Below are 72,089 nucleotides of genomic sequence, written 5' to 3'. Positions count from 1 at the left end.
CACCGTTGTGGGAAAATAGTGTTTGAAATGGTCAAAGATATAAAAGTAGTATTCGGAAAAGGACCCGGCAGCATATCAGTGCAGAGTGATGACGGACGTGCACCTATGTGGAAGAAGAAGAGTATTTTTTGGGAGTTGCCTTATTGAGAAGTCTTAAACGTCCGCCACGCAATTGATGTGATGCACCTAACAAAAAAAAAATTTGTGTGAACCTTCTAGGCTCCCTTGGTGTCTACGGTAAGCCAAAGGATACATTGAAAGCATGGCAAGATCTTCAACGTATGAAACAACGGGCCGCCCTACATCCAGAAAAAAGGGATAAAGGACGTCATTATCTAGGTCCTGCGTGCTACACTCTTAGTAAGGAAGAGAATCAAAGTATGTTCGACTGTTTGAACACTATCAAGGTCCCATCAGGCTACTCTTTGAATATAAAGAGGCTATTGAACTTGAAAGAGAAGAAATTCACACACGTAAAGTCCCATGACTGTCACGTGTTGATGACGCAATTGATTCCAGTTGCACTTAGAGGTATTCTACCAGCTAATGTTCGAGCAACAATTATAAAGCTATGCGCCTTTCTCAACACAATTTCTCATAAGGCAATCGATCCATCGAGTTTAAGCAGGCTACAAGAGGATGTTGTCCAAAGTTTAGTCAGTCTTGAAATGATATTTCCTCCATCATTCTTCAATATTATGACACATCTTCTAGTTCACCTGGTCAAAGAGATTGGTATTCTCGGTCTTGTTTTCCTTCATAATATGTTCCCTTTTGAACGATACTTTGCAGTCCTAAAGAAATACGTTCATAATCGGGCTTGTCCAGAAGGAAGCATTGCGAAGGGTTACGTCACAGAGGAGATTATTGAGTTTTGTGTTGACTATGTGGAGGAACTCTGCCCAATTGGGATTCCAGTATCACGTCATGAGGGGCGACTGATTGGAAAGGGCACACTTGGAAGAAAATCAGTAAATGCCACAGATCATGCCACGTTGAGCAAAGCACATCTCACAGTTCTGCAACAATCAGTCTTGGTGGCTCCATACATGGAGGAGCACATGCAAATTGTGCAAAGCATATACCCTTTGAAGTCTGAGACATGGATTACAAAATATCATAACGATACATTCGCCACCTGGTTGCAGAAGGAAGTCATGGCCAACGATCAAATTCATGAGCAGCTAGCTTGGCTGGCCAGGGGTCCAGCAAATTCAATCCTGATGTACCAAGGATATGAAATTAATGGTTACACATTTTATACAAGAGCCCAAGATAACAAGAGCACCAATCAAAATAGTGGTGTCCGTATAGATGAAACCGACTCTAGTGGCCAAATAAACTCATATTTTGGTTACATTGAAGAGATCTGGGAACTCGACTATGGGCCGTTGAAGATACCTCTATTTCGTTATCAATGGGTTAAACTCACAGGAAAAGGTATCGATATCGACGAGTACGGAATGACAACGGTAGACCTCAAAGAGCTTGGCTATCGAGACGAACCATTCGTCCTAGCTAAAGATGTCACTCAAGTTTTCTTTGTGCAGGACATGTCTAGCAAACCGAGAAAGGACAAGTCCAGAAATAAATCAAGTTTTGTAGGTGCCGGAGATGAGCCAAAGCGCCATATTGTTCTGGCAGGAAAATGGAAAATTGTGGGAGTCGACGATATCACAGATCAAGAAGAATACAATAAGGTTAAAGATGTGACTCCGTTAGCAGTGGAGGTTGACACAAGTATTCTTTTAGCCGAAGAGGAGGCTCCGTACGCACGTCATAATCATAATGAAGGGACGATTGTAAAGTGAACCATCGTTAATATTCTCTTAGTTGAATGATTATGTCTTGTAATATTTTCTGTGAACATTATTAGATTTCTTATGCAATGAATTGATTTATTGGGCAATTAAATGATTTATTATACAATAATTTGATTTATTATGCAATTAAAATGATTAGTTATGCACCTAAATGATTTATCATGTAGTAATTAGAATTATTGTTCATTTAAATGATTTATTATGCAATTATTTGATTTATTATGCAATTAAAATAATTAGTTATGCACCTAAATAATTTATAATGTAGTAATTAAAATTATTGTGTATTTAAATAATTTATTATGCAATTATTTGATTTATTATGATTTATTATGCAATCAAAATGATTACATATGCTACTAAATGATTTATCATGTAGTAATTAGAATTATTGTGCATTTAATTGATTTAATATGCAATTATTTGATTTATTATGATTTATTATGCAATTAAAATGATTTATTATGTCTTTAAATGATTTATTAGGCAATTAGTAGACAAATATATCATTTATGTGGCAATTAAGAGAAAACTTCTTTGGTACCGGTTGGTAGTTTCAACCGGTACCAAAGGCTTTTTTGTCAAAAAAAGGTGCTCTGGGCGGGAGTCGAAACCAGGCTCCCGCGCTCAAAACAAGTTGAGTTACCATTGCGCTATTTAGAGATTTCAACATTATAGGGCCACCAGTCTAGATAAAGCAAAAGAGGCCTTAGACACGGGTTTGTTTTCCTCACCCGGTGCCAAAGTGTATTTCATTTCCCGCCCGTTGGGGTCCTAAGGCACCGGGTGAAACAGAAACCGGTGCCTAAGGCTTCATAAAGGCACCGGGTGATACAGAAACCGGTGCCTAAGGCAGCCATTGGCACCGGGTGATGTTTTCACCCGGTACCAAAGGCCCTGCCTATATAATCCATCCCCTTCTTCTTCCTCGGCTAAGTCCTCCCCAATCTTGCCACCACCACCACTGCGTCGACCCCAATCCTCGTGCTGCCGTCGCCGTCCTTCGCCGCGCACCGCCGCATAGTCGTGCCACCGTCTTCGGTGGCCCTCCTCCGCGCTCGCTCCTCCTCCGCCCTCGCTCGCGCCGGTGGCCCGTCCCTCCTCCGCCCTCGCCTGCGCCGATGTCTTCATCGACATCGACTCCGGGTGACTCCGCGCGCCCGGCCCAGCTAGGAAACGCCCTCGTGCCACCGTCCTCGACCTCTCCAGTGCTCGCGCCATCCTCGATCGCCCTCCCGGCCCACCTCGATGCCGCACGCGGCCCTCTCCCCTGCGGCAGCGAGCACCTCGACGCCGCCCCCCTCCAACACGCCGGCGACTCGCCCCCCCCCACCACCGCGCCGGCGACTCGCCCTCCTCGACCGCGCCTTGCAGTGCCCCCGCGCGCATCGACGACGTAAGGAATGGCGGAACCGCCGCTCGCCACCCCTTTTTTTCTTTATTGTTTTATTTATTTATATATTCTGTATAATTAGTTTGTTATATATGTATATATGTATGTAGTATACAATTTAGGTATATAGTATATAATTTATTATATTAGTTTGTATAATTAGATAGAATTTAGTTTTAAATTAGTTTGTATAATTATATAATTAGATAGAATTTAGTTAGTATTATATATGTATGTAGTATATAATTTAGGTATATAATATATAATTTATGTATATTAGTATTTAGATAGAATAATGCTTTTAATTATTACTATTAGATAGAATTTTTAAATAATGCTTTTAACTATTACTATTAGTATTAGATATAATAATGCTTTTTAGAATTTTATTACTTTTATGTATAATTTTATTACACTGTATAATGTAATGACAACGACGAGTAATGACGACGACAACGAGTAATGACGACGATGAGTAATGACGACATGTGTGTACTTGTATTCAAAGAATTCAATTTACCAAGTATTGATTATTTTATTTTGTAATTCTTGATTTCATGTATTGCATTTGTAATTTAGATTGATTTAAATTAATTCTCGAGCTCGAACCCGTTCATATTCACTCTCTAACTCACACATGCATTCACCGTCCCTCGACCCTCAACCCCGTCCCTCGACTCTAGACCTCGACCCTCGACCCTCGACCTCATTACTCGACCCGGTTCCTCGACCCAGTTCCACGACACACACACTCACATCACACACACACACACACTCACACTAACTCTCTCTCTCACACACACTAACTCTCTCTCTCACACACACACTCACTCTCTCTCACACACATTCACTCTCTCTCTCTCTCACACACACACACACACCCTCTCGCTCTCTCAAAGACACACACACACACACTCACACTCACACTAACACACACACACAACACACACTCTAACACACACACAAACACACCCTAACACACTGTAACACATTTATATAAAGTATCGACCCTCGACCCTTGACACACACACTCACTCACACACTGACTCACACACACACTAACTCTCTCTCTCTCTTTCTCTATCCTACTAACACACAAACACACAGACACACACACCCACACACACACTGACTCACACACACACTCGCTAACTCTCTCTCTTTTTCTCTGTCCCTCTAACATACACACACACACTCTCTCTTTCAAACACGCATATTCGTTCAAAGAATTGAATTCTCCTGCTTCATTTAAGGATGGACACATACTCTAACACATTTTTACGGTTTCAGTTAAGGATGGACCCCTTCGGTGATGACGAGGCCGCCAAGCAATACATGTTGGACGCAATAAACGAAGATACGAGGGCCAACACCACACAGCCAATCGCTGAAGAAGATGCTCGGACAGCTGATTCGTTCCTGAATATGTCTGGAGATGCCGATGAAGAAGCTGATGACTTTACGCCGCCGCCCAATCAACAACAGCATGTTCCAGTACGAATCTTAAAACTATATGCATGGTGACTTCAGTAGATTAGTTTTGCAATTAACATATCTTTTCTATAATTTAGTCGACCTCCGCATCGACTTCGTTGAGCCAGTCAAAAGGGAGACGCCGGCCAACCGAGAAAATGGAGGGAAGACAGGTCATCACAGAAGTGGACGCAGAGGGCTGTCCAAGTGCTCCAGAGGCTGCTAGCACAAAATTTGTCAACCAATGTGGGGTTATTGTTCGGGCAAAATTCTGATCACCACAAGACTATGGAAAACGAGCAAACCCGAAGAACAGCAACACGCCGTGCCTGCACATAAGAAGGAAATGCTATGGGCAGAACTCAAGGATATGTTCACTCTTCCTAAAGGAGTTGACCAAGAACTTGTGAAGAAATGTGCCTTGAAAAAGATGGCCCTTGCGTTTGCAACTTTCAAGAAGAAGTTGTACATCAATTACATCAAGAAGGATAAGGAGCCGAACTGGGACGATCTTCCTCAGGTTAAACCATACTGGGAGGAGTTCAAACAATAAAAACTATCAGAGGAAGCCCAAGAAAAATCCGAACATGCCAAGGTGATTGCAGCAAATAAGAAGTACAGCCACCACCTTGGGGCTGCCGGGTACAAGAAGTCAGTAAAAAAACGGCAGAAGATGGAGCAGGACCTTATGGATAGAGGCATCAGGCCGACGACTTGGGATTGGCCAGATAGATCCAAGTGGTGGTTATTTGCTAATGGCGTGATACTAAACCAGTTGTATGGAAGTTTGGTCATGCCCGAGCATATGCAAGAAGTGTCCTACGATCTAGTCGCTGCAATAGATGATACCCAACAAGAAACATTCCAGCCTCAAAGGGAGAATGATGAGCTGACAAGGGCAATAAAGAATCCGGAACACCCTGGACGAGCCCGCGGCATCGGCGTGGTCCCATGGAAAGTTGCTTGGGCCGGAGATTCCTCTTACAAGACTCACCAAAAGAGCAAAGCCGAACAGGAAGAGAAACTTCGTGCTATGCAAGAAGAATCGACCAGGAAGGTTGCGTCCTTGGAATCTTAGATGGACGCCAGGGTCAATAAGGCAGTGCAGCTAGCTTTGAGCCAAAGGGGCACTGCTGGGTCGCACTCGGATGTTGTGATAAGCCCGGTCTCTCAGCGACGCAGCAGCTGTGCATCCAAAGCGGCGTCCGACGTACAAGCGGAGTAGCAACCCCAGATTGAGCCAACGGCGGTAGATGACCAAAGGTATCTAGTGGACGATGTCACCATGCTGACACCGTGCGAGTTTCATGTGCGAGCAAGAAATATATCCATTCATGTCGCATACGGGTCAGCCCTGCCCCTGAATCCTTCTACTACAATTCATGGAAGGCCGATACCCCCTGGCTACACCTCCGTCACAGTCGAGCGGATACTTGGAAACAATGAGATCTTGAGCTCGACTTCGTTGGAAGGGATGGAGAGAAGACATTGGGAGACGCACTGCACGGGGTCGTTCTATGGCGCAAGGCCGATATCAAACTTACTGCAAGCACAACGGCTCCCGTGCAGACCGATCGCCCGTCTCCGCGGTCTCCCTCACCGCCGTCCCCACAACCACCTCCTTCACCACCGTCTCCACCGGCACAGAGGGCCACGAGTACTCCAACTCCTCCTGACCTAGAAAAAGGAAAGAAAAAGACAGCATCCCTCCCAGCGGATGGACCCTCAAAGAAGAAGCAGAAAACGGTCAAAAGAATATTAACCTACGAGAAAACCACTAAGGAGTTGGAAGAGCAGACTGCTCGATATATAAAAGAACAATTGAAGCCTAAAGTCCCCCCGTTGAGGGAAAAGGTACATCTAGAACTAGGGAAAAAGCTTCTCGCAAACCTAGACAACCCACCAAAACCGAAAAGCTTATCCTCGGACTATGATCGTACTCTGACAAAAGCACACAAGGTGAGAAATCTGAAGAAAAAATGTGGCAAGACCATTCCTCAGCTTGGCACACAACAAAAAGGACTCGAGCCCCTCCGGGTGCCAGGGTTGCCACTCCTACACCCGACGGACGTACAACTACAGGCGGACCTACAGGCCGCGATATTTCTTTTTGAAATTGGATTAATGCTAGAGGAGGCAACGGGGCAAGTGGAGGCGGAAATCCCTGTCGCTCCCATTCTTACTCCATTCTAGCATGGAAAACCTTTTATCACTGAGGAAGAGGAGAAAAGTCTAGACACGCAGATATTCAATTTGCATAGATGGTACCTGCGAATGTCGAATGACGACGGGAAAATGTTTGGAGTCAAGTATCGTGGCCATGATTTCTTTCGCGGGGAGGACGACTTCTGGGTGTACTTCGAAAATTTATATCACATTTACCATCGATAAGCCCTCGATGTCTCTATCATTACCATTTGGGTTTTGTAAGTATCACTTACCTCTACATTAATAATTTTTGTTAACAAGAACATAATTATATGTGTGCATTATAAAATTTCTATTGTATCGCTTAGACAGGAGACCCAAAGAAGCCGAAAACATGGATGGCACCATCAGATCGGCTTCATGTCTCCTTTGCTAGTCAACCAGAAAGTGCTCAACGAAAATTACAAGGAAACGTGCCAAAACATGTACGATTCGTTGACTAGGCAAAATTACAAATCTTATATATTCATACCATACAACTTTGGGTAAGCCTTGGTCGACTCAATCCTCTGTTATATTACTAAATAAATACTAAGTCGTCTAATGCATGTATGTATATATCCTATCTATATCTGCAGTTATCATTGGATTTTACTCATACTTTCCGTAGAGACCGGCAATCTTATAGTCTTTGACTCAATGAGAAATCCAAAGTCCGCAATCCAACATATCCTAGACCCCTTGAACAGGTAAGTTCAGTTTGCACAATCAAATCTTTTTTCTGTTAATAACAATTCCTGAATATCAAACTTAGCTTTGAGCGCAGGGTTTGGAAAAAATTGTGAAAAATAACAAAGGACGTGGTCAATAGAGGCCCGAACTGAACGTTAACATGGATTATCCGGTATGTTGATTCATAAAGATTTGTCTAGTTAAGTATATAATCCCAAATTATTCTAAATTGAGTAATTTATTTGTTTCTCCTTATGTGTGCGAGACAACAACAAGGAACTGATTAGTGCGGGTACTATGTATGCGACTACTTGCACATCATGACTCAATGCGGGAAGGCTACTGATGAAGACATGAGAGTACGTCCAAACTGTTCACTAGTATATTTTCATAATTGTACTAACGCACATGATGTTAATCTTTTTTTCCTAAATGATAGATGTCTCAAATGGGGGATGAATGTTACTCTACTGATCGGATCAACGTCGTGTGCGAGCAGCTCGCCGGATTCATTTTGAACGAGATCTTGGATCCTAGAGGCGAGTTCTACCACAACGGTCACATCCATAGAGGACTTCCATCGACCTCCTGAGGGGACCAGTAGTTGGACAGCAAACATGACTTGTACTTTTGTAAATATTTTTAAACGTTATGCCTTGATGTTTGTAAATTTGTAAATATATTAGTTCATCTAATTAGCTTAATTATATGCTCGCATTTCACTTTTAGTTAGTTTCAAATATTCTCTGAAAACGAACACGAACGACCAGCAATTATAAAAGAATAAACAGTAATAAATATAACAAACAAAACTGGATTTGGAAAAAAAAGGGAAAAGGTCATTGGTACCGGTTGGAAATACCAACCGGTACCAAAGGGGCTGCCACCTTACGTCAGTGTGGCAGCCTCTTTGGTACCGGTTGGTCTTTCCAACCGGTACCAATGGAAGCCTAAGGCACCGGTTGAAAAACCCGGTGTCTTAAGGCGAGACCATTGATCTCGGTTTGCGGGAACCGGTTGGAAAACCGGTGCCTAAGGCCTTTTCCAACCGGTTCCCATAGCCTGTTTTCCAGTAGTTCCATTAAAATTTCTCACTTTCCTTCGTTACCACTATTCTGGGCTGCCATTTACGTTAAGAACTGCCGACAACCGTCTCCCGTCCTCCCTGTTCGACGAAATCCCCACGAGGCAGGGGCCAAAGGCGATGCTTGGAGAGAGGCTTGACCACAGGTTGGGATGGTAACAGATCATGGTGCTATTGACTCTTCATGCTCCAACTTAATCTTTATATATTTTTAGCTCAAAATTGTATAAAATTAGAGCTCGGCATTTTTACGGTCCGACCCTTGGATTATCTAAGTCAAATTTTAAAATCCTTTACCACCGGCCACCCGGCATGGAGCGTGGAGGAGCGGGCGCACAGCAACAAGCTATGGCTGGGTTGGGGAACTTGCAACCTGCGTTTGATCCTGTTTGATTCCACTTTTCTGGATCTCGCTTTTCTGATAAGCAAGATTCTGATATAAATCTGCTGTCTGGAGAATCAATTGTATGGATAAGCTGGATGTTTAATAATCCTGATTATTTTGAGTTAATTCTCGGAGTTGAGTGGTAAAATATCTTAAATTCCCCTAAAGCTGATGATATCTCATTTTTTCTAAATACGAGCAGGATCCAATATTTCTTATGTTTTTTAAAGCATCTTGACTACATAATTATATTACAATCCGATCCTGCTCCTTTTATCAGAAATTTGAACCCTCACCAAAGCCAAGTCCTTACACATGGCCACACACTGACACGCCCAGCGTGTAATCCTGCTACTCTACTCCATTGTTCACCCTCTTTCTCTCATTAGTCGCTACTGCAAGCCTGCTAGAAACCAGCTCAGCTTGCTGGGTGTGGGGTTGGTAAAAGTCTTAATTTTTAGCATAGATAATTTAAAGATCGGACTCTAATCTTATATAATTTTGAGCTAAAACATAAAGGGATAAATTGAATTTGAAGATAGCATTTGGGTCATAGCCCATTGTCACCCCTAGCTGGATAGCCTTCCCCATACGCTTCAGACTTCTCTCTCACACTACCAAGTGCAGGCCACCAACTTCCTCCTCATGGCTTCTCGCCTCCTGCTTCTGCTCCTCGTCGTCGCCGCCGGCGCGACAGCCACATTGCTGTCACCGGCGGTCGCGCCATCCGTCTCTGCTAAGCAAGGCAGGGGGATGGTGGGTCACAACAGGGATGGCAGGCAGCAGGGCACAACAGAAACGACCGAGAGCGGTGTCGAATGAGAAGGTGCGGTGGCGCCAGGCGCATAGAGAGGGGTGACGGGGAGAAGGCGTGGGGTTGGGGAGAGTCAGGGAGAGTCTGGGGTTGCGAGGAAAAGCCTCCTCGATTTTCAGAGACATGTTCCCAAGCCGCGACGAAGAAAATCACAGCTCGGGTCCTGTTTGTTTTAGTTTAGCTTTTAATTTAAGCGTGATCGAGAGAAGTGAAGATTTTTTTGATTCTCGCTTCTTGCTTCTCGCTTCTCGCTTCTCGTAGTTTAAATTTCTAAAGCGGATTACCGCATAAGCAAAAATAAGTGAGGCGTTTGGTGGGATTATCGCTCATTTCCACCGATAAGCCAATTATAATAAAAAACAAACAGGGCCAATGTGTTTCTCTGATTCACTCATAAGCCGCTTCCCGGGTAAGGGAGAAATAATGAAGACGTTTGGGTGGGATTTTTATTTATTTGCGCCGGTAAGCAGATTGTAAGGTCAGTACCAGTGCACAGTTTCATGATACAGTAGATTGGAAACTAGATAATTGTGTCAGATGGATTTCATAGTGATGAAACTCGTCTCACATTTTATGAAATTCCATCCTTCTCTTTACTTATCATGTCAGCAAAATTGATGTCAGCAAAATTGATGTCAGCAAAATTGATAATATTTAATGACATAAAACCTTCGTGAAATCCCGTTGAGACTGGCCTATATATATAATCGTATAATAAAGGGTATTTATTTGCCGTTGGTCATCCATCGACGTGGTAGGTGGGGAAGTAAGGGTGTGATTGGATGCCTGGGTAAGGGTGTATGCAGGCCTCCGGAATGTAGCCCGAGTTTGTTTGGATCGCGTTTAGGCCTGGTAGCCTGTCCCCAGCAGTGCAAAAGCGGCCCTCCAGCCTGCATTGCTGGGAACGGCCGAATTGGGCGTGCCCAGGCTGTGCAGCCTGGCTTGCTCTTGGGCCGCCCAAGGTCGTGGGCTCCAGCTCCCCCGCTGCACTCCACCAGTGCAGGCAACAAAACCAGGTGTGGGTGCTAGGGTTACCGCTCTCTCTACTCCACTCGGGACCTCTCCCGCCGCCATCCAGTCTCCCCCTCTCGTCGCTCGCGCCCCGTTCGTCGTTCTTCGCCGCCGGTCTGTGCGAGGCCCTCTAGGCTCTCGTCTCGCAGGTGAAGAAAGGTGGTGGTCTCCGTCCGCGGCACCACCTCGTTCTGTGGATATTTCTTCATTTGATCTGTTGTCGCTGCCTAATTCATGTTCACGGGTGATTGACCCAATGCATGCTTTGCTTGTTTGTGTACATTTTTATGATCTGGATGTTTTGATTCTCTGTTTTTGAGTCTTGCGCGCTCAGATCTATTAAATTTGTAGTCGGATTTGCATAGATATGGCTGGTAAAATTTCTTTCCCGTGCAGATCTGTGTATATGTTGGTTGTCCCTAAGGTCTTGCAAATGGTCTGTGATGTGGTTGATACATTTTGTATAGGGTGGCGCTTCTATGGAAGTCACAGCCATGCTTCATATGTTGATTGAATCATTGGTAGTTGCTGCATGATGTCACCACTTCAGGTTCTAATTGTTGCACAATCTTGACATTTTAGCCATGGAAGATGATGTGGGTTCTAGGCGGCGTCAGTTGATTCTGAGGGGGGCAGCTCTTGTTTGTGTGATCTGTGCATGGATGACGGTCAGGTTTAGGCATTTGGCAAACTCCAGACCTACTATAACCTATGGCCCTCTGAGTGCTAGGGAAGAAGAGTGCCAGAACAACCTTAGATTCATCTACCATTCAAATGATATCCAGTGTGTGGAGCTCCTTAGAATGCGGAGGCAGCCTTTCTTCCAGTTGTGTGACCTTTTCCGCGGTAGGGGTCTCCAGAGGGATAGCATCCACTGTGATATTGAGGAGCAGGTGGCAAAGTTTCTTCATGTGGTAGGCCACAATCAAAGGTTTAGATGCATCAAGTGGTCTTTCCGTAGATCCATTGAAACAATCAGTATGTATTTTCAAGAGGTTTTGTATGCTGTTGGGGAACTCAGATCTGAGCTGATATTGCCTCCCTCAACCAATGTCCCCGCCCGTATTCAGAACAGCAGGCGCTGGAATCCATACTTCAAGGTTAACTCATGCTAGCCTTGCTTAAACAATCCTTTGAGGTTGTACATGTGTCCTAATTTGTTGGGGTACACTGTTGTAAGATTGTGTGGGTGCAATTGATGGCACTCATGTGTTGGCTAGGGTCCCAACCATTTGAAGAGCTGCTTTCCTTGGAAGGAAACACACCACCACTCAGAATGTACTTGCTGCTGTTGATTTTGATCTTAGATTCACCTATGTCCTAGCTGGTTGGGAAGGGTCAGCCCATGATGCTCTAATCTTGGTTGATGCCCTTCAAAGGGAAGATGGCCTCAAAGTCCCACAAGGTAATACCATATTTTGTTAGCACATAGGCACAACACCAATTATATGGTACTGATCCTAGTTCCCCTGTGCATGATAGGCAAGTTCTTCTTGGTAGATGCAGGATATGCAGTGAGGCCTGGTTTTCTTCCTCCATACAGAGGTACAAGGTACCATTTAAGAGAGTTTGGTGTGAGAACCCCTCAGAATCCAAGAGAGTTGTTCAACCTAAGGCATTCTTCATTAAGGGTTACAGTGGAGAGAGCTTTTGGTGCACTTAAAAATAGGTTCAAGATCCTCTACAACAAGCCTTTCCATCCTTACAAGACCCAAGTGAAGCTTGTTCTAGCCTGTTGTATCCTACACAACTGGATACTTAGGCATGGAATGGATGAACACTTTCCTACAGAAGAAGAATGGAATCCAAATCCTAGTAATCCTACTGTTGGAGATGACCCCTTGATGGACAATGCAGCTTGGGTAGCCAAGAGAGATGCTTGGGCCCAGCAGATGTGGCAGAATAGGGTAGGAGTTAGGAACTAGCTTGACTTTCTATTAATGTAATCCCTGAATTTGTGAACTTCTATGTTGTGTGGCATGAACTAGAAGTGGTGATTTGTGGTGTGCATCTATCATTTGATTCATGTAAAAAGAATATGATTGCTGAGACCATTTGCATGACCAATGATGGTTTTTCTGCTTGCATTCCTCTGTTCTTTGCCGTTTTTGTTCCTCTACTGTTTGGAGTATCATGTTGTAGTTGTACTTTATTGTCCCTGAGTTCACTATTAGGCATTTCCAATTAAATGTAGTAGGTATGGCTGACCTGGGTGATGAAGTTCAAGAGATCAATGGTGCCGAGGAAGGCAATGCTGGGAATGGCAATGGGGCAAATGTGAATGGTGCTCATGCCAGGTTGCAGTGGACCCATGCCATGTCTGGCTTTGTGCTGCGTCGGTTCACAGAGCTAGTCTCTGAAGGTGTAAAGACAGACAAGGGTTTCAAGGATGTCCACCTCAACAAGGTTGCAGCTGATCTGTCAGAGTTCCTAGGCATGGATATCAGTGGGACTCAAGTCTACAATCATCTGAGGAAGTGGAGGGCTAAATGGGTTAAGATCTGCAGGCTTAAAGAGTTGAGTGGCTCCCTCTGGGATGAAGACAATTGCATGATCAGCTTGGCTCCAGACCACTATTCAGGGCATGTCAAGGTAATTGAATCTTATGAATTTCTATTAGTAATATGTTTTTTTTGAATTATGAACTGATGCATGTGTTACCTGTGCACAGGACCATCCCAAAGATGCAGAATTCCTGAATGTTCCCCTTGCCTACTACCCACAGATGCTTGCCATCTTTGCAAGTGGAGTGGCTACCGGAAGATTTGCAATGGGCAGCAATGAACCACTTGGAGCACCTACACCAGCAGATGCAATAGATTTGGAGGCTGATGCAACCCCAGCAGTGACACATGAAGGGCAGAACACAACAACTGATCGAAGGAGCAAGGCAGAGGGTGGGCAGAGCCTTGGCAAAAGAAAGAGGAGCCTTTCTGAAGAGGAGGGTGCATACATGATAGGTTTAATCGAAGCTGTTTGGGGTTTTGTTGAGGCTGTGAAGGAGACAACTCAAACAGAAGGAGCACCTGGGATTGTCAAGGCAGTAATGAGTTGCAACAACTTCTCCAAGGGACAGCTGATGTTCTGCCTGCACCATCTCATGGAGCACAAGAGGACTGCTTTAGGCTTCCTGGACATGGATACAGATGAGAAGGATCTGAGGCTGGCGTCTCATCTGGCCAAGCACAACTTCTATGGCTGAGAGGCATAATTAGAGTTTTTTTTAGTGCTGACATCTAACCACCTGACTATTTCGGCTTTAGGCCAATTCAATGTAACTTGAGCTGGAGTGTTCACCCCTAACTGAAACTTGAGTTACTTATGCTTTCTTGCTGCACAGACTTGTTTTTTGTAAATTAGGATTGCTAGAGCAGGTGGTTTGCACATCCCTAACTGAAACATTTGGAATGTGCACATTGGTTGGCATGAATGGAAGGGTGGTGTCCTGAGGGACAGTGTTGGTTTTCTGTGCTTGTACTTCCTCTTTCTAATGGTCGTGATTGTTGAATTTGTGTGTGCTTCTACTTCATGTTCCATTGCTCCTGACTGTTCAATTTGTTGTTGTATGTTCCTAATATAAGTTGTGTGACATTGTAGATATGAAGTGGTATGTGGTTTTCGTTGGGAGGAAGCTAGGTGTTTATGGAGATTGGAATAGTTGCCATGCTCAGGTCACCGGCTACAGCCACGCATGCTACAAGTCATTCAATGAACAGGAAGCAGTTCAGGCATACAGAAGACATTTGGGTCAAACCAAGAAGAGTGACGGGGCACAGGAAGCTGCCCAGTTCGATGAAAGTCAAGCACCACAAAATGGTTGTGGATCCTTTGTCTACTTTCTAGTCATCATTGCTGTCCTAGCTATTTGGGTTAAAAGTTTGATGTAATGCATTTGTGCTGTGTCATCTGACCAAGCATAACAATGTATGAGCCTATTCAAATGCTACATCATGTTCGATGAACGTACTGATGGGTTCAGACATTCATATTTCGAATTGTTAACCTACATCATGTTCGATGAACCTACTATAAATCTTAAGCATCACAACAACAAAATATAAGAGACAAGTGGATCCAGACCACATTAATTAAACATAGGTTCAGTTTGAATTCACATCCCATCATTACAGCATCACAACCAACTCGATCAGCTTGAGTTCACAGCCCAACATTACAGCATGAAGACCCAAAAGGTAATGACTGAAGAGATGAAACAGCCAAGTTACCACCATCTACTCCCCTACCACCAACTGGTTACTAGGTCCAACAAGGTTAGGTACAGGTTTCCCAAAAGTATGTCGCCTCTATCAAACTACCCCTTGACGAACTACAAGTTACTTCTGCTTCAACATGAACCCACAACACATGGAAACGATCAGGCTGAGCATGCACAGGATCACACCAAACAACATCTTCTTATCTTGAACCTCACTGGCAATCCTCTGCTGCAGGGTTGTGCATGAAACTCTAGCAAACCTAGCTCTCTGGATGGACTCCCTCTGATATTCCTCCTTGTCCCTGATGAGCAGAGCACGCTCTTTGCTCCACTCTTCCTTCTCCCTGACCAGAGCCTCCTTCTCTTCAAACAAGTCATTCCTAAGGGCAATTGCGCCAAGGAAGTCGGCTTGGGCATCATCAGCTTTCTTCTTGTACTTGGCCACAACATCCTAGAGAGTGCATGCCACTTCTTGGAACTTAGCCGGCCATTCGTCATCGATCCACTTCACAAACCTGCACATGTTTGCCCTCCCCTGATTCACAATTACGGGCAAATCAGTTTGATCAAACACCCAAACAATGTACTGTAAATTGAAGACACATTCTAATACCAAAATTTTAGCCTTAGCAAATTGTACCTGAACAGCACACCCAAACAATCGCTGCTGTTGTCCTCTGACGCCTTGTCATCCTCTTCTGCATCCTCGGGCGCATCGTCTTCTCCATCCTCCGAAATGGGGTCCTCTGAGCTGCTCGTCTCCGATCCGCTGCGGCTCTTCTTCGAGGCCTCCCCAACCGCAACTGCCGCCTCCTCCTTCGCCTTCCGCTTCCGCTCGTGGTAATCGAGGCAACCCGCGCACGGCCTCCCCGTCTGGCAGATGAACGGGGAGTAGTCGATGAGGATGGGCTGGGGCGCCGGGGATGTGGCCTCCACCGACTTGTACCGAGTTGAGGCCGCAGCTGCACCGACCTTCGCGCGGCCCCTCCTGGATCCAGATCCGGCTCCACTCATGGCGCCCGCCGGGAGAGGAGGAGTCGAGGCGAGCGAAATGGAAGAGGAGACGGGAGGTGAGCGGTGCGCCCGTAGCCGAAGGGTTCGGCGCTCGCCGAACGCCTCTTATAAATGGGCTCACTCGGTAACCTCACCTGGAAGCCCAAACGGTGCTCACACGGAGTCCAGCCCAGGCAACCAAACAGGCCCCGTTTGCATTCATCAAGCCAGCCCACCTCCTAATGCAGCCAACCAAACACAAGTTTTTCTGGCCCAGGCTTACCAATGCAAGCAACCAAACAACTGCAAACAAGCTTCCTAAAGCCTGGCTGGGCCGGGCCATGTATAGAACCAGGCCATGTTTCAATGAACCCAACCATCCAATCACACCCTAAATGACTTCGAGCCGAGCCATCGGCTGGATGTGAGGCTCAGATCGACCTCGGCTTGGGATGCTATCGAACTCCAGACCGAGGTGGCAGGCTCGCTCGAGCTCGGCTCATTGACTGCCCTCCCACCTCAGAGCTGAGGGCCTCAGGCTCATCTATTTCTTTCCCCCTTCGGTTCTTCCTTCTTCCCTGGCGACGACGACTGGCCGAGCGGCGGCGCCATTGGTCACGTCTGACGTCTTCGCCCAGCCCTTTTCCGGCGACGAGCGCATCCTCCAGGTATGCCCGCCCCCTTCTCTTTCCGTCTGCAGTGCGAGACGGATCACCCCAAACCCTAACAAAACTATTTGTATCCGGATCTGAATCCAGCAACCTATTACCTACTAACTTCGGTTTCGTTTGCAAAAATTATCGGGTGTTTGTGCTATTCTGGGTCCGCCCCTGATTAGTGCTGGTTGATGTGCATGTGCTCTAGTCCTGACGAGGTTGGTGTGTTCTATGGCAGCTGAAAGATGGCGAGGATACCGTCGCTGAAGAGCCTCAATGCGTTCCCGCACGCCGAGGAGCACTTGTTGAAGAAGACTTACTCTGGTGCTATTGGTATGGACTATGGAGACCCTATTCTTTTGTGATTGTTGCAAGCGGATGCTGAGGTGTATGATTTGAATATTTATCTTTAACTCGTGCCACCATTGATATCTTGGCAGTGACAATTCTTGGGCTAATTATAATGTTTACACTGTTCGTGCATGAGCTGCAGTTTTATCTTACGACCTACACCGTGCATCAGGTATGATTTGTCACAGCTTGTGTGTTCATGGTTGACTACTGCTCCCTCCGTTCCAAATTGTAGATCGTTTTGGCAAATCTAGATACATGGTTTTTGCTATGTACCTAGGTATACACCCATGTCTACATACACAGCATAAACTATGTATTTTCCAAAATGACCTACAATTTGGAACGGAGGGAGTATCAAACTTTTCTTCAATATTTGCTCAAGTCATTTCATTATCCCCTTCAAATAATTATTAATTTTTTCTCGGCACTGTGAATATGCCTGTAGAAAATAGGAGCTTATCTTGTTTTAGTTTATTTGCAAAAATGTAAATCAACTGGACAAGAAAAAATAGTTAATACCACTGAAGAAAATTCTAGCTGGCTTGTGGGGATTGTGTACAAGCATCAGAGCACCAATCTGATCAAGGAAGTCTTGCGATGACAAACATGTCTTTTAATACGAAACATAAATCATCAATCAATTACAATTCTGACCAACCGTGGTGTCTTCTGATTTTGTAATAATATGGTAATTGTGATGTATGAGATTCTGGTAAAGTCATTTGCTGCGGCATAATTTTATTTTCATTGAGTTGATCTGTGCCAATATCTGTATCATGAATCCTTCACCACTTGTTACTTTCTGCAGATGTCTGTAGATCTGAAACGAGGAGAAACTCTGCCAATCCATATAAATATGTCATTTCCTTCTTTGCCATGTGAAGGTCAGTTATTGATTAAGTTCAGTAGGTCACTCATAATTAGTTTGTTGCAAGTCCTTATTTGGGCATTATTGAACGAAGTGTTTCATGACTTTCTTTTCGAAACGATGTTTCATGATTTTGATACATCCTTCTCTGGCTCTTGTTTGTTTAGTATTGAGTGTGGATGCAATTGACATGTCTGGGAAACATGAAGTTGATTTGCACACAAATATTTGGAAGGTAACTTCTCTGTTCAAAATTCTGTTCCTTCAGGTGTATGTTCTGGAGTTTAATACATTGGCTGCATTTATTGTTACCATTGCTTATGAGTTGTGACGAAGAAGCATTACATATTTGGGTCTTATTAAGGGCTAAGTGCATATCCTCATTAGTGGTTAGTTGTTTTTCATATGTTAATGTAGAACTGCAGAGACATGTACTTTTACCAGCTCTGATTTGTATCTTGCTGCATGTAAACAATATTTTTCATATGTATTCCTATGTTTAGTATTTTCCCTCCAAATTTTGTATTATATTTTCTTATAATGCTTTAGGTGCCTTGATCTCATGTCTAATATTTTCTCTCTTCCTTTATATCTGCTTAATGCAGCTTCGCTTGGATAGGTATGGCCATATCATTGGTACAGAGTACTTGTCTGACCTAGTTGAAAAGGGACATGGGGCTCATCATGATCATGGTATACTCTTGTTTCTCCCTACGAAGAAGCTAATTTAGCATGGAATCATGACAATTGCCATATGAAAGAATTTTATCGGCAGTATGTGTCTTTTTTGTATTATACTTGATGTAGGAGAGTATCTTCAGATGTTGTAAATATGCTCAGTAGCATGTGTTGGTGTTGGGTACCCTAGCCATTCAGGCTTGAAGCTGGTACCTACCTCTGAGAGCTGGAACTCCTAGCTGTTTCCTTTCCCCCCCAAAAAAAGAATATGGTGCATTTTAAGTAATCTATAATTGAAACTTTGAAAGAGAAGCACATTCTCTCAGTCTTGATTACCATGGGAAAATCTCAATACAACAATGATGACTAAATTGATTGACCAACGATGTTTGAGTTACATTCTGATGGGCATGATTTAGTTTGAATATTTTGTCTGATTGACCAATACACTTTGGTTAGAATAATTCTTCATAATTTGCTTATTCATTAAAAGCTTAAAACAGACCATGGCCATGAGAATCACGATGAAACAAAGAAGCATGAGCACACCTTCAATGAAGATGCAGAGAAAATGGTTAAGAGTGTCAAACAAGCACTGGAAAATGGTGAAGGGTGTCGAGTAAGTTATTCATATACAGGTTCACATTTGTTTTACAGAATGGTATTTCAGGTTGTGATCATGAATTGCTTATTCTAGTGTTGCTAATGAAACTGCTCCCTCAATTTCCGCAGGTCTATGGGATGTTAGATGTGCAGAGGGTTGCTGGTAACTTCCATATCTCAGTGCATGGTTTAAACATTTTTGTTGCTGAAAAGGTCAGCAATCTAAAATTGCAGATACCTTATGACTTCTCTACCCTTTGTTCATTTTGGTTCTGAAGTATGCGTACTTTCTTTATAAGGATCATAAGATAAAAGTCTAAGCTGCTTAAAAAGCCCAATTGTAATGTGAGAACTGAGAAATACTGAAATAGGGGTCATTAACTTCATAAGTTATCATTTGGGTTCCTAACAAAACATCTCTTTCAATGGTTTAACTATGGTGTCGAATGCTGCCAGTATTTAGTTTCCTTCTTGGTGCTCAAATCTTGAACCAGCATCAATAGCTGGCAGATATTTGGATTTATTTTGCGCTACTTCATAGGGATTTTGTGATGTTAGAAAAAAATCACAACTAAACCAAAACATAAAGGATAAATGAAGAAGTAACAAGTGAGCCAGTAAACTACTGAAAACTGACATAGGAACAAAAGGGATGGTAGCTGAGTTATGTTTATGCTAACCATCACATGATATTGAACTAGCCATGGTTTCTTCTGTGGCTCTTCTGTTGGCTCTCTGCTTTTGTCAGTCGTACCATTCATCTAAAGTCATGAAGTATCTTTGTTCTTTTATTACTCTTGGGCATATGCTACTTTGTGGCAGCCAATTTGCAAACTAGAATCATTGTTTTTCATGCAGCGTCTGTTAAATGCTATGGATATAAGTAGTCTCCAATGAATGAAAGAAATCACTGTTTTTGTCGATTTTGATGTAAACGATCAAACTGTTCTTTCTCGCCTTACCCATCAACCGAGGGCTGTTGTGCAATTTTGTACTTCCATTGCCTTTATTAGCATTTTTTTCCAACTATGCTTTTAATACAATGTACTAATATGTGTGAATTTTACACAGATTTTTGAAGGGTCAAGCCATGTGAATGTTAGTCACGTTATTCACGATCTGTCCTTTGGCCCTAAGTATCCAGGAATTCATAATCCACTGGATGAAACCTCAAGGATACTTCATGACACAAGTGGAACATTTAAATACTATATTAAGGTGAGTTGCCATTCATCTAGCCTTTGAGAGCAGCTTCCAAGTGTTAACATTAGGAAATATAGGAAAGAATGCCTGAAGAGATTTTGATAGTGCTGTTACTATTTGCGTTTGCATTACAATACAAGGTCATTTCCTATTTCTGGTGAGCCTATCTCAATCTGGTTAGGTTGATCTTATCAAGCAAACCAGAACATATGCAGAGTGAACATTTGCAGTTTTGCCATTGGACCCACAATTCATAGGCACAAATGGTCCCACAGTGTCATTCACTGGGAGTGGCAAATTCATGAGTGGTCAATGTTTGCAGTCCTAATATTGCAATTATTTCGTTTTGTAATAGGTCCTGAGTAAGTGTTCTGATCTGTTTGCCCAATTGTTATGCAGGTTGTTCCAACTGAGTATAGATATCTCTCGAAGAGGGTATTGCCAACAAATCAGTTTTCTGTCACGGAGTATTTTCTTCCCATTCGCCCAACTGACAGGGCCTGGCCAGGTAACTGTTTGTTTCACCCTTCAAGCAAGGTGTGTATGTTCATCTCTTTTCAAAGCTAAGCTCTTTTTTTTTTGTCCTGCAGCTGTTTACTTCCTTTATGATCTTTCACCAATTACTGTCACCATCAAAGAGGAAAGACGGAACTTCCTTCATTTCCTAACTCGTCTATGTGCGGTTCTTGGTGGCACATTTGCCATGACAGGTTAACCTCCAACCTATGATTTTATGTTTTATATTATGCGTGTCATGGATTTATTTTGTATTAACTGATAACATTAGTTGCATGCATGGTCGTACTGAGAACACAACTTGGAAAAGAAAAAAAAATAGTTCATTGTTCTTACTATTCATTGCTTGTTACAATACTCTTCCTGACTTTTGTTATACAGGAATGCTTGACCGATGGATGTACCGGCTCATCGAGACTGTCACCAACTCAAAGACCAGAAGCGTGCTGCGGTAATCGTGGTTACCTGTGGCTAGTCAAGCCAGTTATAGATCATCTTGCCCTACCTATCTGATCAAGCCATGTCGGTTTACATGTTCTATTTGCTCCATGCATGGCTAACTTATAATATGTTAGTTTTTCATTTATAATCAATTGCGTGGTAAGTCCACGGACTACAGTTTTGTCATCAACTTAACACCTATCCTAGAACTACCAACGAAATCATGTGGTTTGTAATCATGTACAAGAAAAGCATGGCTCCAGTATAATCTAATTCTTTTACTGCGAAAATCAGTAAAAACATGCAGCTTCATTGTACCCTGGCGACAGCATGCTCCATTCCTCCATGCTCGACATGGTTCCAGTAAGGAGTGAAAAGCACTCGGTATTTTTGCGTCTGACGCCGTCGGCGCACGGTTGCTTTCTTTCTGCTGCCAGCCTCCGTGTTTCTTTCCTCGCTCGGTGTGTTGTGCCCGGCCAATGCGCTGCCGTGCCATCCGTGTGCCATCCGTCCGCTTAAGTACCTGACGTTGTTGAGACCATGCAACTGCGCTTTTGTACTAGAATATAAGCATTTCTAGGTTTGGTTAAAGTCAAATTTGTTCAATTTTAATTGTAAATAGCAAATAATTTATAAAGATCTATATAAGGTAAAAATAATAATACTAGATTTTTATGAAAGGGATTATTATAATATATAAGTATTTATAGGTCAAAGTTGAAGAAATTTAATTTTTGATCAAACCTGAAAATGCTTATATTTTGGGATAGATGGAGTATAACTTTAGTCTGTATATAACTTCTTGTATATAAAAACACAACTAATTCAAAGTTAAATAACTTCTATAGCTCGCTTCATTACTTCTATTCACTCTGCTCGCTTGGCTGTGGCTGGTGGCTGGCTGGTAGCTGGTGCTGATTTGGTGTGAGAGAAAAGCAGCGCTGGCTAATTGACTGACAAGCCAAGCGAAGCGAATAGAGTGATGGTTTAGTAGTTCACATAAAGGTAGAATTAGTTATAGTAAGGTTAAATAGCTAATTTGATCCCTCAATGTTTGCCTCATGCTTAAATTCATCCCTCAAATATAAAATTGACCAATTTAGTCTTCAAACTTTCTATTTGAACTTAATTTATCTCTGATCCTATCGCTGTGTTCGCTTGGCTTGTCAGCCAACCAGCCAGCAATACTGTTCTCTCATACTAAATCAGTACCAGCCACCAGCTACCAGCCAGTCAGCAGTACTGTTCTCTCATAACAAATCAGCACCAGCCATCAGACACAGCTAAGCGAACACAGCTTAGCATGCCATGTTAGCATGCCTAGTCAACAATGGTGATATAAGTGAGTCAATAGATATACAGTACTCTTTTACCTTTAATTTTTCCTCATTTCTCATCATAATTATGGTTCAATACTGAATGAGAATGCACAAATAAATAAAAAAAATGCAAACTTTTTATTGATAATCACATGATCATCAATAATATATTTTCGCTATCATACTGAATTATGGGTATACCACTTACTTTTATCTCAGTGTTGGACTTGGTAACATGTTTGGAACCTTTCATGCACTCTAGGATGATTGGCATGCCAAATCACGCTAGAGATGAAATTGAGTCTAAATAAAAAAAATTGAGGACTAAATTGATCCATTGGATTGCTGAAGGACGAATTTGAGCGTTGGAGAAAGTTGAGAAATGATGTCGGCTATTTTGCCAACAAAACAATAAATATACAGGATCATCGACTCGCCGTCTCGCCCTCGCTCGCTGCTTGCTTCTCCACATCATCCCCGCTGACAGCACGCGCTCTCCCACGCCCCAGTCCCCCACACCCCCTCGATCCCCACCGCCCGCCTCCCCTGCCATTCTTCTAGAACCTGCCCCGCCCCCGCGAGCCTCCCGGAGCCCGCCCGCCGGCCTCCCGTACCCGAGATCCCCCGGCGCAGCGCCATGGTGTCGTGACGGCGGCGGAGGCGACGCCCATGGAGCGGGAGCCCATGTCCTCCGACGACCGCCCCGAGGCGGCTGCTGCTGCTGCGGCGGCGGAGCCGGTGCAGGAGCAGCCGCAGCCGCAGCCGCAGCCGCAGCCGCTGGAGTGGCGGTTCGCGCAGGTCTTCGGCGAGCGCGCGGCGGGCGAGGACGTCCAGGAAGGTAATGAAGCCCGCCGCGGGCCTCCCGTGCCCGGCTCCGGTTCCGTCTCGCCCCCGCGAGATCTGCTCTGTCCGGTGGGTTTAAGCGGTGGCGACCGTTTCGGCGCCCCGGGTTCGATGGGCTGCGCGGGTGACTGCGAACTGTGGGGAGGCTTTTGCGGTGATTGGGTGTTGATGCGCTCGGTTTGTTGCGTTGTAGGAAATGCTGCGCGCGCGACGTCTTAACCGTGATTGAGTACTATTTGACCGGGCGGGCAGAGCTGCTATGTTTTGGTACTTGATTTAACTTTGTTTGGTTCGACCAATTAGTTCGTGTAGTAGGCTTTGCCATGCAATTTAGCTCCAACAGATTGGTGTGTCCAATATTTGGCAAATGGTTATATGCATGAGGAATCACATCGAAGTAGGAGAATTTGTAGAAAATGTTGCCAGTGATATACAACATGGTATTGGTATGCTAGCACATTGTTCAAAAATTCGAACTTGGATTCTCATTGTCTGTTGGGGAATTGGGCAGTTGGTTTCCTTGAGGTTTTCTTATGGTCTTATGATAATCTAGTAGTAAATTTATGAGCTTCTGGCGTCTGGCTGCACAAACCATAGGTTTGTCGCAGATGTGTCTACACTAGTGAGTATTTTGGAATATCTTGTTGCAAAGGATTCATTATGCAGTTTTTTCCGAATACACTGGGCAGATGGGTTTTATCATTGGTTTTGATCTGTATGTCTTCTTTAATTTGTTATAAAGATTAAGCTGCACCATAACATCCCTAGCATTTGATAGCAGGTAGGGTTGAGAAGCATGAGTGCACAAAGGATGCTTCCTATCAGTTTACCTCACTTCCCCTGGGTCTTGCTCTTTAGTCACGTGTGGGATCATGTGATAGCTTTTCAGTTTTGCTGTGGTTTTGTGTTGAGATGGTGTTTATTTGAATATTATACTTGCTGAGGAAAAGCAATGTGCATTTATATATGCCTCTAAAATCTCACATTTTTATGTCTATGAAAAAGTTGATCACTGATCACAGTGTGTGATATTAATTTTCCAACTAGCCTCTAACCTAGAGCTTATTTCAGTTGAGGGTACAAGCATGTCACTGTTCCAGTCCAGCCTGGCTGTCTGCTGAATTGCTCGTTCATCTTTTATGCTTTTATTTCAACAATTCAACTGTTGTTTTCCATGTGCAGCCTCCCTTCCGGAACATAGTAGCATCTAGTGGCCCTGTTCACTATACGATTTGATTTGCTACCAAAGCCATTGATACATAGAGGGGGATATACAGTTTGGATGCTCATATAAAGTGTCAGGCAGACTGTTTTTAGTTCTACAAATAGTTCATGATAACATGTTTGGTTGATCTCTTCAACTAATCTAGTTACCCATCATAGCATGTTTTTTTTTCCCGAAAACTATCACAACTTGTTTCCAAAGACTGCTATTTTAATGCAGCGCCCTTTTCTAGATGGTTTTAATTTATGTGCACTGATGGACAAAACCTGAGCAATTATTACAGTCAGTTCACAAAGATAAATTGAACAATTTTAAATTTTCCAAGCAATTGCCATGATTTCTCCCCCTTCCCCTTTTGATCTTAGGATCCCAAATTCCACTTTCTGGATCCATAATCCCAGCTTTACCATTTTCCTTATTAAATCAACACAAGATTGACCATCTAGACACACAAAATTTGACAGCATTGAAGCTTATGATGAGAATTAGTCACAGGTTAGAGTTGAGGGGAAAAAGGGGAATTCTTCTTTATGCTAATATATCCAAATGACATATTTTTTTGTCTTATTCATTTCACTTGATATTTTTTTGATGCTTGATTTGTTCACCAGCCAACTCAGTTTGTGTCTTGATCATATTGTTACTTGTTTCAGTGGATATAATATCTGCAATTGAGTTTGACAAATCTGGTGATCATCTTGCCACTGGAGATAGAGGTGGACGTGTGGTTTTATTTGAAAGAACGGACTCTGGGGATGTAAGTACTTCTGTATATAAGTTCTGTATTTTTCTTGCTTAAATCTCTCTCTTGTGCCCATTGTTTTAATGTGCATGCAGAGTTCTAGTCGAAGAGAACTTGAGGGGCAAGACTACCCGGTTGCTAGGCATCCTGAGTTCCGCTACAGGACTGAATTTCAGAGTCATGAACCTGAGGTATGTGGGTCTTAAAAGTCAATAGTACTTGTTCATGACTATCAGCGACCTTGATGTCTCAACCAGATCTGACTTGGATGATTTCTTAGGAATTTCGATGGAAATGAAACATTAAAGATCACTGCATCGTTTGTTTTGTGTCAAATTTCTACAAGAATCACGTGTTCAATTTAAAAGGATTGATGGACTTTACATAATAAATTTGGAGGAAATAGAGTAATGACTTCATATCCATGAATAAGGGCCATTTTTAGATTGCATGTAATCATACTGTTTTGAGTTCTAATTTACACAATATTATTCAGCCAAGTAGCACTTTTAGTTTTGATATAAAAATGAAAAAGGTCCTAGAAGTTTTGTTATGGAAAGTTAGATCTTCAAAATTTTATTCTATTTTCTCTGCATGAGTGCTTGATGAAATCAACGATCAAAAGTTATACATTAACGACATTAACAGTTTCTGTGGCAACATTTCCACAGGTCATTAGTCTTATGGTTTAAACTTGTTTACCAAAGTTTTCAATGTCACTTAGGGGGAGTTTGTATGAGCTCCGGATTAGTTTACCTGAGAAGGCAAATAAAATCATACATACTTCATGCTGCATCCTAAGTGAAGCTATTTGCATTTGTACATGTGAAAATGTTAACATTTTATTCTGATTTCTGTGCAATTTATGTAGTTTGACTACCTAAAAAGTTTGGAAATAGAGGAGAAGATCAACAAGATCAAGTGGTGCCAAAAAACCAACAATGCAGTCTTTCTCTTGTCTACAAATGACAAGACAATCAAGTATTGGAAGGTAAGGATAGAAGGAGTTTGTTATTGGTTTATGGTTATGACTTCATGGCTCACCTATTGTTTTCTTAGACAAGACTTACCACTTGTTATGTCTGGGAGCTATATCCATTATATAGTTTAAAACATGTTCATATGCAGCTTTACATGTTTTTTTTCTCCCCAGTCCTTTTCCACATATCAATGCGAATCTATTCATGAACATTATCTATTAAAATTTCTGATCTCAAGTCATGCATTTTCGTCTTTACTGTTTCAATATCGTGCAGTGCTATTGCTTGACCTTTTATACTTCTTCGTTATTGGCAAATGCAAGCATAATATATGCAATGATGTTGCCTTGGTGCTTTGATATTCTCTAGGTTCAGGAGAAAAAAGTGAAACGAGTTTCAGTGATGAATTTGGATACCTCTCAAAGTTCAGGCAATGGTTCAACTTCTAGTCCGGGTACCAATAGTTGCAAAGCTCTTCTTCCAAATGGTGGATGCTCAGAAAAGTTGTACCATCCAAACAACAATATGTCATTTCCTCCTGGAGGATGCGCATCATTGCGTTTGCCTGTGGTGGTTGTACTTAACCCACTTTATCCATCATCTCTAGTGCTGTACAGCATGATGCATCACTAGTACTTGCATATGCAATACAATAATTTTCTTTTAATTATGACATGATACTAGTAGATTTTTTTTTTCTAACAAACTATAAATAGTATTCATAGAGAAGTCTGAGTAGATTCCTTTACTATGTATGCAGGTTACAGGCCAAGACTTAAACCATGTTGCGAGATGCCGACGTGTATATGCACATGCTCATGATTACCATATTAATTCCATTTCAAATAATAGGTTAGCTTCCTTCATGATATTATGGATGTCTAACTAAATCTGCAAAAATATGTGTATTGTTTAGTTTATCTTCTATATTCTCTTCTTTAATCTGTTTCTAAGTGCATACTCTTTTTGGCATATTTCAATGGAGCTCTCAATTTAAACGTAATACGAGACCTAACAATTATTTAAACTGGGGAAAACAGAATCAGTGACCTCCCCAGTTCGGTTTACTTCAAAGGTGGCTCACACAATTGGAACGGTAAAAAACTAACTGTATGTGTAATCAGGATCTCTACCCTTCTTCTTTAGGCCCTGTTTGGGAGAGCTTTTCTGAGACTCGCTTATAAGCTGAGCAGGCTTATCTGATAAGTCGCGATCTGGAGAATCTGCTTTCTGAATAAGCGAGGGTGTTTGGCTAGCCTGATTATTGCTGGTAGATTATCTGTTCTGGGTATGAAATGACCGTTATACCCTTGAGGCTGATAATACCTCTTTTTGTTTGTAACACTGATGTGAAGACAATTTTCGACATCTTTGTGAAGTTTGAGAAACAAATCTAGTTCCATTAAAATGTACCCGTACAATAAAATTCAAATTAACTCACATTTGAACCATTGAAAGTGCTACAAAATACTAAAAATGGAGTACAATAAATCAAGCAACCAAAGCCGCAGCAAGTGCATCACGGAAAGTACACATATTTCACCTTCACTGCACTTTACTGGAGGGCGCTGCCTGCTCCTGTTGTTGTCGCTGGTGGCTGCTCCTGTTGCCGGACGCAGTTGGCCGGCGGGCGCTGCAGGACCCCGCGCGCAGCAGGGAGGCTGCTCCAGTCCGGCGCTCCCTGAAGGCGCAGCAGGCCGGACAGAGGCAGCAGGCGCAGTCGGCTGGGAGGAGTTGGGCGCGGTCGGGCGAAGCAGCAGCAAGGCGGACAGGGCCGGCCGGGCGCTGCAGCGTGGAGAGCGCCGGCGGCCGGTGGCAGGGAGGACAGGCCGGCGCCCATATCCGGTTGGAGCAGAGGAATGAGAGGGCTGGCGCTCAGATGCGTGTGGGAGGAGAGGGGCTGGAAAGGGAAAAGCGGCGCGTTTCAGGATAAGTGAGGTTGGAGCCGCGTTTCGAAACGCCGTGGTGGGGAGGATTTTTCTGCGATTGCTGTCCAAATAAGCTGGTTGATAATCGAAGCGTTTGGCGGGATTATTTGGCTTTTTTCGCTTAAAATCTGAGTTAAGCGGTTCCAAACAGGGCCTTAATATAATGGTATGGAGCCCTCCTACGTGTTCGATAGAAAAAAGCATGTCAGTTCTTTTTATGAGATCAATGGACTGTGGGGTTTGGAAAAAAAATCAGCAAAATATAGAGCAAACAAAGGAGGAGTTTCCTTACCTGTTGGGTCCAGCTTATTCCACATCAAAACACTGAAGAGTGAAGTCCTAGATCCACATATTCCTTATCTGTGGCTTCTGCTTCACTTCTTCCCTTTTCATCTAGTCATCCCCAGTGTTTGCTGCTGATCCAAATGTAGACAGTTAGTAGGCTAGTAGCGATGCTTGACCTCCCTGCCCACTTCTCCTTTTTCCATCTAGTCGTCCCCATTTCATGATTTATCCCTTTTTGTTCTGTATTTTGTGTATTTCCCGAATAATTTCTTATATTGCATAAGAGATATCATTGTTTATCTGGTTTTATAGGTGTATGATTCATAGTAGCTATGCTGTGTGTATAATCAGTAAATCCTGTCCGGTGGCATTGCCATGTTCTGTACTTGACGATGTGATTAATGACTTCATGTAATATACAAGAAGGCTTTGAGTTGCATCAAACCAAAGAAGCATAATTTGTTCTTGATAAATAAGAGGTTACTGCTGTTTAGAGTAATGTGAACTTTTATATGTTTAATGATTCACATGGCCGAGTTTTCTGTAACTTATACCTTACTGTCTGGGTTGATTACTATAGTAGCCGAGTTCTCACTTTGTTTTACTTACAGCGATGGTGAAACATTCATATCAGCAGATGATCTGCGAATAAACCTATGGAATCTTGAAATTAGCAACCAGAGCTTTAACATTGTCGATGTGAAACCTGTAAACATGGAGGATCTAACCGGTAAACTTTCTCAGTCTGATGTCTATTTATGAGTAAGCTGCTGGTTTGATGTAAATGTTGAACATGCAAATGTTATTAAGTTAGTAGATTGACACTCAAGTAGATTTCTTGATTAGTGGACTTGGATGCACCATAAAGTAAGCATTGTAGGGTTTTTGTGCCTTCATGTTTTACCCTGTAAGCATTGACATGGTGAAGGTGTTACATAATGAATGTACTTTTGATGGTCATAAAAGTGTACATATATATTTTTCATCCCTGCGACTTTTCAATATGGTTGGAGTAGCAAATTTGCATCACATCTACTTACTCCAACTCCTATATGCGTGGGGTCAAATGTGACCATGATAGAGAGCATAGATCGGAGATGGATTGGGAATGCACTTCCAATTCTCTGAACCTGCCAACTTCTGTACCAATCAGCCAATCACCTCTCTGAGTTATATGTTAATATGCTACTTTCGGGTGAGAAATTTAGGAACACAGTAGTTGCTTTATGGAAAAACCGTAATTAGATGCAGAAGTTAAACATGTATAAGCATTTTCTGCGCGAAAACAAAAATAATGCACTTGCATTATAGCAAAATTTGTTTGTTGTCTGGTACTCTGGTTGTGTGACACCTCTGGCTGTTTCTGTTAATAGATATTCATCAGTGTTCATTTATTCTCTCATGTAATTCTTGCTTGTTCCATTCTTGTTATGTGGTGACAACCATTGCATAATTCTGTGAAATTTCAGAGGTGATTACATGTGCGGAGTTCCATCCAACTCATTGTAATACACTAGCATATAGTAGCTCAAAGGGTACTATTCGGCTTATTGACCTGCGACAGTCAGCACTGTGTGACAACCATGCTAAACTGTTAGTAATTCCCTTGAACTTCTTGACTCTTGAGTAACATTTATCATTGTTAGAAGGCGGTGCTTAATAAAATTACCATTTCCAATGGCTGCAGACATTTTAAGTCAATTTATATCACTAAAATTTCATGCTATTATCTGATTTAACTGGGGCATCTTGTACAGATTCGAGGAGCATGATGCACCTGGATCAAGATCCTTTTTTACAGAGATAATCACATCAGTTTCAGATATAAAGTTTGCAAGGGATGGAAGACACATTCTTAGTCGTGATTATATGACTCTCAAGGTTCGTAGGGGATGTATTGTCCCATCTGTTGGATTTCTTAGTGTCTTATTCTACATGTGTTTTATGTAAGGGTGGCTAAAAACATCAATTTGATTACCAGGAAACACTATTTAGCAGTAACCTTTGCGCATGTATCTGTCCTGGTACTTGCTGATGTCCAGGTTCATGGTATTTAGTTAACAGATTTCCAGCTGCTAGTTAGTGAGAATAATAAGCCAATCAAGGTAGTAATGGGTGTAGTTAGTATCTTTCAAACTCAGGCTTTATTGTAGCTCTCAGCTGTGTATAGGTAGATAAGAAAACAGAAAAGGCAGCAAGCATTTGCAGCACCATTCCACTGTGTACGTATGTTCTGGGTGTGCGAGTGTTTCTGGCTACCTGCGAGGCCTTCTTGGCTTTCATTCTTTTTAACTTACTCAGGTCTTAACATATCGGGCTCATCTTTCTGGGTGTGCGAGTGTTTCTGGCTACCTGCGAGGCCTTCTTGGCTTTCATTCTTTTTAACTTACTCAGGTCTTAACATATCGGGCTCATCTTTCGATGTTATGAATAAGCTGACTGGAACATCATTTTCAGGAAATTGTTTGGCTTCGATATTCAACTTTCTTTAAGCACACTTTAATATCATTATGATTTTTGTCCTTTGATTCAAATGATATCTTATGGTGATTTTGGGATGTTAACCAATTGATTGGCTAGGAACCATGCAACTTTTATTTAAACCCTCAGTGATGGAAATTTGATTGCATGCAATTGATTCTTTGCTGAATATGTAAATAATTGCGAAATGAAATCTGAGGAATGAAGAACCGTTGCTACCTCGCCTTTCGGGATGAAATCATATCTGCTACAAATGTTTTTATTTAATTATTTTTCTTTCTTTCAGTTATGGGATCTAAACATGGACTCCGGGCCAGTTGCAACTTTCCAAGTTCATGAATACTTAAGGCCTAAGGTGAAGCTTTACCATCTGAATGAGAATTAAAGATCCATACCAATACCTGTTGTAATCTAACACTTTGTTTAACATCATCTTTTGTAGCTTTGTGATCTATACGAAAATGATTCAATTTTTGACAAATTTGAATGTTGTCTCAGTGGGGATGGACTCCGTGTTGCTACTGGTTCCTATAGGTACATCCTTAGTCACTTTATGAGCTGCCAGAGTAGGTAGCTGTTGATTTATTCAACTTTTCCTTATGTTAACTCACCATAATTGCAGTAATTTGTTTCGTGTGTTTGGTTGTGCTCCTGGAAGTATGGAGGCATCCACTTTGGAAGCCAGCAGAAATCCCATGAGGTTAGTCAACTATTATGTATATTATTAGTGTGTATGCTAAGTGGGGTTTAGGTTATACTCTGCCTAAATATGGACTAGTTCAAGATACTCCCTCCGATTTTAAATAGATTTTTGGGACCAGCTAATTAGTTAAATAATTAGCTTGCCCTAAACGTCAGAAATTTAACTAATTATCTTGTCCTAAACATCATATATTTAAAAATGGAGGAAGTAATTCATAAGCCCCCTGCTCCTCAATTAATTAATTAATTTTCTGCTCCATTTGCTTGATGCTTCATACATTCTTTTAAAGAAGCAGCATTTATCCTGTCAAAGTTGGTTGGGTGGTGAAACATTCTAGATTCAATATAGGTGAACCATGACCATGTAGTAGTAGGTATAAAATGTGATGTTGACACCAACCTGACATGCCTCTACTTGCAAACTATTTCTTCTAACATTTATTCTGTTATTGGAATTGGACACCTACACAGGCATCAGGTTTCTAATCCAGCAAGGCCTTCACGGACTCTGACCTCTTTTACCCGTGCCGTGAGGAGAGGTAAGTGTCTCTCTTTCATGGTCAGTCTTGACCCCCTTTTTTCCCAATAAAAATATGTACAAATGCTAGATTTGACTCTGTTCTTGTGTAAAACTTTCAACCAGCCTGCTTCTTACCATTAAGCTCATGTGGTGCAGGTGGAGAAAATACAAGCGTTGAGGCCAATGGAAATTCTTACGACCTCTCAACAAAATTGCTTCATCTTGCATGGCACCCAACTGAGAACTCCATCGCGTGTGCCGCTGCAAATAGCTTGTACATGTATTACGCATAGGGAACATGCTAGAGAAATTGAATGTTCTTGTTTTTGGTCGACGTGAAAGCCTTGGCCTTTCACATGCAACAAGGGGGATATGGTGCAGGAAATTGTTGTCGATTCCATGGTTGGGGCCAAAAAGAGGCACTCATGATCGCCCACAAGACAAGTCCTGTTACTACTTGCTGCCCATACTGGACTGCCTTCTTCGGATTCTTTAGTAAACGTGAAGCATGTGTTCTGATCATGTCGAAGCTTTTGGTCCCAATATATGATGACTGTAGTAGGCTAGTAGCTGCTTTGTAGGGAAATCGGCAGCTGAATGATAAAGCAGAAGATAGATGATGCTAATCCCACAAAAGGTCACAGGAATACCTGCTCAAATATCACAAAGGTTGTAAGTTTTCTTTTCTTCCCTTGTTACAACATGTAATGGGGACATAGCCAGGACTAACCATCAGTTGTCAGAACTTTGAGGTCGTTGAGTATAAAAATTTGTCATAGCTATTGTAGTTCTTCTTGGCTGCGGTTGTATTCATTATATTATTCAAGTAAGTTCTTCTTGGATGCTCTGTTCTCTTTGTAGCACCTGCATTTATGATGTAAAATGTGCTGTCTCGCAGCGCAAGAATTGGTATATGGTCTTGAAACCTTTCTGATTGCAAGAACTAGATTTGTGTTGTAGCATGCGCCTCTTTTCACCTGAAGCGAATTTGTTCATGAAGAGAAGTTGTCTTTGTGCACATACTGTCCTTTGATAGCTGACTGCAGCGAGCAGTGAAGATATGTGATGGGGTGCTTATGACTTGCGAGGATCTTGGTTTGGCTTCCAGAAACGGGACCCAATTATTGAAGCGGTCCCGTGTCTGGAGACCGTCAGCTCTCATCTGAGGAAGGTAGAAGGCGGCATGTGCAGGAGAAACAACCTTGCACCTTGTCTCCCACGCCACGCTTGTACCTCCTCAAGTTTCTCTTTCGCGGTACCAGGACCGACTAGTTCCTTGCTCATTTTCAGCTCACCGAAGCATTTCGTTGATGGAGCCAACTTGACACGGCGAATTGGGGATTTGGAACTTCTAGTTTGGCAATTCCCATCTCCTTCCTCCACTTCCATTGCTGTCTGGAACCCAGCGATTGACCCCTGAGAAGGCGTTGAGCTTTTGACCGTGATGGCCGTGCAGACGCCCAAGCAGGAAGCAGACCGTGGTGCGCGCGCGCTGCTGACCTTGACACGCCGGTAACGTTTTTTCAACTGGAGCTTATCCCTAGCTGCGGTGACACTGATGGATGGATCCCCGGGTGTGGCATTCCCAAGCCTTGAAGCCGTGGTAGCGCCGCTGGGTTGCTGAACCACGGTTGAACTGTACGCGAAACTGCGTGCTGCCTTCTAGAGTGACGGTAGGCCGGCCGCCCCTCTGTTGATCCACCGGCAGCACCAACCAGCAACATGTCCTTCTCTTGTGTAGTGTGATTAAGAGGTGGTTTCTACTGACCGAAAGTGCTCGCGTGCAAAGCATGAGGATTAGGATTTGAAATTAAGAGGTTATTTTTACTGACAGAAAGTTCTCGCGCGCAAAGCATAAGAATTAGAATTAGAATTAGGTGACTAAAGAGTTGGAGCGGTGCGACTCAGGCACTGCAAGAAATCCCTCGTATGATATATTTGTGTTTGTGACTCTGTTCGACCGTCTGCTTAAATTCGAACAGGTTTTCAAAGCACAAAAATGCATACACATGTCTGTTTTCAAAGCACAAAGAGTTCTTGATGAGATTCACCGGCGTTACTATGAGGAAACCGTTATGATACTGAACCTCATGCCTTATCGAGCATCTTATCCCATCTTAAAATTGGTTTATTCTAAAAAGCCGGCTGATTTCAGCTGATTCAATAGTTTTCTGTGAGACTCGAGAAAGAATAAATTGAAAACAGACAAGCCGAACAATGATGTACGAGAGATTTAGGGTTCAACCAGTGACATGTGAGAAATCTTTCCGGCAACATCAAAGAAGCACTCCACTTGATAACATTACATGCTACTGACAGAGTACAAACGGCGTTCCCGCCACCCACTCCCTTGTTTCCCCCGTCACCGTGGTCAGCTGATCACCGATCACCGATCACCGATCAAGAGTCAAAACTGAGAATTACCCGCCCATTCCCTCCTCATCTCCTTTGCATTTTTTTTTGCAAAAAGAAAAAAAAAACACAGCAAGAGCTTCTTAATTACCACTATGTTACAGCACTTAGTTACACTCTCGGCGGAGCACCTCCCCGGCTTAGCAGTGGCCGTGCGCCGGCGCCCTCGCGGCGGCAGCGGCGGAGGCCGCCTTGGCCTTGGCCGCGGCGACGCTGGTGCCCCAGTCCTGGTCCCGCAGGAAGAGGCAGACCGCGGAGCAGTCGTCGGCGCGGGACGACGGGTACCTGGTCCGCCACCGCTGCGCCGCGGCCTCGGCGACGGCCTTGGAAGCGTGCTGCTTCCGCGGCGTGGCGCACACGATGGACACCACCTCCTCGTTGCTCAGCACGTCCCACACGCCGTCCGTGGCCAGGATGATGAACAGGTCCCCGCGCCCGACGCAGCGGTGCGTCACCTGCGGCTCCGACACCACGCCGTGCCGCTTCAGCCGCAGGTCCCCCAGCGACCGCGCCATGGCTAGCCCCGGGCAGTCCTCGTCGGGGAGCCACACGCGCTGCACCGACGGCTCGTCCTTGAGCGCGAACACGCGCCCGTTGCAGCGCTTGATCCGCTCCGCCTCCTCTGCACACGCGGCCATGGCCGAGCCTCAGTTCTTCGATCCGTGGTCATCATGATTCATTCAATGGGTCGGAGGATCGAGTAGCAGGCTAGCAGCAGTAGGTAGGAGTGGGACTCACGAGGCAGGTTGGGCTTCTGGTCGGTGGTGAGCTGCACGGCGGTGAGGTACCCCGTGTCCGACATGGTGGCGAGCACCGCCCGGGAGTCGCCGAGGTTGGCGACGATGAGGTCCCGCCCCTGCTTGATGGCGCACACGGCGGTGGTGCCGCTGAAGCTGCAGTCCAGGTTGGGCTGGAGCTTGAGCTCCTTGTCCATGGCCTCGAACGCGTTGGCGCAGGCCTCGCGCCACTCCTCCAGCAGCTGCGCCGGCGAGGACGGCGAGGAGCCGCCGCCGCTGCCGTCCGTGGACGAGGACGGCGACGCGTCGCTGAAGGCCGGGTCGTCGTCGTCGACGCCCAGGAAGAGCGCGTTCCGGTGGCTGAGGATCATGAAGGGGAGGTAGTCCCGCACCAGCTTGCTGACGAACTGCCCGCACCGGCCGTGCCCGTCGAAGACGCCGCAGAACACGCCGTCCTCCATGCCGAACCCCTGAAGAAAAAAATCCAAGCCCGTCAATCAAGAATCAACACCAGAAAGAAAGAAATTCTACAGACTGATCAGGTCCCTCAGGATTGCATTGGCATCAGCGGCGATTGGTGATCATTCCCAAATGATAGTGTCAGAGAACAGATCTTTGACAATTGAGCCCAAACAGTAGGTGAGATGCTGTAAAAGATTGAGGGGAGGAAAATGGAATCAAGCATCGTTATGCGTATGACTCTCTTTGCGATGCAGTAAAGCAGCGATAACCTCAAACATATTCCAGAAATCGTTGGCAAAGCTAAGATTCTGCATTCTAGTCACCGTCGACCCGTAGAACGTTGACGAAACCAACCCCTCTGTTCCCTTTCCGTGGGTTGAAACAGGAATCATCACGATGTTTTTTCTTCTTCTTTTAGGCTGACTCCAACAAGCGAAGGTAAAATGGATGCATTTCCTTCATTTGCATCGTATACAGTAGATGCATTCCCCACGCATTTTTTACCGTCTCCAACAGCTGACGCAGAAAGAAGCCGGCGGTCTTGGCCCTCCGGTGGCGGACCGTCCGCGCCGACGGTCCGACGGTCCAACTCGCCCCCTCCGCCGGAGGAGAGGGAGCTCCACCACCGTCGCAGGAGCAGAGGGAGGCCTGCCGCGCACCTCCTCGCCCACCGGTGCTGCCCCGCGCTGCTCGCCGCCCGCTGGTGCTGGCCCCCGCCCGCGCCGCCCGCCGCGGAGGTGGCGCCGGAATTATGGAAGGGGAGGAGGTGACGGGAAGCTCGATTTGACGCCGCTACGCTCTTCTTCGCCTCCTCCCCACCCTATCTCCAACAAGAACGGCAGCTCGAGCTCCGGCGCCGCCGGCCACCTCCGCCTCCGGCCTCGGCCTCCTCGTCGTGGCTCCTCCTCTGTCCTCCGCCGCCAGCCACCTCCCTCCGAAGCCACCGCGGGCTGGCCGAGCTCCGCGCTGCCACGGGTGAGCAAGCTCCGCGCCACCGCGGCGGGCGGGTGGCCGAGCTCCGCGCCACCGCGGCCTCTGCTTCGTCCGCGCGCGCCGGCTCTCCTCCTTCCAGCTCCGGCGCTCGCTGCCGCCTCCGTGCTCCGCCGCTTGCCTCCGCCTCCGCCCAGCCACGCGCACGGATTTGCCTCCGAGGAGAGAGGGAATCCATTTTTAGCTCACCTCTCTCCTCGCGATGGAAATTGCCTCCTTGTTTGCCTCATCTGTTGGACGCGCGCTTCGCCATGCACAGTGGAAATGGTGGTGTGCGAATATAGCTCTGCCTCGTATTGTTGGGGTCAGTCTTACCGTGCGGTGATGGTTGCTGTGCAGTGGCAGTAACTCTGCGTACGGGTAAATAGCAGGGACAGTGCCTGGAATTTCTTGACCCTGCTGCAGCCTGCAGGTCAAGCGCCTGGCCTTGGGCGGCGCGTGACCGTGCACCGCCCAAACTGACGGTTTCTTTTTCTTGCAGAGATGATTGTGCAGTACAGACGTGGAATTAGTTCGTGTTCAGACCGACCAAGAGAAGGTACAGGCGGTGGGGTGATTTGAGCCTTGAAAAAAAAAGAGATACGTACTAGTAGTCCGGTACAGATCTACTGTACCAGAGCTCCGTGGTAAAAAAAGAGAGGGAGAAATGAACAGAGAGGCGGAGAGGAAGCTGCAGAGGCAGCTGTGGTGAACCAAAATGACCCGAGAAAAGACAGATAGGATGAATAGGAGCATGGCCTTGGAAGCAGATAATAATCAGTTCGGTTTCAGAAAGCAACATTTTTTTTTCGCTCTTTTAATTCGCGCAGACCAAGTTTGGGGGTTCCTTGTGCCATTGACCCCATTGTGGGCTGTGGCAGCATGAACAGGAAGAAGCTGGAGACGAAGAGCCTGGAAGCTGAACCCAAGGACCACGGATGATCGATCTATGGAAACGACAAACGAGCAAGCACGGAAGAAGAAGAAGAAAACAGAGGAAGGCCCGGCACAGAATTAACAGGAAGGTGCAAGAAGAAGAGCAGGTGAGCGCCTGTAGCGGGAGCTGCGCGACGGTACCTGGCAGAGGATGACGGCGTCCTGGTTGGGCCCCTTCTTGCCCTTCTGCGAGTAGAGGGAGGCCACCTTCCGGCAGGCCGCCGCCGCCGCCGCGCCGCCGTCGGCGTCCTCCCCTCCCCCGCCGCCGCACTGCCCGTCCATCACGTACACCACGCTCTCGTCGCACTCCTGCTCCTGCTCCACCCGCCTCCTCGACGACGCGCAGACCCCCATCGATCCCTGCTACTATTGCTGCTGCTTCTGCTGCTGAGAAAGAGAGAGATGGCTTTGGGATTGCAGTTGCAGGCAGGGGAAGATGAGATGAGCCGCGTCTTTTAAAGGGGGGGATCATTAAGAAACCGCGCAGCAAACTAACACTGGACGGACGGGTGGTGGTGTGTGACGACGAAGTTTTTGGCGCGTCTCGGAGGTGGTGGGGCCGCCCCGTCCCGTGGGCCCCGCCCGGAAGCCGTGCTCTGACTTCCTCTATCTTTTTTTATACATCACACACACAAAAGAAAATAAATTCTCTTTCAACCCTGTTTGATTGGGCGAGAGGGGGGGAAGAGAAAAAAAAATTGGAGGAGGTGCTCTTCCTGCTGGGTGGTGGCTTGGGTGGATTGGAAGGCCGGCAGCCGTCGGTCCACGGTATTGTTTCCGGGAGGTTTTACGTGTTCGACGTCACGTACCGGAGCTGGTGCACGGCAGGTAGGCAAGGCACGCGTACAAGAGTAGTAGCATCCTGAGCATGTAGCCACGTTGACTTTGTTTTTTATTTTTTATTTCTAGAATGGAGGGGATTTTAGCCGGGGGTATGCACTGCCCATCTTTGCGTTATTCCCTCCACTCAGTACATGTGAGGCGACGGTACGACACCGCAGCTTTGGTGTCGTTGTCACGCGCGGTAACGATTATGATGTTGTTTTAGGGTCTGTTTAGATCACTTTGGATTTTGGGATTTTGGAAGAAAATCTTTCAATATTTAAAGTATTAAATATAGACTAATCACAAAACTAATTATAGATCTCGTCTGTAAACTACGAGACGAATCTAATGAGTCTAATTAATCCATCAGTAGAGCATGTTTACTGTAGTTTTACTGTAGCAATTTAGTGCCTAATCACGACCTAATTAGGCTCATTAGATTCGTCTCGCGATTTACAGTCCAGTTGTGCAATGCGATTTATTTTTCAACTACATTTAGTACACCATGCAGACAATTTACAAAAATTTTGGATTTTAGGTGTAAAGATCTAAATAGGGTCTTAGCCAACAATTTATACAAGTGGCGTGGTGGGCTAATAAAAGAATAATTCGTTGTAGATACAACTACCAGTATCAAGTCAGAATCTAGATTGAACGATTGAGTTACTTAACATACAAAGAACCACACTTTATATGCTTGCATGAACTCGTAGCATGCACTTTGCTTTAGATAGACGCAATGGCCCATTGCTTTGTGATCGTTATCTTAATGAAAGCCGAAAATTTATGGCTTTTGCCTAATTTGCCGTATTAATTACAGTACATTGATAGTTCACATTATGACTACGCAATTTATAATAAAAAATAAAGTTTATATTAAAATATACTTCGTAAAATAGATTCAAAATATGGAGCACACAGAAAATAATGGTAAAAAATGTTAATTTACTAAATTTCGTCCATTGGGTAGACAATATCTAGATTTCGTCTAGTGGGTAGACAATATCTATATTTCGTCATGCACAACCATGCACAATTGATGAAAATTTCCAAAATTTGCATTTTTAAATTGATTTCGTCTATTTTCGTCTGTTGGTAGATCATTTCTCCGAATTTTGTTTGATGGCTAGACGAAATTTGAATTTCGTCTACTGGGTAGACAATTGTGGCCTAGTTTTGTAATTTCTCAGATCCAGAGTATTAATGCGTAATTTTGATTAAAAGTTGTATTAAAAATAAAAAAATTCGAGTCAGACCACTCGATGTATCGGTTCCATATGACTGGGCCAGATGATTTCCTGCTGGCTTTTGTGGCTAGCTTCATGGTGGTCCTAGCTTCCATGGCATACATGATCGTTTTTTTTATAACAATACATGGTCCATATATAATGATTGAGCCATGGATATAGCTAGGTTCAAAGATGCTATACTCACCATTTAGATGTTTCTTCGTCTTGCCATGCAGATGGTCTCGAGGGGAAGAAAGGAGTGATTATCCCTCCATCATAAAAAATAAAGTTATTTTAAAATTTAGGCAAAATATTCTTAATTATCTCTTATATTTAGCACTAATTGATTACTACATGCACATAGTAAATAGTGTAAAAATATGTTTCTACAATAAATTTAAATTTTACAACAATTTTTTTAACGCAGGGAGTACGTCACATCCATTGGTCCTCAATCGTGTAACAGAACTTTATTCACATAGAATACAAGTAAATGCGATAATTACAAATTACATTGGAGCATCCACCCTATACCTATATATATAACTACACACACCAGTTTATATCATGTGGCATTCACAAAAAGAACAGTACCCGATATGTTCATACAGGGGTAGTGTGGAATCGTTTTTTAAAAAAACTCGACCCCGGGATTAGCCACCCGAGATATTATAATATATATATATATATATATATATATATATATATATATATATATATATATATATATATATATATATATATATATATATATATTACCACGAAAGTCATGAATGACGACTATCGATCAGGGTTAACAATTTCGTTTTTACTGTTCGGAATTTCGTTTGTTTGACCAAAATTTGACTTTTATATTTTTGAATTTGGAATTCAAATATACAATTTTCCGAACCGAAATTTCTGTCCCGGTGAGTAGCGAAAACAGAAAAAATGACTGAAATTTCGGTATTTCCGACCGAAATTGTTAACCCTGCTATCGATCCAGGGACTCCAGGTGGAGCCGTGGAGGACACAACAGGAGGCCACGTGCACCGTACCCCCGTTGCCGCCGCTATGGAGGAGCGGCTGCTGCAAGCTGAGGGCTCCACCGCTGCAAGGGGGGAACGGGTCGGCGTCGTGGCATGCAGCTGCCGCCGCCGGCCAGCGAGCGAGAGCAAATGAACAAATGAACGTTTCGATGAAAATATCAAAAGCTCAAAATTCTTATATTATGGGGAAGGGGGATAGTTTCCTTCATCTTGCTCAAAATATAATGCGGCTGTTTCGATCTCGCTATCGTGCATCCACCTGGGTTCCGCTTGGATCCATGCATCTGTTAGCTAGCCGTACCCGCACGCTTTTCGTCCTACCCTGCGCGCTTTTTCAACAGGCAATCAAGCTGCCGCGTCCCTGTTCTTGAATTTTTCAAGGTTTCGACTGGATGAGGCTTTAATTAATCTCATCATTTGCAAGTGGATGGATGCATATGCTTATCCAACGGAGCGAGCAATCAAGCCTGAACTATATATTGTGCGTGGACTGTGAGATCGACGATCGAGCAGGAACTAAGCGTCCAGATTCTTCTTGAATTACTCATCAACCGTGCAAGATCGGAGTTCGGGATCGATCACAGCCGTTGCAGGCTTGCACTACTTGCATCGATCCTGCGGCTCCAAGGGTCTTGCCTATAGCTGTTCCTTCATCACCCAACCAACGTTGTCTCCCTTATCCAGAGTCAAGAAAGAGACCATGCCACCGTGGAGGCAGCTGCCTTTCCTGGACCACTAGATGCATTGGTGAGCCTTGTAGTTGTAGGCAGCTAGCTAGGTGAGCTACACCGGGAGATCGAGAACACATCACGGCATGAATATGGGACGACAAATTAATATGACAACACATTACGACATGAAAGAGACCATATGGGACGATAAATAAACTAGGGCAATTCGTAAAGGTAGGCCTCCTGGCTCTGTTATATACTCCGCGCCTCCGCCAGCGACGATAGTAAGCTGTGAGTAGGTGGCGTGAAGTATTGAGTTTGATCATCACCTCACCTAGTTCTCCCCATTTATTGGGCAAAACCAAATACTTTGTGCCCCAGTTCAATGACGAATCCCTCCCCTCCCTCTCAAGTGTCCTCTCATCCTCGCCTTGATTATACGCTACACAAGCTGATCGTCATGCTTAGTGTGAACATGTCACTGCATCTTCTCCGTGACTAATGAACCTTTTTGCAAATATGGGGATTGAGAGGAGAACACGCATAGGCATTTCAGGAATGCCAAATGGTGTCATTTACAGTTGTCCTAATGTTAGCTCGACACGCAGCATTGGCAGTGAAGACGACGATTATCAGTTGATAAATAGGGTTGTCGCGCTGGTCTGGTGTGTGTTTCAAGTGTGTGGAGATTTGGGTTGCTGAAGCTGCAAGCTTTGGCGGTTGGCTTAATTGAAATAGATGGCTGATGTACCATGTTGATTATTATGCTAGTAAATATAGTTTATGATTCCGCAAATAAATAATACGCTACTTATTTCAGTACATATAAGAAGATGATCTCGGTGTTCATCTTTGTTGACTCGATCTCATTTATTCCCGCTACAAGAAAAATGACCATTCATCCTTACACGTTAGTACCTGTCATAATTTGATTCGGTACTAAAGCTGGCACTGAGCCATTTTAGTACCAGGTCCAAATTTAAAAGTCCACGGAGCCATTTTAATACCGGGTCAAAACACCAACCGGACTAAATGTCACATTTTCGTACCGGTTCTTGTTTTGGCCCGGTATTAAAATGGCGCGACCATTTAGTACTGTTCACTATACTAAATGGTACTCCACGAGTTACTTTAAAAGAGAAGTATGCCTACCTTCATCACATGGGCTGTGTAGGTGAGATGATAAGGAATGGTCGCGCGAGGCTTGAGTCTGTGAGTTCAAATCCCAGGAACCGCACACGCGCATATTACGCGTGAAATTCACGTATGCGGGGGGCTCCCGGATGTTTCCCTAATTTTTCTCTTTATTTTTTGTGTGTAAAATCATTTACTAAATGGTCACTTTAATACTAGGTATTTTGGCGGGTACTAAATGGCGCGGCATTTAGTACCTACCAAACGGTACCAGTCAGCCGACCGGTACTAAAGGGTAGGGGGTTGCTGACTGGTACTAATGCTATGTTTTCTAGGAGTGTTCTTCCTTGATTTGATCGACAACTGTCATTTTTTTTACCGAAGGCACAAAACAGTGGACAATCATCCTTTTTGAGTTTCTTGTGTTTATAGTTGTCAAATTATGTACGTGCAAGTGCCAAACTAGGTCGGCAATCATCGTCTTCGAAATGTATACACATATATGTACCATTCTTCTTCCACAGTTCCACTAGCCGTTACTGCCTTATTTCCGGCAAACTGATGATCAAGGCTTTAAGCCAGTTAAAAGGGGAGAACAACTTTCAAGCATTCCAACACTGCAGTTCAAAAGCCACTACTGAAGCTAAATGCATAAAAAAAAACTCATGCGGACCTAAGTGTTAGCGCATTTACCGTATTCTTGTGATGATTAGTACAAGCCAGAAACTCCACAACCACCAAATCCAGCAAGCCTAAGGATGCAAGTAGGTACTTAATGATGTTTATTGGATCACTGTAACATCCCGCCTCCCCGAGGCCGGGCCCGCTTACATCTGGCTGCTTTCTAGGACATAGACTGACCAACACCAGTCTTTTCTGCACACTTTGTCCTCACTCGTGCGCACCCGGGAAGAACTTCCCGGTTGGTCACCCATCCCCAAATTTCTCCGGGCAAAGCACGCTTAACCTCGGAGTTCTTTAGAGACCGGCTTCCGGAAAAGAAGTTGCAACTTGTTGGTATGAGTATCCTATTAATCCTATTAAGCCCTGGACTGGGGTGTCACAATCACCTAATTAATTACAAAGGCATGCCATTCTAATTCATTTCTCCTCCCAAATTATTTACGCAGAATGCCATTTTAATTCATTTTATCAATTTTTTTGGATCGATCCAATAACCCAAAATTTTTCTAACTTACATCCCTAAGCAAGTCATATTTTCCTAGTCTACATCTATCTCTACTTTCCTCTGAATTGGGATTCTAACTCGGTACATTAGGAGAAACAATGTCATATTGGCATAGGGCCACGTTAGTACCGATAGATATGTAGGAGGTGGAATGCTACAGAGAATTGGAGATGACCTATGTGAGACATTATGTATAAAACATTAAAACTTATATTTGTAGGTTTATTATGAAAATTACTTCATAACTTTCATATATGTTACATATTAAAACTATATTCTAATAGAAAATAGTTTTTTAAATAAAAAACTATCGGATAATCCGAGGAAACCAGAAAGAGACCCTCCCTTGCCCCCAGCCCCAAACCACCACCAAACTGGTAGCCCCATTCTGTGATATGATGATCTTGGGCTTGTAGGGCTGGCCACCTAGCTTCTTCTGTAGTAAAAGAAGCCCGAGGGCGAGGAAGTGTATACAATGTACATGCAAACACTCGTGCATATTTTTTGACCTTTGTTTGAATCTCTTAAGGATTATAATAACAAGCCTATCTCATGCTCGCGCATGGACTAATTAGAATTAATATAAGAATAAAACCTCTAACTAATAATTATAATTATCTACTCACGCTCTTTCATGTATTAAATATTCTAATATATACTCTAAATATATATTTATCATTATCTAACTGCAATAGATTTTATTTTGCATCACAATACCTCCATGTGTGTATGATATACATTTAATTAAACTATTTGTTTGTGAATTGCTGTTCTTATCTCTTCCATCATTCATGAATACATGGTGACACATACCACGAATAATATTTTATATAAATAAAATATTAGTAACGATATAAATAGTAATTTAGAATTTTTATATTAGTGCACTTTAATATTTTGTTATAATTATATAATTTAGATTCAGATTTATTGGTTAATTTAATTTTTAATAATGACATAATTGGATAATTTATATGCAAATTTAGGGTGTTATTTATATTATTTTTATAATGGTATTGGTGGATAATTTTCACGAAGATTAGGGAGTTAGTTTAGATTTTTTTAATAATGGTAGAGGTGGGTAATTTTGGTACATGTTTAGAGGGTTACTTTATTTTATTTTTATAATGGTAGTGGTGGGTAATTTATTAGGAAAGATAACAGATTCAATGACTATTATGATTAGAGTTGTCGGATTGATGGCCGAATATTCCTGATTTTTGTGAGAATTTCTATAATTTCTCTATTTTTTTCACCTATAATCCTAAGTGGCTTCACGTGGAGACTTAAAAGGGATCTTCAATTAGTAAAAGTAAGATAAGATGTAGGTAGTACTCTCTCCTTCCACTTTTACAAGGCTATAATATGACATGGCACAAACTTCCAAATAACACTTTGACCATTCATTTATCATATATTAAATCACCTATGGTTATATTTATAATCATGGTAAAGTATATTTGATTACAAATCCAATAATATAAAGTTTGCATTATAAAAACAAAAAAAATTAATAGTCAAATTATTGGTCAAAGATTACAAAGTTTGGATCTTGATATATGCGTGCGCCTTACAAAAGTGGAAGGAGGGAGTAAATTAGAATTATCTTTGTAAGAAACATGGCACCATTAGGCCATTATTTGTGATTTTGGTGATTGTGTGACAACATAATCTACTGTACTAACAAGTTTGTGAGATCACATTTGTAGAATTCTTAGGTCCCATGGATAAAATCCAATGTGTCCAATTTGCCATAGAGATGTGTCCAATTAACTGTCGAGACACTCAAACCATACTGAAAAATCAGAGATAGTATATTTTTAGGTGTCCAAATGACCGCCGCGACGAGTTGGACAAGTAGATGCAGAATCAGTTGTACCGGTTAAACCGACAACCACACCATCGGTTCATCCGATGGTTGCCGGATACACCGACGCCCATGCATCGGTGCAAGTTTTAGTGCCAAATGGAATCAAGTCAGAACATCCTTAAGGCATCAGTTTAATCGACGTTATATTTGGAGATACCGGTGCAATCACCATACTATTATCCATAGACAATGTCAAGAGCGTAGGAGCCAAGCTTTCAGCACCGGTTACACCGATGGCCATCGGAGCAAGCATCAGTGAAATGGCGTCAACTGAAGAGGCCCAAGTGCAACGGCTACGTGACGATCAAGTGTCACCAGTTTAACCGATACCTCAGCATCAATTTAATCAAAGGTTGCAAGACCCAGCTGCAGAAGTGTCAGAGGAGCCAACGGCTACTAGTCGGTCCAGTGTGACCGGTTAAACCGATGCTTCCCCATCGGTTTAACTGATACCCTCACAGAAAAAGGGTAACATGTAGTAACGGCTACTCTGAGTTGGAGGGCTATATATATGGCATCCCCCGGCCATTTTGGAGTTGCTGGAGTTCCAAGACATCACACCCACACCCAAAAACATCTCCAAGCCATCCAAGTGCATATTGATAAAATCCTTAGACTTAGCACAAGCTTTGTGAGTGTTAGTGCTAGAATTAGCTCTTGAGAGAGTGAGAGAGCAAGGTGTTGATCCTTGTGAACTGGTTCTTGAAAGAACCAAATTGTATCTCGGTGTGCCGGCCATCCTTGGAGTCTTGGTGGCTCGCCGGCTAGTCTTCGACCGTCTGACTTGGTGTGGAGCGGCGTCGATGAGCATTGTGTGGGGGACGTGGAGACCCCAACCTCTCTTGGTGAAGCTTCTTAGTGGAAATCGGGATCAAGGTGTCCGTGGTGACTCGGTGTCCCTGGAGGAGACTTGATTGCCGAGAAGCAATACTCTTTGTGAGTGCTTCAACAACGTAGATGTAGGTGTGCTTTTGTGGCTAACCGAACCACGGGATAAATCCTCGTGTCAAAGAGTTTGCTTGCTCTCATCCCTCCTTTAAGCTTCCGCATTTACTTATTGTAATGTTTGTGTGCCTTTACTTTCATAGAGTAGTATTTTGATAGGATTGACTATATGTTGCTAAACTCTTTTTGGGATGGGAGTTTCACACTAGAAGAACCATAGTTGCACATCTAGATAGTATGTCTTAGATTAATTTATGTGCAAATCAGTTGGAGCCATAGGTTAAGGTTTTTAGTTTGCCTAATTCACCCCCTCCCCTTCTTAGGCTAGAGCACCTGATCACTTTCAATCTTTGGCTATTTGGATCCCTTAGATTATAAGGCTATTGGAGGGCCCCCGCGTCGCTCTCCTAGGGCGCCGCACAGCCTGCCGCTGCCAGGCCCTCCCTCTCCATTCCCAGACCTACCGCCGCCGGAGCTTGATGCCGGAAGCCCGGTGGAGGACAAGGAAGGCGGCGGTAGGGACCTTTTTCTTCCTCCTAGTTTGTGGAGGTTCGGAGCGCGGGTTTTCGGCTGGTGGAGGGGACGCACAGGCTGGGGGCCGGGGCTGCAGATCCGGCCTCGTGGGGGCGGATCCAGTGTTCCCTTGCCTAGATCTCTCATGGTCGTCCCTGCTGTCGCTGTATCCACGCGGAAAAGCGCTGGCGGAGGGGAACAACATGGTTGGCGACAGCTTCGAGGCGGCATCTTCGGCAGACGGCTTGTAGCTGCGGACCAAGCACTGCGTCGACATAGCTCCTTGCCTCTCGTCGTGGTTGTTGCGTGCTCCGGGTGGGGGCTGCGTGCGGCGGCCATCCTCCGGCAGCGGGCAACTCCTGCTGGGCGCCGTGCTGCGCCGGATCTGGGGAGGAAGTGGGTTCCTCGTCGTGAGGGCCTCTGGCTTCGACGACAAAGATGCAAGCTCCAGGTTTTGCGACTACTTCTGGCGACGACATCTTTATCCTATTTTCGCCTGTGTCTTCCACGCAGTACCAGAGGCTCGTGTCATCTTGGCTTCAATCTGCGGATGCTCTTACTCCAAAGACGGGTTCCATCTGCACTTCATTCCGGTGGACTATGCATGTATCCTTATTGGCCACTTTATAGCATGGTATTCGCGACAGACGAGGCTACAAATGGTTTGCTAGATTTGGAGTTCGTGGCTGTTTGAAGTGGGCCAAGTCTGGTTTGTTTGGTAGCATTGGCTTGACAAGAAGGGGGAGCAACACCAGGTGACTTTGTCTATGTGGTACTTGTTTGATACTAATTATTCAGTGCCAGGAAGAAATTTCAAGGTCTGACCTTAATTGGTTGTACCCGGCAATGGCCTTGCTGAAGGCATTGTTTGGATTTTGAAGAATTGCTCTCTAGGGTGAAAACCTATGATCTGGCCTTAATTGGTTGGGTCACTGCAATGGCGGTGCGTGCGCGTATCGTTTCCACGTTGGTGGCGTTGTCTTGGGAGCCTTATTCGAAGTTCAGGTGTTTTCCTATGGTATTGAAGGAGGTCAGGAGCTCAAGATGAAGTTGTATGTTGTAGTTTGCTATGACATGATTTTTGTCATGTCGCTCTTTTGTTCCTTTTACTTTATAGGCTGTGTGTATCCTAGTTATGCAGAGGTCGGGTTGAATCTTAGTATGATTATATCATCTTGATGTAATTGTTTAAGATCAATAAAGCTTCCCTTTTCCAAAAAAAAAAGATTATAAGGTGGTTAGGTTGTTTGTTGAGTCTTTTGCAGAATAGATAATAAGAATAAAATAATCTAGGCTGTTGGATTATTATAATCCACACAAGAATTTGCCAGTTTGGATCTCTTAGGGATTTTTAGCTGATTTCTTTAACCACTAAGAGATCCAAATAGGTAATTAGTTGAACTACACGCTCTCTCTTGTACTGACTGCTCTAGTGCACTTTTTCAACCAACAGGGGTGTCCTCTTCAGGTGCTACTGAATTTTCAGAAGGTTTCTGGTGGAAACCTCGGTTTCAGCTAGTTGATGCATCATCTATGTATGGTCTGATTTCTCAGACCTATATCAAGGTAACCGTACATGGGTTCCCATCCTCGACACCGAAGGAGATAGATCACAGCCAGCCATTGCATGCTTGCATTGCATCCTGCGGAGCCAAGTGTCTTATTTTTGCCTCTTGCTGTTGCTTCATAACTCTTCTAAACACCATGTCCCTTATCCATAGCACAAATAGATCGATAGGAACACCACCATGAGTTGGTGATGCCAGCACATCATGACTTAGGCGTAAACTTTTGAGTGCCAATAATTATCTATCCTGCATTGTCAAATCAAACATATAGCTCATATGGCCTAACTTTGCGCCACTTTATGTGTACCTTCTTCTGGACGGTGATGACTGGTGATAAAAGCTTTTTAACCTCTCCACTACAGTCCATTCATATATATTGTCCATGCCAAAGGATGCTGATATTTCGTGCACCAAAAGGATAGCTTGTAATGCATGTTATTTTACTCAGTTAAGACAGATATTAGCCTAGAAATATTTTCTATTAACCAAGTAAAGATATTTTTTTGTTAACCAGGGGTATTAGGAATCAAGTTGTAAACAAACATTGTAACCTCAATGCGATTTATGCCTATATTATAATGCAACCATGGTAGGGCAAGTATTAGTGAAAATGGATTTTTACAGGCACCCTCCTTTTTCTAGCACAGATGGTCGCCGGGTTCGGGTCCACATCTGGAAATAGAAGCGATATCTTAAGTTGAATGACTCAGGAAATAGGGATATTTCCAGAGGCGGTCACTTAAGCTGATCCCCTTAGGAAACGAGGCCATTTCCATAAATGGTCGGCTTGAGTGATCTTCTTTGTAAATGCTTCTCAAGCAAAATATTTTCCACAATGTTCATTGGTTCCAACCGCTTCTATGAGTTTGCTCATGTTGTTAAGTTAATGAGGGTTGTAGTTGGAATCAACAAATGACCGAGGGCCTGTTTTGTAGAGCTCCTCCTAATTCTAATTTATTTTGAGAAGTGATTCTGTATCTAAAAGAGTTTTTCTATGATTCTCTAGGTTAAATTTTAAGAATAAAATGATACTGAGTGGGAAGTGAATCAGAAGAAGTTACTTTTTTCCTCTCACAGTCCCATATTTTATTTCAGAGAACCATTTCATGGAATCAACCTTGAATCATTTCTCTGCAAAATCTTATTTGGCAGAGCTCATAATCAAATAAGCCTAGAAGCTGCGCTTTGAGGGCTTTGCCAAACAGGACCTGACAAGATTCGATATTGTTTTGCATCTTTCATGAGATATATCACCTTGGCAAATGTCCATAAACTATCTTATAGCATCATGCGATGGATGGGACAAGTAACTTTGACATATTCCTTTGACATAATATTTTTTTTAAATATAGTAAATAAGAATAAAAAGAACAAATTATTTTGGAATATGTGGGAATAACATTACTCATTTATAACAGGTTTCGTTGTCGATCCATGCTCCAAAAAATGTCATTTATAATTCCTCAGGTAAATAGTGTGCATTCATCTAAGGCGGCGGTGGTCTCGCCATTCATTTTTCTCACTTTCCTTTATTCATTCGTTGATTTGATCAACAACTCTTATCACTTTTTCAAGTGCAATACTCTGGCAATCATCCTTTGTGAGTTTGTTTTATTTATAGATAGTTCAAATTGTGTCCTTGTAAGTTGACAACTAGGTCAATAATTGTCTTTGAGAACATGAATATATTGTTCACCTTCCTCCTCCTGTAGTTGCCGTTTTTTGGGCTAACTGAGGCTTTAAGCCTGTTAAAAGGGGAGAACAATTTTCGTGCAATATTCTACAGTTGAACTACCCAATAAGAAATTTCAATTTGGGATCCACTGAATAAAGCTAAGGTTACATGGCGTCTTTTGTACATAAAGTGTCCCGCATAAGTGATGAGATGGCACTTGCAGTGATAGAGAAGGGAGATTTACTTTTGTCAAATATCATTGGGGAGAGGTGTGGTGGTGGAGCGGTTAAAAGGTTTTATCATCAGTCATGACAACACAAAAGAAGGTATATAAAGTGACACAAAGTTATGCTATTTGTGCAACGTTTGACAATACGTGCAGATAAATAATTTCTATTGCTCAATAGTTTACGTGTAAGTCGCGATGTGCCAACATCATAAAAAAAACAATTGTGCAATGGCCGGCTGCGATCTCTCCTGCGGTGTCGTTGATGGAAGCACAAGCACTGTTACCTTAATATAAGTCTCGAAACCAAACCATACATAGACAATGCATCCACTAGCTGAGACTGAGAGGCTTCCACTAGAAACCTGCTAGAAAATATCAAGAGCAGCTTAACAGGACACCCCTGTTGGTTGAAAAAGTCCACAGATAGAGCATCGTACGGCTAATAATGTGCACAAGTGGTTGCATGTACATGATCCAAGGATGGCGGTTCACTACGGTAGAAGATAAAAGCTTAGTTGGCTAGCCATGCAAGCCCAAGATTAGACAGCTACAGGCACCATGAACCTCTAGCCCTCTAGCTAATGGTGCTGTTGTGGTCTTTGAGAGGTTCAACTTTTGATAATTATCTTGTGTTAGAATGTATTTGTAACACTTATCAAATATTATGAAGTAGAAATTTTCACTATAATTCTACAAGTATTTATCTCTATCTTTCTACATCAAGGAATTTTTCAAAGATTTAGTCTGAACCATGCATGTATCAAAGAAAATCAGCCACATGTTGATGTAAATTTGATTGGGTCAGCTTTCTGCAAAGAAAACTGGGGCTGGAAATAAGTTTAGGGTAGCTGTTACACTACAGTTTTTGCTAGTTAATTAATACTTGGATCTGGTACCACATAAGCTATATATGCATGGTATTTTGGACTTTAGTTGGCTGGTACGTTTTCATTCATTAATTATAAGAACTTCCAAACAATGCAGACGTACCTATGTTTTCTGACATAGTGCAAAGAGTCGGAAAATATCGGCTTAATTAGAATTAGGTTTGGTGGTTGGCATTAACTTGTGGAAGCTGCTGGAACATAGAGACCTGACCATTAGGTTAGTAGTAGCCTCAAGAATAAAAAAAATTAGGGCAGGGGTCAAGTCAGGCAACCCTCCATTCAACCGAAATGACGTCCTGTTTTCTCTTCCCCTTGACCTGGTCAACAAACGGTGATATTATCTTTCGGAAATAATGTGCATTTCCTGCAAGTTTCTCATGCCGCCCATTTAATGTTCTCTCTCGGTTTTTGTTTGTTTTATATATGAAACTTACATAGAATTCTGGAAAGAGTTTCCCCATAATAAGAGAGAATACTACTATACCTTACCACAAGTGTAAGATATATATTATACATGAACGTACGTAGGAGACTACAATTACAATTGTGGATCCTGCAGCTCGGTAATTAGAGGCTACTACGTTGTGTTTCATCAAGCAAGTTCAACAGGTTCTCGTCAAGAGGTTAACAACGATGTGCACTAACTTAGCTGCCGCTTATGTTGGCTGACGGGATCTGACACAATTTGTCAACCATGAGACTCCTGAAACTAGATGCATCTGCATTGTTCCTCGTGGCACACTTTTGAACGCTCTTCTATTGATCCCCGGAGAAAACCAGGTATGGGCACCACAAATTCTCCTTTCAGTTTTTAGTAGTCGTCCAAAATAGTGCTGTGATGAAAATAACTAATTGTATTTCGGTGACTTCAAACATGGTACATGGATCTCGACCAAAAATTTGAAAATTAAATGTCATTTATTTTGTTTTCCTCCTGTTTTCAGATAGTTGACCAACTAACCAGCTGGTGGTGGAGTATGGCCCACCCATCAACATACAAGGGCCCACCAGCTGCCACATGAGAAATTGAGAAGGCCCGCGCACACACATTATTAGGGGTGGCTGGCCAAAGGAGGAGCGAGGATGAATTGAGACGACTGTAGTTTGAAAAGCTGTGAATTCTAGGACAGCTGATGAGAGAATGGACAGGAGCGCACAATGTCAACGGGAAATGCAAGCATATTCATGGAGAACGCAAAGCTAGCTAGAATTGTTCTAGCAGCATGCCCGGCCAAACTTTGATTGGCTTGACTCCTAAAGCATGCAGAAGAGAACACCATGCTGGAATTGTTCAAGCACGCCCTATATATGTTCAGTTGTCATGCCAGGCACTGATCCTTCATCTCCCTCTTGAGTTGTACTGCATGGGGACTAAATAAATGGAAGGTGGGAGCTAGCTAGCCTACAGGTCCCTTTAGCAGGATTTTGATTTTTGACAGGACGCAATAGTCAACATGCGTGAGCAGTGATTGTATTGGTGCTGCCGCTGGAAAATGGCTTATGGAATCCTCAAATTGTACCCCTGTTTGATTTTACTTATATCTATAGTGTACTTTTAATTTGTCTCTGATTTGGTATTAAAAAAATAACTCAAGGGCAATGTTTTTTTAATCAGGCTGATATTGTATTTTGATATTTTTTTAGATAATGGAATTTTCCGGCCTCTACGGTTTAGTGTATGCAGCCTTCAATTATTACATTTTTCTAGCTTCAATAGCTGGATTAGCAGGAGAGTAAAAAAACTATTGTATTTTGACATAAAGAAAAGTAGTTATGGAACCATTGGTATGTCTACTAAGTAGCTATTGTTTTTATTTTTCCATCAACCATTTGTTCTAGATGACCCTAGGTGTATCCATGACATGCACCAACACCAGAGGGTCCTATCCAATAAATTTTCCACGCCTGCCAAATTTGATTGTGGGGCTTGTGGCATTGGTTGCCCATTTCTTGAAAGTACCGAAAATGATGTAAATGTACAAGCCAATTTTTGTGTAATTAAGATCTTTTTTCTATTCAATATAATGTGCCTATCAGGCAAGACATATTTATTTATTGTCAACGTTGACATATAGATGCTCTCTTATTGTCCCTTACATATAGGGACTGTTCAGGAAACCAAATCCCACATCTACTGAAATGCTGACGTTAATATAGCTCTAATAACTAGAGCTGAACTGTGATTCTACCTAAAGTAATTCTGTAAAAAGTAGTTGTAACGAGTGGAGCGCCTGGTGTTTGTTAACTGTGATTGAAAGGGATGGTACTATAGTTTGATATGCAATATTCATGGACTTTTTTTTCTCTAAATGTCACAGGTACTGCTTCAAGATTGATCAACTTCGCATCTTTATAATTTGTCAAAAAAAACTGTCTCTGATGCTTACTGCTCTGCTTTAGAATTTTCTCAAATAGCCAAGGTTTTTTTTACAATCATAACATTTTCCAAGTTTTTTTGGAAATGTTGTTGGGTATAATTCATTTTCTCCTTGAGAGATAGTTCAAATCAGACTAAAAACCCTCGGCCCCTTGAGCAAAAAGATATGAACAAGAATAATAACCTTGGTTATTTAAAAGGAAAAAAAAGAGAAGCTGCCTTAATACAGCTGGCTAGAAACAGGAGGGTTTAATACCCCCTATCACACCTCATTTTTTTCATTGAAGAAAAAACACTCAGGAAATGATGAATATGTTCTAGTACCATCCCTTTGACCTATTCAAACTTTGATACAAGACACTTCTCGAATTGATGTTAAATTGTAAGTCAGTGTTATGTTGGTTTTCACCATTCAGTCTTGTTTATGTAGTTAAGAAGTGTGGTGTTATGGGCGTTCTTGGTTCCCAACCACAGGAAGCCATGCCACGGGGCGGTGGGGCTGATTTTGAGCGCCACACCCGCCACGCTACAGTGGCATGGCAAGTTGTGGCTGGGCACCAAGCAGCCTCTATATAAACCACCCAATTACCCCGTGATCATCAATCTATCATCAGTCACGAACAAATTCTCAGCAGTCTCTTCAAGGGTCATCGTCCACTTGACAAGAATTGACCAACTGACATTGAAGTGACATGCACATGTCCTTTTCACTACCCATGATCTGTCTCTAACCTTTTTGTTGTCTATTATAAGATACATAGTATGGATGGTACCATATATGAGCATATTCGGTCACGAGTGTGCCTTCTCACATAGTATCCAAAAATCTTGAGATAAGAATAAACTAATTAAGGATGATGTTAATAAGTGTTGCACGGTATAACATTGGGAACTCTCTCTATGTGATGCTATGTATTTTTTTATCGAACACGCAGGAGTAGGGGCAGAGCCAGAGCTTGGACCCTGGGGGGTCTCATTTTCTTCTTCTTCTCTCTTCTCTCTTTCCTTTCTTCTTCCTCTCTTCTCTTTTTTCCTCCTCTTCACTATGCCAAAATTTCTTATGGGGGCTCCAATAGACAGCATGGGGGTGGGGGTGTGTGTGTGGGGGGAGGGGGGGGCTGGAGCCCCCCTACCCCCACGTTGGCTACGCCTCTGCACAGGAGAGCTGCGTATCTTTATATTAAGTACTATGAGAGAAAAAGAACAGTCCAAATACAGGTTGAGATTTCCTCACCTTGGACCAGAGTGAGAAATGCAGAGATTAACAAACAAATATGCAGGGATGTGATGCTACGTACAAATTTTGGTACCATAAGACAATACGTTTGATATGCTAATTTTATAACAAATAAAGCTACAAGTTACAAGTTATAAAACTACTTCAATGCATAAAGACTTTGGGTTGCTTAGAACTATCAGGTGAGTTTTTCAAACAACTTCCAATTTCATAAATCAAATACAATTTTGAACTAAGTTGTGTGGAACGTAGGATGTCCATCACAAATTTTATGTTTACAAAAGTTTTAACATAAAACAGTCCACTTTGAGCTTCAAGTTTCGTTTGAATTAACTTGAAAGAGAAAACAGAAGCAACTAAAGCGACCTTTTAGCCTACCATCTCCAATAAATTCCATGTACGAATAACTTCACTAGAGAACTACCCTATCTATTTAATTTCTACATGCTCTCGAGCCATGTCATTCTCGTGCTATGCATAAATAGCCAGCATCAGTGTCACTACTAGCAAACACGCCAAAGGTCCACCCCAAAAGTACCAGTATGAAGATGAACTGGTACCTATGCTAGCATAGGTACCAATTTATCTTCATACCGGTACTTTTGGGATGGATGAAACCTATGGATGAGCCTTAGGTACCGGTTAGTAACACCAACCGGTACCTAAGGCTCTCCATAGGTACCGGTTGGTAACTTTTACATTAGTACCGGGTGGTACCACCAACCGGTGCCTATGGATGAGCCTTGGTACTACCAACCGGTACCTATGGAGAGCCTTAGGTACCGGTTGGTGTTACCAACCGGCACCTTAAGCTCATCAACGGGTTACCTCAAAAGGAAAATATCTATCTTCCCATCAGAAGTGATGTGTATGTGAGATGGTAAGAAAGGTACATGCGAGGCAAGATATTCTGAGTTTGAATCACGGCCAACCATTTTTGCCAAAAATATAGCCTTAGGCACCGGTTCTTTTACCCGGTGCTGATGACCCTGACTTTTGGTCTCGGTTACCGGGTACCGGTTCAAGAACCGGTACCTATGGCCCTTACTTACCGGTGCCTATAGGTTTTTTTCTAGTAGTGTGTATATCCACTTGTGTTTCGTAATGGTGGTGAGTCAGAGTTGACAGCGTCACGGTGCCTAATAAACTGACTCTGCTTGAGGGCTCCTTGTGTGGCTAGAAGGTTGCTACGATACTAGCATGGTCCTAATTCGGCCCTTGGATAGATCTAGCTATGGCCATCATACACCACCTAAGCTATGAGAGGGTTATGGAGGGGATATATAGGCGTATGTAGTTCGAGTCGTCCCTCTTACAAGAGGTGACTTCTATGCATGAGCCAAGCGAGAAATACATATATAAACTCTGAATGAGACATCATTTGGTCCTGCACATAGCTAGCTCCCAGTAGGTCCGTCCCTCAGGCCAGGTTCGAAGGCACTGTACGATCATCCTGTGAAACAGATCATAGGGTGATCAAGATGTGATCATTCATGTAGACTATGCGCAAACTAACTGTCCCGGTTGTTGAAGTGAAGCTGCTCATCAATAGCAAAATCTGCAAGGACAAGTAGCCTATGTCAAGGGGTGAGGCTAGAACCGCTGTTAGCAGCATTGGTCATTTGTGCGGCGCCGAGAGGTTTGGCTGGCTATTTCTATTGCTTCAAAATCAAACACCACTGCCTCACTTATCCATAGCAGTATTGGAGCTGCCCGTCGACGACCGGCGGTAACAAGACTCGATCTTTGGATCTCAACCCCCTTCAAACTTGAAGTATAATAGTTGATGCTGCCCGGCATCATGACTTTCTGCACCTGGACAAACTCAACATGCCAACTTGATCCAGAATATCTCATCTCCATTCCAAGTGGACATATATATAATAAGGGTTTGACAAATCATAATATATACATGTACATGTTCTTCTCAAATAGCCAAGGGGTTTTTACAATCATAACATTTTCAAAAAGAGTTTTTTCTTATTAATTGACTTACCTTTTTTGGAAATGTTATTTGGTGATTATTGGTTGCTAATTCGTTTTCTCCTTTGAAGATATAGTCTAAATCAGACTAAAACCCCTCGGCCATTTGAGAAAAAAATATGAAGAACAATAATAACCCTTGACTATTTAAGAAAAACACATGATAAGCTGCCTTATTGCAGCTGGCTAGAATCAGGAGGGGTTTAATAGCCCCTACCCCACCTCATTTTTTGTTTATTAAGAAAAACACTAAAGAAATAATGATCAATATTTTCTAGTGTACACCATCTCTTTGACCTATTAAAATTTTGATAAAAGTCACTTCTCCAATAGATGTTAAATTGTAAGTGTTATGTTTGTTTTCACCATTCAGTCCTGTTTGTGTGATTAAGAAGTGTGGCGCTATATATCACCCAATTACCCTGTGATCATGAATGATCAGTCACGAATGAATTCTCAGTAGTCTCTGCAAGAAGTCATCGTCCACTTGACAAGAATTGATCGACCAACTGCCATTCAAGAGACATGTCCATGTCCTATTCGCTAGCCATGATCATTCTCTGACCTTTTTGTTGTCCTGTTCTAGATTATAAGATACAATAGTGTGAATGGGACCATATATGAGCATATTCACAAGTGTGCCTGCTAGCATATATAGGGTCAGAAAATCTTGTGGTAAGAATAAACTAAGGATGGTGGTATTAAGTGCTGCACTGTAAGTTTTGGGACAATAAGACATTAAGTTTGATATGCTAATTTTTGTACAAACTACAAGTTACCAGTTATAAAGCTATTCAATACACAAAAATTTCGGGTTGCTTTGAATTATCAAGTGAGTTTTTTCAAATGACTTCTAATTTCATAAATCAGATCTGATTTTGAATAAGTTGTGTATAGTACGTCCATCACAAATTTTAAATTTACAAAAGTTTTAACATAGAAAAGTCTACTTTGAACTTAAAGTTTCATTTGAATTAATTTGAAAGAGTAACCAGAAGCAACTAAAGCAACCTATTAACTTATCATCTCCAATAAATTCCATGTATGAATAACTTTACTAGAGAACTACCCTATTTAATTTCTACATGCTCTCGAGCCATGTCATTCTCGTACTATGCATATATGGCCGGTTCACAGTGTATGCACTTGTGTTTCGTAATGGCGGTGAGTCAGAGTTGACAGCGTCACAGTGTGCCTAAACTGATGACTCTGCTTGAGGGCTCATTGTGTGCACTTAGTGTGGCTAGAAAGTTGCTATGATACTAGCATGGTCCTAATTCGGCCATCATACCCCACCTAAGCTATGAATAAGATTGTAGGGTTATGGAGGGGACCTATATAATTTGAGTCGTTCCTCTTGCAATGAGTTGACTTTTATGCATGATTGAGCTGAGAGACGTCCATATATTCTGAATGAGACATCATTGGTCCTACGTGCCCAAATCAAAAGGCTGCTGCTACGTACAGAACTGACGCTTGCAGCTCTCCCAGTTGGTCCGTCCCTCAGGCCAGGTTCGAAGGCACTGTACGGTCATCCGATGAAACAGATCATAGGAAGATCAATATGTGATCATTCATGTAGACTATGCGCAAACTGTCCTGGTTGTTGAAGTGAAGCTGCTCATCAGTGATAGCAAAATCTCCAAGGGCGAGTAGCCTATTATTCAAGGACCGGGTGAGGCGGCCGGAACCTGTATACCAGCATTGGTCATTCGTGCGGTCCGAGGGGTTAGTTTGGCTATTGCAGTAATGCAGTTGCTTCAAAATCGAACACCACTGCCTCACTTACCATAGTGGATATATACTGAACTAGCCTGCACGGGCTAATTAGAAATAATATAAAAATAAAGCTTATAGCTAATAATTATAATTATGTATTTCACACCCTTTTTCATCTATTAAATATTCTAACACATAATCTAAAATATATATTTATTATTATCTAGTTGCAATAGATTTTATTTCGCATCACACCTTCATGTGTGTTTAGTATACATTTAATTGAACCACTTATTTGTAAATTGTTGTTATTATCTCTTCAATCATACATGACTACATGGTGACACATATCGTGGGCATTATCTTTACATAAGCAATAATATAGATAATATACTAATAATGATAGAATAGTAATTTAGGATTTTCTATTGGTGCACTTAATATTTTGTTATAATTATATAGTTTAGATTCGGATTTAGGGGTTACTTTAATTTTAATAATGATGTAATTGGATAATTTATATACAAATTTAGATAGTTATTTGCATTATTTTTATAATCGTATAAGTGGGTAATTTACACGAAGATTAAGGGTTTCTTTAGATTTTGTTTTATAATGGTGGAGGTGGGCAATATGGATACATGTTTAGGGGGTTACTGTAGTCTATTTTTATAATGACAGAGGTGAGTAATTTATTAGAAAGATAACAGATCCAATGACTATTATGATTAGAATTGTCGGATTGACGGTTAGATATTTCTGATTTTTGTGAGAATTTCTAGAATTTCTCTATTTTTTAGAGTGTCCACGTAGGATATTAGGTGGCTTCACGTGAGGCTTCAAAAAGAGCCTCCAATTAGTAGTAGTAAGATAAGATAGAGAGTTAGAGACTCTAAAACAATAAGATTGGAGCTGCCCGTCGATTACCGGCAGTAACAAGTCTTTTGGATCTCAAACCCCTTCAAAAGTGGAGTATAAAAAAGTTGAAGTATAAAAAAGTTGATGCTGATTTGCATCAGGACTTTCTGCACCTGGACGATCTAGACATGTCAACTTGATCCAGAATCTCTTATCTCCATTCCATGTGGGCTTATAAGGTAGTAAGGGTTTGACAAATCATATACATGTTCTTCTCCAAAGATATGTATTAGGTATATATAATACTCAACTTTACTAATAAGTATATTCAAGACCATCTGCAATCAACAAGAGAACACACACAACAGGTCAAACTTGGGGATATGAACTACCACCACGACTTCTAGAGCCCATGGAGTTGATTGACGACGATCGCTGCTGATGATGGGCGGTACTTCTGAGACTCAACCTAGCTCATCCAATGACAAGGCCCAGAGTGGCGTGACCACTTCAGTTGATTACCTCACTTCTCCTCAATTATTGAACAAAAGGAACTTTCGTGTCCAAATGGAGTGACAACTGACAAGCTAGCCTCTCTTTCAATTGTGTGCACCCTCGTGCCATCAAAAAAAAAAAGTGTGCCCCCTCATCACGTACGCATCACGAAACAGCGCACAATCACTTAAGTAATGATGATTAGCTCAGATCATTCCCTCCTAGGATGGTTTGTGAACATGGCACGACCCATCTTCTCCAAAACGAATAACATGACATGCAGTATGACAGCAATGATGCGTTCACTGCTACAGATTCATCGAGATTACATTAATAATATAGATTTCTTATCATACACCTCTTATGTTACTTATTATAGGAATATGCTTTGTCCATCCTTCTATTTCTTTCTTTGTCTGATTGAGAAATTTTATTACTTTTTACGAATATGATACATCTAGCAGATCCTTTTAGAATTCATTATTTTATCACCTTTTACGAATATGATACATCTAGCAGGTTCTTTTAGAATTCATCTAGTAAATGGATCAAACTATGCCCACTAGTACAGAAACGCATTGTTGTCCTGGTTCCTAACCCATTGTAGTTCCGGTTATAGCAACCGGGACTATGAATCCAGGATTAAAGATCCTAGGCTTTAGTCCCAGTTGTTAAAACCGGGGGAGCTACAATCGGGACCAAAGGGTATGTAACGGGATTTGAACCCGAAACCTCTTGTCTCGCACACATTTGTGCACAAACTTTACCTGTGCTGCGGCTTGGATTTACTTCTTCGCTGGGACACACAAGGACACACACAAAACTTTGGCATGCATGACCAAGGATGACAATGCTGATGAGTTGACGCAAGGATAATGACAACAATGAGTTGGCGCTGACTTCTTTGAAATATTGCAATCTTCTACAGTGGTAGAGAATAATGGAAGGGGGCGCAAAATGTCAACGGCCGGGAAATACACATATGCACGCATGTCTCCTCAATTCGCTTGACTCCTACCTAGCCCCTATCTAGGAGAACAATTTGCTTGACTCTTAAGAATGTGGAAGAACACCAAGCTAGAGTTGTTCAAGCACAACCTATTCAATTGTCACTCTCAGTTGTTGATTCTTCATCTCCAAGCTCTTGAGCTAGACAGCTAGTCATGCTGACGTACTGGGAGAGAGGTGGTCTAGAGTTTTTTTTATTTTAATCTGCAGGATTTAGTAACAGTTTGCAGTTATTGGTCGATGATGCCAAGATTAATTAAATTAATTCATGTGGTGATGCTCTAAAGTATATATAATTCTCAGAAATTGTCCCCCCCCTGCATTTGTGCAATTCTCTAGATGATGCTATAGTATATTTATGCATATTCGCTATTATTGGCTTAAAAATGGCCACTCCCAAAACAAATTATCTGTCCCATGTCGATATGAGACATGCATATTTTGTTTATTTTTTTCCTAATGTTGACAAATAGGTGCCCTCTTCTTCCTTGCAATATGATAGGCACACATATTCGCCAAATTGGAAGCATTCATGCATGGTCTCTTCTTATGCACAGCACCGAGATTTTTTCGGCAATCCTTTTCTTTAATTTGTTCGGCTCCACAGTTTCTTTCAAGTGGTGCCAAATAGTAGCGCTGCGGCCCGTCCCTCCGTCAGTCCAATGCAAGTGCTGTGTGTACTAGCTTGTTGAGCCCAGCTGTGCCACCCCTCACTTCAATTTTGATCCGTCCTCTTGACATCACTGTGCCAGTTCTCAGCTCGTTACCAGATTATGCTTGACAATGCTACTGTTGAAATACATGCCTGTGGTAAAAAAAAAACTATTGTTGAAATTCGATAAATATACAAAAATTCCAAAGTTTGGCCACAGGACGACAAACATTTCATGTTTCAAGCTAGCTAATCTGTGTGGTTTGGAAGTGCAATAATACACCACCAATCAGCAGTTGGTTAGGCTTTAATTATCATAATTAGCTCTTCAGGAAACTCGGCGTCCCCTTGACGAGGAGTCAAAGCGACATGGCCGGGCCTATGATCAGTGTCTAACTTTAATCAGCTGTTCTTTCAAAATAAAACTTTATTTAGCTCCCGGGCGTTAAGGGTAGCTTAATTAGCTCTTGGCATGCAGCTCGAATAGATTTGTGAACCACCTGTTGCCTAGATATTTTTCAAGCCATGAGCATGAGCTAGTTCCTTCTTGGCGGTTTTTATGGATGCATTGGTTTGCTTTGAAATGTTCTTTTATATATTAGTTGGGATGTGATAAATCATAAATGTGCGCACACAAAAGAATATTTATTTTCCTTTTTTTTATTTTTCTCTATTTTTGGACACAATTTCACCACTTAGCTACCAGTTACCACTTCTCACCGCCCCGACACCACCCCTGCCACCACCGCCAAATGCCTTGCTGACACCAATTGGCCGCAACCTTGCCGTCTCAACTGTACCACGGCCCGCCACCACCTTTGAGCAGCAAACTTCTTCCTTCACGATCCCTTTAAAGCTAGTAGCATTGACAGTTAAATCCCCTGCCAAACCATGATCAAGATCTTAGCTGCTGATAAGGAGTAAATCTCTTGGACAAATTAGTGGCAGATGGCCATTTAGAATAAACGAGAGGAGAGAGGGAATCCAACAGCAGAACCTACCATATGTAGGGGAGCTGGGTAGGCAAAGACGTGGGTCACAGGGTGCGGGCTGGAAAGAAGAAAAGGCGTGGACCCTACCAAAATTGCTGGATAGACAAGCGCTAGTAAATAAACGGAATGAAATCTTGTTAGCCATCACTACAAGAAATCCTTGGCTTTTTGACGTAAAATCCATTTGTGACGCTGGCTTTATGACGTTAATTATGATATAGTTATGTGAATCATGACACAAGTTTATGTTAGAAAACATGAATTATGACATAAGTTTGTACATTTTTGTCATCATACATGTAATTGATGTCATAATTCACATAACTAGTGTCATAATTCACATAACTATGTCATAATTAATGTCATAAAGCCAGCGTCATAAATAGATTTTACATAAAAAAGCCAAGGATTTCTTGTAGTGCATTACCGTCCGTTAGACTCTTCGAATGGATCTCCAGCATCAACATCCCATCGGATGGCCAAGCATTTTGGGGCGGGGGGGGGGGGGGGGGGGGGGGCATGTGACCCTGTGGGCATACAAATCACTCTCTTGAGAAAAACAGTTTTTCTGGAAGATTGCCAGCAGATAAAAATCACTCTCTTGAGAAAAAAAACAATTTTTCTGGAAGATTGTTAGCAGAGGTATTAGGTCAGTAGACAAATCTTTCTGTTTTGATGTTCGGCGACAATGTGTTTGAGCCTTGGCCAGTACCTCAAACATTCGGCAAAGCTGAATATCTACCTGCAAGGAATTCCTCCTTTACAGGAACATTAGATGAACATCTTTTTGGACTCACAGAACTACAGGAACTGGATTTGTCAGCTAATAATTTATAAGGTGAAATACCAAACTGGATATGGCTTCATAGAAAGCTAGAGCTACTTATTCTCAGTTCAAACCAGTTCCATGGAGAAATTGGGCCAGAAATGAGATGCGACAGCATGAGTCACTTAAAGCTTTCCAGCAACAATCTTAGTGGCACGATTCCAAAAATTGGTCATTTAAGCTCTTTAATATCAATCGCATTGGATGCGAATAGGTTCTCCGGGAAGATACCATTAAGCATGGGTATGATGCACAATTTAATGTTCATTAACCTTTCAAGAAATCGTCTCTCAGGAGAAATACCAGACAATATTGGAAAATATTCAATCTTCCAAGTGCTAGATCTGTCATCGAATTCATTGTCAGGTGACCTACCAGATAACCTGTGCTACCAGAATAACCTAGAGACACTGATTGTTTCACACAATCACTTGACGGGCTTTCCTATCAGTTTATCAAAGTGCAACAGTTTAGAGACTATTATGGCATCAAACAATGCCTTAACAGGCAACTTCCCAGAGTCCATTTGGTCAAATTGTGCGAGTCTCAAGCTGGTATCTATCGAGACAGGGACATTGCCAATGGGAATGTCCAGAACTATTGCTGAGATAAACATTGCAAACAACCAATTTTCTGATACCATTCCGATATCCGCTGTGGGATTAAAAAAATTCATTGCAGCTAACAACAACTTTTCACATGCACTTCCAGCAGAGATGACTAATTTGGCGAATTTGACACATCTACAGCTTCATGGAAATAGAATCGGAGGATCAATTCCGCCATCAATTCTATCGCAGCAACAAATTGTAGTCCTGATTCTGAGCAAAAACTACCTAACGGGAAAAGTTCCATCAGCTATTGGTTTCCTGCCTGAACTCAAAAAACTGGATTTGTCATTCAACAGGCTTACGGGGGCTATACCAGCATCCTTATTGCGATGGACTTTCAAAGATAGCTTCAATGGTAATTTTTTGTGTGCTAACACTTGCTTTATCTACCCCACTGCTCTAAAAACAGAGGGGGTAAGAAACAAAATATTATCATCGGAGTGTCCTCTGGGGTTCCATTTATTGTTCTTATTGCTGGATCTATTATTGTTTGGAAGATCTGTAAGAGGGAACAAAGGGCATGCGACACTTCAAGCTGGAAATTAGTTCCATTTGGGCCAATTCAAGCTGCAAATACATGTGTTAAAAACACATTATATTTTAATATTTAAACTTTCTTGCAAACATTATTCATAAAATAAGTTCACATGGAAGTATGATAATAGATTACCAAGTTGATATGTAAACTTGAATCTTTTAGTCCTCAAGCATGATGCTACAATTGCATTTACCTAGATATGTGTCTAGATTAATCAATCTGCAACATCAATAAGGAGATTAATCAGCGCTGGAGAGATTAATCAATCTAGGACTGCAAGAAGTGAGATTAAACAATCAACGATTGCAAGATGCCAAGTCTGTGATGCTGCCTGCTATAATTAATTGTATCAAGATTGGCTAATGCCATCTTGTGCAGATCGTTCACTGAACATAACAGTTTGAACAACAAAGACGCCTTGCTTTAATAAATTTTATGATTTAACTGATCCCCATATACTAATTTGGAAAAAAATCACTTTACAGCTTGTTCAGTGGAAGGAAAAATAAAAAGGATACCTTTGCAGGCGGAGGTGGTGTTGCTGACCCCACAGCGCTTGGAGAGGCCTACAGCTTCGGGCAAGCTGACATTGAAGGCCTTCAAGAGCTCCAGCGAGGCGTAGAGATCGCATAGGCACTTTAGGTCGTTCTGGATGCCGTGCATGAGTGTACCGCACCAGGCCTCTGGTGAGATAACAAAATATGATTGGAAGTCTTTTTAGATATAAAAATAGTAAATCTATCTGGAAACGTAATAGATGTGGAATCTCGTAGAAGCATTATATTACTATATTAAATCTTGTTAGTTTCCTTTAGCTAATATCCAACTGACTTAGTTTGATCTTAGCGTAATAGATGTGGAATCTCCTAGACCCAATCTATCTGGTCTCTCATTACTAGTTTTAAGCTAGTTATAGTCTCTCATTACTATTTTTAAGCTCCTTAGGTTCCTGTTGCTCGTAATAATGTGTAATTTGTTTGACATATTTCCTCCTATTTGAGGTGGAAAATAAATTGCAGCATGATATGCCTCAACGTAATAAATGAGGAACCTCCAAACGCAATTTGTCTATTAATATATTAAATCTTGTTAGCATATGGAAACGTGGAAACGTGTGGAATCTCCTAGACACTATTTGTCTAAATAATTTATTTATTTATTTTGATAGATTTTTTCTAATATGATATTCGATAAAGGCAATAGTGGGTTATTCTTAGTTAGATGTTTTGATTTTTAGTCCAATTTATTTTAATGGCAGTAGTGAGTAATTTTATTTTTCTTTTTTTCTTCGATTAACGTAGGAATTTCTAGATTTGAGAGCGAATGTGAAGGCTCCGTTTGTTGCCAAAATACTAAGATAATAGATTTAGAATAATGGCCTGCCCAAATGCATTCAACTATGAATGAAATTACCACTCTTTTATGCTCTATCTTCAAACAGTTTGTTTTCTAAAAAAATGAATTACAAAAAAGTTGGCTTTGCAGACTTTTTGGTTAGCCTTTGGCTTTTGGGGGGGGGGGGGCGGAAACAAAAACTATAGCCACAAACTAAACCAAACACACTTATATATTACATGCATAGGAATAGATCCCTACCATCGACAAACAAGGGCCCACCAGTCATCGCGCGCGTGAGAGCATGACGCTCTGCTCCGTCACATGGACACACAAAACCGATGGCTTTGGCAATGCCAGCTTGGCACGATGAGTTGATGACGACTTCTTAGAAAAACTGCAACCTAGCTGACAACAGCATGTGAAAGGAGAAGAAAACGCCATGGGAAATGCACATGCATGCATGGCTCTTCAATTAGCTTGACTCTTGAGGATCTGGCTAGAGACCACCATGCTAGAATTGTTCAAGCACACCCTATGTAATTGTCACGCTCAGGTGCTGAGTCATCTCCCAGCTCTTAGCTTAGGTCCATTAGTGGAGACACAGGGGGCACGGAAGGTAGGATCTGATCTAGAGCTCATTTTAATTCGCAGGGTTTGTTTTAGTTGTCGACTTGTCGGCACAAAGATTAAACTAATGAACATAACTGTGCTCCAAAGAAGGCATTATATGACCAGGATCATCCTGTAAGGAAAATGACCTCATTAAGCCATTGTTTTGTGATTTTGGTGATTGAGTAACAACGCAATCAATGTGACTAATGAGTTTGTCAAGTGAACAATTATAGATCCCAGGGATGAGGCAAAAAGATCAAGTAAAGCAAAACACGAAGAAAAAACTCAAAAAAATGTCGAATTGAACGAGTTCTACAAGAACCAGTGGGACCGTATATACCGGTGATGCCACACCGGTCTAACCGGTTGGCATCGGATGCACCGGTGCCCCATGACCGGTGCATTGGGGCCGAACAATGCCCAGGCCCAGGGGGAGCAGTTCAAGTTGCACCGGATGAACTGGTGGTGATTAATGAAGCATCGGTGCAAGCACCATGCTACTATTCAGAGAGCATGTCAAGCGGCCAACAAGCAACTCTTCAGGACTGGATACACCGGTGCCCCACCAGAGCAATGCACCGGTGCAATGCCGTGACAGTTGCAAAGGTGAATAGTTGCACCGGATGCACCGGTGACTAGGCACCGGTCTAACCAGTGACACCACGTCAGCTGTCAGAGCCCCAACGGATACCTTGAAGCTCAGCGTGACCGGATGCACCGGTGCTATACCTTCGGATACACCGGTGCATATGCAGAAAGTTGGGTAACAGCTCTAAATGGCTACTTCAACTTGGAGCCCTATATATATGCCTTCCCCCGGCCATTTGGAGTTTGCTGGAGTTCAAGGAAGTCACAAACACATCCAAGAACATCTCCAAGCCATCCAAGAGCTTAGCACTCATATCCTTAGCTCTTAGCACACTTTGAGAGTGTTGTGTAGAGGATTAGCTCTTAGTGAGTGAGATTGCAAGGCCAAGTGACTTTGTGCTGAGGTTCTTTAGTGAACCAAAAGAAGAATTTGGTGCGACGGCACCTTGGAGCTTTGAAGGCTCGCCGGCACGTCATTGACCCTTCGACTTGGTGTGGAGCGGCGACGACAACTTTGTGCGGGGGACGTGGAGACCCCATCCTTTGTGGAGAAGCTCCTTAGTGGAACCCGAGGCCAAGGTGACCATGATTGTGTTCACGGAAAAGATTTGGTGGCCGAGTAGCAATACTCTTAGTGAGTGCTACAACAACGTGGATGTAGGTGTGCCTTTGCGGCTAACCGAACCACGGGATAAACACCCGTGTTAAGAGTTTACTTTCTCCTATCCCTCTCTTTAAGCTTCCGCATATCATACTAGTAATTTGTGTGCCTTTACTTTCATACAGTAGTTTTTTGATAGGAAAGGCTATAGGTTGCTAAACTCTTTTGGGATATGGGTTTCACACTTAAACAACCATAGTTGCACATCTAGATAGCATGCTTAATTTAATTTTATGCAAATAGTTGGAGCCATAGGTCTAAGGTTTTTGTTTACCTAATTCACCCCCTCCCCCTCTTAGGCTAGAGCGCGCTTCCGACCGCTTTCAATTGGTATCAGAGCCGGAACTCACCTCTCTCACAAAGAAAGCTAATTCCATTGGCAATTTGTGTTTACCGGCTCACTTGATCAGTTAAGCTTCACCGCCTAGTGAGTTAGCTCTTGTAGGGGAAGGGATGGATTCTCTAGGACCTCCTCCACGTTTCGACGGCACGGGCTTCCAACGTTGGAAGGTTTTGATGGAAGCTCACCTCCAAGCAAAGGGCCTAAATGTTTGGAGGGTAATTAGTGAAGGAATGAAGGGAAATAGTCAACAAGAGAAGCAGCATGATGCAATAGCCAAATGTGTTATTTTAAGCTCTCTTAGTGACAATGTGTTCAACCATGTCTTTGCTTGTAAAAATGCTAAGGAATTTTGGAAAACTATTAGTGAGAACCATGAAGGAACAAAAAATGTTGCAAATGAAAAATATCATGTTCTCATTGATAAACTTAATAGCTTCAAGCAACTTGATCATGAAAATGCCGAAACTATGTATTCACGGGTGAATATTCTTGTGAATGAGATTAACTCTTTAGATGTGAAGAAAATTGATGATTTGAAGCTCATTCGCAAGATCCTTCATTCACTTCTGAGGCCGAAATATGATTTGGTGATGACAATACTTTATGAGAAGGAAATCAATACATTGACACCAAATCAAGTACTAAACAAAGTGATTGCCCATGAGCTACGCTATGACATCAAACCAAGAGCGCCACCTTCTTCACCAACACATAGCGTACTTGCATACAAGCAAGTCAAAAATTTGAAGAAGATGGCCATCAAAGGTAGCTCAAGTGAAGAGGAAGAAGAGGAAGCATGCCAAAACTCCTCAAATGATGAAAAGGAGCCAATGGACCCCTACCTCTACATGCAAGTCAATAAGATGAATAAACACTTGCAAGAAATCAACTCAATGGGGTATATGGTCTTCCTCAAAGATGGGCCTCATCACCAATAAATGAAGGTTGAGAGGAGATTCAAGAAATAGAAAGAAAAGAAGGAGAAGAAGCCTCAACATGAATCGTTTGCCATTTTTGGTGAATGGGTTAGTGGTGGTGAGGAATTAAGTGCAAGCTCAAGTGATGAATCAAGCAAGAAATTCACCACCCGCACTAACATGGGATTATCATCCAACACTTGCCTTATGGCCAAATGTATGGATAGCGATGTAACTGATGATGACTCCGATTCTTCTTCATATGAAGAACTTCTTGAACTAGTTCATGAGCATCAAAATGTAATTAAGAAGCAAATAAATGAAATTGAAAATCTTAATGCTCTTAATGATCTTAATGCTATCTTCGCTACAAATTATGAAAATTTGTTATGCAAATTCAAATTGCTTAGCGAAGAGCATGAAGAGCTCAAGTTAAAAATTGAGAGCATTAATGACTCTAACCATACTTCAACTTCTTGCTTTGATAAACCTAACCCTTGCAATGAGAAATGCTTTGAGGATGTTGTTGTAGAATCTTGTGATGATCTCATTGCTAAGAAAAATGATGAACTCAAAACAGAAGTACAAAGGCTCATGAAGGACTTGGCTAGGTTGAAGGGCAAAGGCATAGAGAGCAATGTCCAACTTTCTCAAGATAACCGTAAAGACATCTTGAAGAAGCTTGAGAAGGGGTCCACCGTGACTTGCTCAAAGTGCCATCATAAAGGCCACAAGTCCAACAAGTGTTCTCAACCAAGGAAGACGCTTTCGGATGAGAAGAATAATAAGAAACTCACAATCAAGAGTTCTCTCATCTACACCAAGACCAACCGGAGGAACAAGAGCAATAACACCACCTATATGATCAAGAAGAAAACCAATAGCAAGGTGGTTGCTCACAAGGTTGGAAAGTAAGAAAGGAGTTGGAATCACTCCATTTGGGTGCCCAAGGATGTCATCACCAATACGAAGGGGCCTCAAATGGTGTGGGTTCCAAAGGAGACATGAAGTCCAAAGATGGCTTCGGAGGATTTGGAGGTTTGGCTACCTAGAAGATGAAGATTCAAACTAAAGAAGCCAAGCTCACATCTTGAACATTTGTTGCCCAAGTCCCCCATAAGGTAATGGTAGCTAGATTTCAATTCAAGCATCATATAGCTCCATTGCCCTTGCTAGGTTGTTTGCATTGCATCATCTAGTGTTATATATAGTGGGTTGCTTATGTCACGATTCTAACCCATGAGCAACCTACATGGTTTGATAGGTGTGTAGAAAACTACACAAGATTACCCTTCATGGTACATGGACTTCATGAGATATGTATTTTATTTGTGTACCATGAGCACAAACTATAGGGTAAACTCTCTATTGTTATCAAAAATAATGTGCATACATTTGATTAGTGATTCAAACACTAAATGTACACATTTAGGCGGAGTTCATCCTATGATTTGTGATTTTGAGACTAGCTTATCCTTTGTAGTCTCATATTGAGCCATGGCCTATGGAACTAAATTCCATATCTAAGATCATAGGCTATGTGCTCAAAGTTCATCTTGATGAACCAAGTGTTCTTCAATTCAAAGACTTTCAATTGGTATTCAATTTCAATTGATATCATGACAAGTCACCTTCAAATTAGTACATGCAAGGTAACTACTAAATCCCCCGGAGGTATGCATGGTCTATAATCCCTTCAATTGGTATTCTTGTCAATTCTATGCTTTTTAGAGCTACCTCTGTGCATGATTGTTGTCGGTCAAAACCCACCGGCGAGTAGTGACAGGCAACACGAGGAGTCGGGAGGCTGCCGGGGCGCTGGCTGGCACCGGTCGCTCGGTCAACAGCCCAGATCCTGGCACACGCCGTCGCTTCCGGAGATGCAGGGCGTGCCACCTGATCTATACCCGATCAGGAGGGTGCGAAAGTGCCTTTGACGATTTGCCTGCAAGCACAGACACGTGTAAACATTAGTCCGAGCCGTGGTCGGCTCCCCGTGACGACTCTTGCATCGGCTTTAAAGAGCCGATCGAGTCCCGGTGTCAGATTGGATCTGCATATCCAGATGGTAATGGGTAAAGCAAATAACTGCAAAAAACTGCTTCAATTAAATCTAGCTAATCTAATCCACGACGGTAAAAGCTTCACTACTAGATCAGAACATCCTACACGTAGTTAGGCCTAACGAGCGTAAAAGATAACCAAACCTTGACCAGAAAAGAGGCCTAAGAACAAGTGAAAGCCGATTCCCGGATCAATCCCTATTAAGATCAAGGCAAACCATCTAATACATCGCCGGATCGTCCAACCCGTTTGCAAGGCCTAAACTAGCAGATATTATGCCAATTCTTTAAGTATAAAAATTAACCATAATAGATTAGATCTACTAGATAAAAAAGGAGCAGAGTGTCATCTCTACGCAACTAATTCCATGCAACGAGAATTAGTATAAGATTAAAACATGATCGCGCAGAGATGACATGATGTTCGTAGATGATAAGCAACAAAAGCACGATGAATCTACTAAAAATCATGCTACGAAAATCAGAATAACTAGCACTACTCGCCATCAAAAACGCTTCAGTACGAGTAATACCAAGGTAAAAGCAAGAACAACGCTGCCCTGATCGCAAGAAGCG

General features: G+C 42.6%; 3 protein-coding genes across 4 annotated transcripts; 2 read left to right on the top strand and 1 right to left on the bottom strand.

The window, feature by feature from the left end:
• Window positions 1–16,544: 16,544 nt before the first annotated feature.
• LOC120655137 (endoplasmic reticulum-Golgi intermediate compartment protein 3-like) lies at window positions 16,545–21,708 on the top strand. Its single transcript, XM_039932852.1, has 12 exons — window positions 16,545–16,740; window positions 16,967–17,061; window positions 17,169–17,251; window positions 17,891–17,966; window positions 18,118–18,185; window positions 18,556–18,643; window positions 19,132–19,247; window positions 19,361–19,444; window positions 20,303–20,449; window positions 20,834–20,942; window positions 21,025–21,144; window positions 21,332–21,708. Exons 2-12 carry the CDS (start codon window positions 16,974–16,976, stop codon window positions 21,403–21,405), a joined length of 1,053 nt encoding a protein of 350 aa, XP_039788786.1. The 5' UTR covers window positions 16,545–16,740; window positions 16,967–16,973; the 3' UTR covers window positions 21,406–21,708.
• A 1,450-nt stretch (window positions 21,709–23,158) lies between these two features.
• LOC120655136 (serine/threonine protein phosphatase 2A 55 kDa regulatory subunit B beta isoform) lies at window positions 23,159–33,359 on the top strand. Of its 2 annotated transcripts, XM_039932851.1 has the most exons (14): window positions 23,159–23,548; window positions 25,432–25,535; window positions 25,616–25,711; window positions 26,392–26,511; window positions 26,870–27,073; window positions 27,261–27,352; window positions 29,325–29,443; window positions 30,183–30,306; window positions 30,471–30,594; window positions 31,481–31,549; window positions 31,637–31,728; window positions 31,817–31,894; window positions 32,368–32,435; window positions 32,573–33,359. In XM_039932851.1, the coding sequence occupies exons 1-14, from the start codon at window positions 23,380–23,382 to the stop codon at window positions 32,707–32,709; spliced, it is 1,596 nt and encodes a 531-aa protein (XP_039788785.1). In that variant the 5' UTR covers window positions 23,159–23,379; the 3' UTR covers window positions 32,710–33,359. The 2 variants fall into 2 exon arrangements, 1 of the variants encoding a protein (XP_039788785.1); XR_005667338.1 differs by lacking the exon at window positions 30,183–30,306 and having other exon boundaries at window positions 23,162–23,548; window positions 26,870–27,352.
• Window positions 33,360–34,648: 1,289 nt separating this feature from the next.
• On the bottom strand, window positions 34,649–38,414 carry LOC120655135 (probable protein phosphatase 2C 12). Its single transcript, XM_039932850.1, has 3 exons — window positions 38,074–38,414; window positions 35,567–36,035; window positions 34,649–35,450 (listed from the first exon to the last, which is right to left on the bottom strand). Exons 1-3 carry the CDS (start codon window positions 38,284–38,286, stop codon window positions 34,969–34,971), a joined length of 1,164 nt encoding a protein of 387 aa, XP_039788784.1. The 5' UTR covers window positions 38,287–38,414; the 3' UTR covers window positions 34,649–34,968.
• Between the last annotated feature and the right edge of the window lie 33,675 nt (window positions 38,415–72,089).

The sequence above is a fragment of the Panicum virgatum genome, chromosome 1N, assembly GCF_016808335.1.
Source record: "Panicum virgatum strain AP13 chromosome 1N, P.virgatum_v5, whole genome shotgun sequence".
NCBI lineage: Eukaryota > Viridiplantae > Streptophyta > Magnoliopsida > Poales > Poaceae > Panicum > Panicum virgatum.
The sequence above is the reverse complement of the archived record's forward strand: the minus strand, read 5'-3'. Positions and strand labels throughout refer to the sequence as shown.

Bases quoted from the DNA above. Each gene is read 5' to 3' on its own strand.
- LOC120655137 (XM_039932852.1), top strand. From the start codon at position 16,974: ATGGCGAGGATACCGTCGCTGAAGAGCCTCAATGCGTTCCCGCACGCC. The intron at 18,186-18,555 runs GTAACTTCTCTG...TGCTTAATGCAG, and splicing joins TGCACACAAATATTTGGAAG to CTTCGCTTGGATAGGTATGG. The intron at 20,943-21,024 runs GTAACTGTTTGT...TTTGTCCTGCAG, and splicing joins AACTGACAGGGCCTGGCCAG to CTGTTTACTTCCTTTATGAT.
- LOC120655136 (XM_039932851.1), top strand. From the start codon at position 23,380: ATGGAGCGGGAGCCCATGTCCTCCGACGACCGCCCCGAGGCGGCTGCT. The intron at 27,074-27,260 runs GTTGTACTTAAC...CTATGTATGCAG, and splicing joins CATTGCGTTTGCCTGTGGTG to GTTACAGGCCAAGACTTAAA. The intron at 29,444-30,182 runs GTAAACTTTCTC...GTGAAATTTCAG, and splicing joins AAACATGGAGGATCTAACCG to AGGTGATTACATGTGCGGAG.
- LOC120655135 (XM_039932850.1), bottom strand. From the start codon at position 38,286: ATGGGGGTCTGCGCGTCGTCGAGGAGGCGGGTGGAGCAGGAGCAGGAG. The intron at 36,036-38,073 runs GTACCGTCGCGC...TTTTTTCTTCAG, and splicing joins ACGCCGTCATCCTCTGCCAG to GGGTTCGGCATGGAGGACGG. The intron at 35,451-35,566 runs GTGAGTCCCACT...CCGCGTGTGCAG, and splicing joins CCAGAAGCCCAACCTGCCTC to AGGAGGCGGAGCGGATCAAG.